The sequence below is a fragment of the Carassius carassius genome, chromosome 13, assembly GCF_963082965.1.
Source record: "Carassius carassius chromosome 13, fCarCar2.1, whole genome shotgun sequence".
NCBI classification, from domain to species: domain Eukaryota; kingdom Metazoa; phylum Chordata; class Actinopteri; order Cypriniformes; family Cyprinidae; genus Carassius; species Carassius carassius.
Window position 1 is genome coordinate 12,706,425 of NC_081767.1, and position 72,089 is coordinate 12,778,513.

General features: G+C 41.7%; 1 protein-coding gene across 1 annotated transcript; it reads left to right on the forward strand.

Annotated features, from left to right (window-relative positions):
• The first annotated feature begins 24,226 nt into the window (after positions 1 to 24,226).
• On the forward strand, positions 24,227 to 33,976 carry LOC132155974 (uncharacterized). Its single transcript, XM_059564770.1, has 6 exons — positions 24,227 to 24,275; positions 28,366 to 28,479; positions 28,593 to 29,665; positions 29,771 to 29,926; positions 31,130 to 31,222; positions 33,214 to 33,976. The coding sequence occupies exons 3-6, from the start codon at positions 28,607 to 28,609 to the stop codon at positions 33,529 to 33,531; spliced, it is 1,626 nt and encodes a 541-aa protein (XP_059420753.1). The 5' UTR covers positions 24,227 to 24,275; positions 28,366 to 28,479; positions 28,593 to 28,606; the 3' UTR covers positions 33,532 to 33,976.
• Positions 33,977 to 72,089: the final 38,113 nt, after the last annotated feature.

Below are 72,089 nucleotides of genomic sequence, written 5' to 3' on the forward strand. Positions count from 1 at the left end.
CTTGTCTGCACTCACTGACCAGTCCCTCGTACTTGGCGAGCTTCCTCTCAAAGGCCTCTTCCAAGCGGTCTTCCCAGGGGACTGTAAGCTCCAACAGAAATACTTGTTTAGTGGACTCCGACAAGAGTACGATGTCGGGTCTTAAGGTGGTGATCACAACATGGTTGGGGAACTTGAGTTAGGTTTATTTTAATAAGGATTGTTTCGCTGTAAAATTATCCTACATGTTTATTTTATAGTGGTGGAAAAACTGATGAGGTATTTTGCACTGTAAAATCATCCTGTTTATTTTAATAAGGTATTTTGCGCTGTAAAATCATCCTACATGTTTATTTTATAGTGGTAGGACAATCTGATAAGGTATTTTGCACTGTAAAATCATCCTACATGTTTATTTTATAGTGGTAGGACAATCAGATAAGGTATTTTGCGCTGTAAAATCATCCTACATGTTTATTGTACAGTGGTAGGACAATCTGATGAGGTATTGTGCACTGTAAAATCATCCTACACGTTTATTTTATAGTGGCAGGACAATCTGATGAGGTATTTTGCACTGTAAAATCATCCTGTTTATTTTAATAAGGTATTTTGCGCTGTAAAATCATCCTACATGTTTATTGTACAGTGGTAGGACAATCTGATGAGGCATTTTGCGCTGTAAAATCATCCTACATGTTTACTGTACAGTGGTAGGGCAATCTGATGCGGTATTTTGCGCTGTAAAATTATCCTACATGTTTATTGTACAGTGGTAGGACAATCTGATGAGGTATTTTGCGCTGTAAAATCATCCTACATGTTTATTGTACAGTGGTAGGACAATCTGATAAAGTATTTTGCGCTGTAAAATCATCCTACATGTTTATTTTATAGTGGTAGGACAATCTGATAAGGTATTTTGCGCTGTAAAATCATCCTACATGTTTATTTTATAGTGGTAGGACAATCTGATGAGGTATTTTGCGCTGTAAAATCATCCTACATGTTTATTTTATAGTGGTAGGAAAATCTGATTAGGTATTTTGCACTGTAAAATCATCCTGTTTATTTTAATAAGGTATTTTGTGCTGCAAAATCATCCTACATGTTTATTTTATAGTGGTAGGACAATCTGATAAGGTATTTTGCGCTGTAAAATCATCCTACATGTTTATTTTATAGAGGTAGGAAAATCTGATAAGGTATTTTGCGCTGTAAAATCATCCTACATGTTTATTTTATAGTGGTAGGACAATCTGATGAGGTATTTTGCGCTGTAAAATCATCCTACATGTTCATTGTACAGTGGTAGGACAATCTGATAAGGTATTTTGCACTGTAAAATCATCCTGTTTATTTTAATAAGGTATTTTGCACTGTAAAATCATCCTACATGTTTATTTTATAGTGGTAAGACAATCTGATAAGGTATTTTACGCTGTAAAATCATCCTACATGTTTATTTTTATAGTGGTAGGACAATCTGATGAGGTATTTGTCACAGTGTCTGGGTTGTGTTCCCTGGGTTTCCACTAGGTGTCCTCAGTTCCCCCAGTGTTTATCATTTATCACTTCCTGTCTCCTTATTTGGTCACCTTCCTCCTTGTTTAGTTAATTGATTGTTCCCCACCTGTCTCCTGTTTTCCCATCATCCTTTTGTGTATTTATACCTGGTCTGTCTGAGTCTTAGTCACGGAGTCCTTGTTTAATGTTAAATGTTAATTCATGTCCGTCAATGCCTTGCCTTGCCTTGCCTTGTTTAATGTTATGTTTGGATTTACCGGTTTTGACCCTGCCTGGACTGTGTAAGCTTTTTGGATTGCCCCTAAATAAACCACATACCTGCATTTGGATCTCTCCGTGTTTCTTGAATCCCCTACGTGACAGAAGGACTCCGTCGCACTGAGATCCAGCGGTTTGTCTTTTTCCCGTTCCCCAGCCAAGATGGCGGAGCGGAGAGCTAAGTATCTCCGGCTGATCGCTCTCCGCCAAGAGGGCAATGAGGTGGGTGCCCTGGCACAGGTGTTCTGGTCCCTGGCCGAGGGTATGGGATACAACGATGCGGCCTTGAAGGACTACTTCAACGGCGGGCTGGATGATCCAGTGTCTCAGGAGGAGATGGTACATTTAGAGACACTGGACTACTGGGAGTTTGTGTACTATGTGCAGCATCGGCTTCTGTGGAATGCCCCAGCCACTCCGGTCTCTTCCGGTGGGGCGGTCCCCAGCCCAGCACCACTGCTCAGGATGGCCGCCAATCCAGGGCCACAGCACAAGATGGCTGCCAGCCCAGAGCCACAGCACAAGATGGCCGCCAGCCCAGCGCCACAGCACAAGATGGCCGCCAGCCCAGCGCCACAGCACAAGGTGGCCGCCAGCCCAGCGCCACAGCACAAGGTGGCCGCCAGCTTGGGGCCACAGCACAAGATGGCCGACTCAACGCCTGAGTCTCCAGATAAGGTGTCACCGGCTCGCCAACATAGAGGGCGGAGGAGGAGGAGACAGGCGTCTACCGTTCCTCAAGGCCCAGAGGACGTTCCCGAGGCGGTGCCCGATGCTGTTCCGGAGGCCGAGGCGGTGCCCGATGCTGTTCCGGAGGCCGAGGCGGGGCCCGATGCTGTTCCGGAGGCCGAGGCGGGGCCCGATGCTGTTCCGGAGGCCGAGGCGGGGCCCGATGCTGTTCCGGAGGCCGAGGCGGGGCCCGATGCTGTTCCGGAGGCCGAGGCGGTGCCCGATGCCGAGGCGGTGCCCAATGCCGAGGCGGTGCCCGATGCTGTTCCGGAGGCCGAGGCGGTGCCCGAAGCCGAGGCGGTGCCCGATGCCGAGGCGGTGCCCGATGCCGAGGCGGTGCCCGATGCTGTTCCGGAGGCCGAGGCGGTGCCCGATGCTGTTCCGGAGGCCGAGGCGGTGCCCGATGCTGTTCCGGAAGCCGAGGCGGTGCCCGATGCTGTTCCGGAGGCCGAGGCGGTGCCCGATGCCGAGGCGGTGCCCGATGCTGTTCCGGAGGCCGAGGCGGTGCCCGATGCCGAGGCGGTGCCCGATGCCGGGGCGGTGCCCGATGCTGTTCCGGAGACCGAGGCGGTGCCCGATGCTGTTCCGGAGGCCGAGGCGGTGCCCGATGCTGTTCCAGAGGCCGAGGCGGTGCCCGATGCCGAGGCGGTGCCCGATGCCGAGGCGGTGCCCGATGCCGAGGCGGTGCCCGATGCTGTTCCGGAGGCCGAGGCGGTGCCCGATCCAGAGGCGGTGCCCGATGCTGTTCCGGAGGCCGAGGCGGTGCCCGATGCTGTTCCGGAGGCCGAGGCGGTGCCCGATGCTGTTCCGGAGGCCGAGGCGGTGCACGATGCTGTTCCGGAGGCCGAGGCGGTACCCGATGCTGTTCCGGAGGCCGAGACGGTGCCCGATGCTGTTCCGGAGGCCGAGGCGGTGCCCGATGCCGAGGCGGTGCCCGATGCTGTTCCGGAGGCCGAGGCGGTGCCCGATGCCGAGGCGGTGCCCGATGCTGTTCCGGAGGCCGAGGCGGTGCCCGATGCCGAGGCGGGACCCGATGCTGTTCCGGAGGCCGAGGCGGGGCCCGATGCGGTGCCCGATGCTGTTCCGGAGGCCGAGGCGGTGCCCGAGGCCGAGGTGGAGGCCGCTCCCGATGCGGTGCCCGAGGCCGCTCCCGAGGCCGTGACCGAGGCAGTGCCCGAGTCCGTTCCAGAGGCGGTGCCCGAAGCCGAGGCGTCTCAAGTCTCCACAGGCAGTCCAGAGTCGAGTCAGGTTCCAGTTGACCCTCCAGAGGCGAGTCAGGGGCCAGTGAACTCTCCAGAGTCGAGTCAGGTGCCAGTGACCTCTCCAGAGTCAGGGCCAGTCACCGTTGAACTTTCAGAGTTAAGTCAAGTCACTGGGTGGTCTGCTGCTCCGCCCTGTTGGACTCCAGCATCGACCACAGGGGCGTGGTGGTCATCTGCTCCACCCTGGAGGACTCTGGCCTTGACCACAAGGGTGTGGTGGTCTTCCGCTCCGCCCTGGGGGGCTTCCGCTCTGACCACACGGACGTGGTGGTCTTCCCTTCCGCCCTGGAGGACTCTGGCCTTGACCACAAGGGTGTGGTGGTCTTCTGCTCCGCCCTGGGGGGCTTCGTGTTGTTTTTTTTTTTTTTCTCTCCTTTTGTTTTTGTGTTAATGTCGGTCCCTGTTCCTTTCTGTTAGTCTGGCCCTCCGTCCCTCCCCCTGAGCCTCCACCTGTCCGCCTCCCTCCTGGTCTCTGTTTTGTGTCTGTCTTGGAGCGTCTGGGAGCCGCTCCTTAGTAAGGGGGTACTGTCACAGTGTCTGGGTTGTGTTCCCTGGGTTTCCACTAGGTGTCCTCAGTTCCCCCAGTGTTTATCATTTATCACTTCCTGTCTCCTTATTTGGTCACCTTCCTCCTTGTTTAGTTAATTGATTGTTCCCCACCTGTCTCCTGTTTTCCCATCATCCTTTTGTGTATTTATACCTGGTCTGTCTGAGTCTTAGTCACGGAGTCCTTGTTTAATGTTAAATGTTAATTCATGTCCGTCAATGCCTTGCCTTGCCTTGCCTTGCCTTGTTTAATGTTATGTTTGGATTTACCGGTTTTGACCCTGCCTGGACTGTGTATTCTCTTTGGAATTCCCTTTATTAAAGACGTACTCGCAATTGGTTCTCTCTCCTGTGTTTTCCATAACACCGAACGTGACAGTATTTTGCACTGTAAAATCATCCTACACTAAGTAGACATCGAAAACGCCTCTTTTACCGCCGCGGGTACCGCCGCCGCGCCGTCTATAAAGTGCATTTGCAGCTTTTGACCGCTGAGTGGCGCTTTAACCACAAGTTATCAAACAAGCGCATCAAAGCACATTTTCGCAAATAGAAGTCAGTTTTGCCTTGCTGATGTGTTACATTTGACTGCTTCAGTCACTGCTTCAGAAAACGAAAGAAAAACACTATAGTTTAAATATTTAATATTTAATATTCACAGATGAAAGTTTGGTATTTATGAAGTTATGTGCATTTCTTAGAACGAATTCAAGCAGGATAAATGTCAAGCCTGTGCCTGAGTCTGTGCTTATATTTTCTAAGATACATGGTATTAAACCATATTTTAGATTGGACACATTTAAAAGGTGTGCTGTATTATTTATATTATATTAATTATCCGTTATATTATTCAAAAGAAATTGTGGTTTACTTTGCATCGGAGCATTTAAAGTGGTAGCCTATTTTAGGGGGGTAGGCTACATGGATTAATATGCAAAATGTCAATATTTTAATATATTATGTCTATATTTTAATTTATATTTTAAATATAAATATATTTTTTCCTTTAATAAAACAACATGCATTTTTGTCATTCGTTACCTGTCCTTTATTTTGACATAACTTATTGGGAAAAAGACATTTGTCTGTAAACTGATTAAGAAATTGTTGCATGTTTAAATGTGAAGCACTGTATAATTTCGTTCCCATTATTTAGGCCTAATTTGCCTAAAACAAGAAACGAATAAAATTAAACCGGCACGATTAAATCTTTGAAACTCTAAAGAATAAATAAAACGTCCTCACGATTAAACTCAAGTTCTCTCATTATAATCAACAACATTCACACGATGTAAAAAAAAAAAGCTTTAGTAATTGACAACTAAAGTGATTTTAAAGGGAACCTTATTTACTTGCTTTTAAAGTAGGGAAACATCATATGGCCTAAAAAAATCCCAGTTTTTTTATTTTATTTTAGAAAAAAAAATCTGATTTATGATTTAAACCGATTTTTGAATCAATATTCAAATGACGAAGAAATTTTACAAAACAAGTTTTAATATAGTTCTTTATCATTCATTTAGCAGTCAAATTTATAACTGCAGCAAGATGATTTTAAAAAAAAAAAACAGTACTGTTATACCTAAATGCTGGAAAGACCTTTATTTATTTATTTATTTTTAATACTAGCCCATCATGCATCTAACCATCCACTCAGCTTTAAGAGCTGTTCAGATTAAAACTGCCAGCTCTGCTGTGAGTCAGTGTCATGGATGGAGGACCTGTTAATATTTTTTCTAGTTTATATTTACATCTCGTTATGCCGCTGGTTTAGTTTTTTTTTTTTTTTTTTCTTATAGAACTTATTTGTAAATGGAGCAGTCACTGTCTGTGTCTACACCGGAAGCGAGAGTTGTCATCTGTGCCCCACAGCGAAAAGTGTGTCTAAACTTGATGACATCACACTAAAGTGTCAAATCATCTGAACACAGTGTCAGAACATTTCATCATAAACAGAACGAGCATCAGTTCACTGATGGGGATCGAGTCCAGTGTATCCATCACTGTGTTCTGTTGTCTTTTGTTGGATCGTTCCAATTGTGTCCGGTAGACCTGGCGTGCGTTTTTTATTGTTTTATTTTACAGCCCTGCTTGTTTTAATGTTTTTATTAAATATGTGTATTGACTGCATGGTCATATTATCAAATTATTTACTGCCATGCGACCTACAAAAGTAAAGCTTCGCGAGTCGATCAACGAGCATTGCTGCAGGTTGATTTTTGGCGGATGTGCTGTGCTTGTGTTGCCACCGGTCGTCTTCATTTCGTCGGGTGAAACGTCTCTCACTCGCAGCAGAGTCTGTGAGAAGCAACAACTTCCCCTCCGCGCTCACTGATACCAGAAACACGCTTCACCTTCACTCAGTGAATAAAGCATTTCAGTATGTTTGAAATGTTATGTTCATAACAAAGCATATAAAATAATAATAATAAAAGAAATAACAGGAGAGTTTCAAAGTGGCTTAAGCTATTTTGTGTAAACTTTTTTCCCTATATCACATGCCAAACAAATAACATTGTAAGCATTACATCTTTAATTGCTGCTTTCTGCTGTGAAAATTTTGTTTGTGATGAAAATAACAGTATATTTTTGTCAGTTATTTTATCTAAACAGATCATTAACTTCTTCAAGATTTCAAAATCAGATAGCATGCTGATAATGTAGTAGCACTGTAAGATTACATTTGTTTGAACGCATTATTGCAAAAGCGATTGAGTGTGAATCTGTTTATATCATGCTTTAACCCGAAAATAATCAGTAAAAGAAACAGACAAACTCTTAACATCCCGCTCGACTCTTGCAGTCAACCTTCTGATCAAGCTAAATATGTTGGCTGTTGGCATGAATTTTACTCGTGATAAGAAGCTCATATTCAAGTGTTAGTGCAAAAATTATGAATGTGCATTAATGACAGGGAGGCGCCCTCTCATCACTTTAATTTTTTCATGATAATGAATGTATAATTTTTTAATTAACATAATATCGTGGTGTCTCACATAGGTACATTAAAAATATATCTACAGAAAGCTTGAAATGTTTTTTAAACGAAACCGAATTGTGAAATCTGCGAATGTTGCATTTCTCTCGTCGGAGAGGGCCAGCACTGTGAATATAACCAAAACAACATATAAACCAGTTCAGCAAGAGAAAGCCTCATAAGACACTGTCCATATGAAAGAGCAATTCACACCTTTATCTCGACCCCCACAAGTCATGAATAACTAGCCAAAACCCAACCCCCTCCAGCTGAACAGAATTCGGTCTGTGTTTTGGCTCTGACCCAGATCGCAAACTGACATAGAATCAACGTAGAAACAACGTTTCTCGTGGCGTCGAAACGACGTTCATCTCCAACGTCGATCCAACATCGTTTTGCTCATCGGGTTAATGTTGATCCAACGTCAGGCACGCCATTCAAAACGTCAGACACGCCATTCAAAACTAACGGAAAATCAACGCAATTGGTTGCCTTACCTAACGTTGAATCGACGTTGATTTTCTGTTAGTTGAAATGACGTCAGAGAATCAATACGTTTTCAACATAAAATCGATCTAATTGGTTTGCTTACCTAACGTTGAAACGACGTTGATTTCATTTGGGTAAAACTACTTTACTATTAACATTTTCTGCTTGTTTTAAAAATCTCACATACTTACTACTAAATAAATAAGCCTGTATAAGTAAAACTTTATTAAACACATCACATTCAGTCACAATTTCTTTATTATTTATACACAGTTACAAATACATGTGTAGAGCACAAACCTTCTAAGTCTAGCAAAGAAAATGCTTTACACACAAATACACACACAAATAGGTATAAAGTATATTATAGGCTAATATAAATTGTGTCAAGTCACAAATTAAAAGCTATATTCACAGAATAAAAAAAAAAAAAATCACCAAATGTGTTTGACTTATTTTCAGTGGGTCACAAAAGATGCAACGTTTGATCATGTAGGCCACAATTAGACAATAAAATTAACTTTTATTAGATTTATATATATATATATATATATATATATATATATATGTCCTATGACTCCATGATTAAATTCAACAAAAGTTTGGGGGTAATTTTTTTATCATGTGCCTTAAAAATATTATCTTTTGTATATTTTCATATAAAATGGCAACATTTGATGTAAAACATGTATTTCTTTTCTTTTAATTACATATATAAAATGTAAACAAAAAATGCCTTGTGTTATTTAGCATGTGCTATTTAACTAATTCACTTTTAAAAACTCTTTGGATCTACACAAAACATGCAAATGATTTTTGGATTCAAAATGTCAATTTTTACTTAAAGGTGACAAGTTTGCATCCCCTGAATATTCAGTTGTTAATGTCCCTTTGTTATATTTGCATACAGTACATCTACTGTACAACCGAGACACTTTGTACATTATTATAACAAAATTGAGCACTTGTGACATTGGAATTTGTATTTGTAGAGAATATTTCAATAAATCATCAAGAAAATGTTTTTGGAGTTGCAAGCTTGTATTTTGTTTCTTTCTCTCTCACAAACACAACAAAACCTTCTCAAAATCTTCACTACAGGTGCATGAATCCTATTCTACAAAACAAATTCACAGGCTCAGTTATACCAGATTTATGCAGGGCTGCCTTTCATTTTGCTCATATTTTTGAATATTCTTTTCCTGAAATGTGTTTATTAGAACTGGACATATTTACAGACTTTATGAGAATAGTAGTATTTGTAGATAAGATCATGGTAGAATGACCTGCCTTTATTAATTTGAGCAGCTGAGTCTTCAGCCATTTTCCAAAAGCACTTACCGTTTCTATTCAGTTAATTTCCATTCAATTTGCTCTAATTTATAAAAAATTAAATAATAATAATATTAAATAAATAACTTATGTGTAGCGTGCTAGACTAAAGACCCTTTCACAATGCATGGTGGTCCCAAAAAAAGGCAGATCAATGTTTGTGATGAAAAAATATGTGCAAACTGTAATGAAGCAGAGATCAGTTAGTTCCTCACTATCCGTTCTGAAGCTGAGATCGTTCGCAAGCTTAAGTGAAACAAAACACGTCACATCGTAATGTCATGTGTCTTTACGGGATCTTTATGGGTTGTGTGTACGCACATACAGATTCCGAAAAATCACTGGCAGTGTGAATGAACCAAAATCTAACGATCCAGGAACAATTGCCCGGACACATTACCCGTGTATTATCTAGAATCTCAGTGTGAAAGGGGCTAAACTGAGCACTAGTATACTGTTGTTCTCTTATTTGTAGAATAGGATTTGTGCACCTCAGAATATGAAATGGTGTAACTGTCGTGTTTGCTGGAGAGAATTAGTTAAAAAAATATATATACTGTTAGTACTAAAAAAATGTATCTGTGACTTTAAATTTACAAATATGCATGTGTGACTATTCATTACAACTATTCCACTGTCACAGGTGCACAGGTTTGCTACAATAATACCTTCACAGAACATAATAGTAGTAGTCAGCTATCTATGCGAAGAAGTCAGTGTGGTGTACTGTAGGTACAGCTGTCCAGGCCAACATCTGATGTGCTGATCTCTTCAATAGTCATCCCAGGAAACCTTCAATAAAAACAAAATCCATCATACATTACCAATATAACAGGTCTGTACAATCCTGTTCCTGGAGATCTACCTACCTGCAGAATTCAGATCTGACCCTGATCCAACACACTCGTCTGTAACTGTCAACTTCTTTCACTGATGTGCTGTGAAGTACAACCCGAATTCCGGAAAAGTTGGGACGTTTTTTAAATTTTAATAAAATGAAAACTAAAGGAATTTCAAATCACATGAGCCAATATTTTATTCACAATAGAACATAGATAACGTAGCAAATGTTTAAATTGAGAAAGTTTACAATTTTATGCACAAAATGAGCTCATTTCAATTTTGATTTCTGCTACAGGTCTCAAAATAGTTGGGACGGGGCATGTTTACCATGGTGTAGCATCTCCTTTTCTTTTCAAAACAGTTTGAAGATGTCTGGGCATTGAGGCTATGAGTTGCTGGAGTTTTGCTGTTGGAATTTGGTCCCATTCTTGCCTTATATAGATTTCCAGCTGCTGAAGAGTTCGTGGTCGTCTTTGACGTATTTTTCGTTTAATGATGCGCCAAATGTTCTCTATAGGTGAAAGATCTGGACTGCAGGCAGGCCAGGTTAGCACCCGGACTCTTCTACGACGAAGCCATGTTGTTGTTATAGCTGCAGTATGTGGTTTTGCATTGTCCTGCTGAAATAAACAAGGCCTTCCCTGAAATAGACGTTGTTTGGAGGGAAGCATATGTTGCTCTAAAACCTTTATATACCTTTCAGCATTCACAGAGCCTTCCAAAACATGCAAGCTGCCCATACCGTATGCACTTATGCACCCCCATACCATCAGAGATGCTGGCTTTTGAACTGAACGCTGATAACATGCTAGAAGGTCTCCCTCCTCTTTAGCCCGGAGGACACGGCGTCCGTGATTTCCAACAAGATTGTCAAATTTGGACTCGTCTGACCATAAAACACTACTCCACTTTGAAATAGTCCATTTTAAATGAGCCTTGGCCCACAGGACACGACGGCGCTTCTGGACCATGTTCACATATGGCTTCCTTTTTCCATGATAGAGCTTTAGTTGGCATCTGCTGATGGCACGGCGGATTGTGTTTACCGACAGTGGTTTCTGAAAGTATTCCTGGGCCCATTTAGTAATGTCATTGACACAATCATGCCGATGAGTGATGCAGTGTCGTCTGAGAGCCTGAAGACCACGGGCATCCAATAAAGGTCTCCGGCCTTGTCCCTTACGCACAGAGATTTCTCCAGTTTCTCTGAATCTTTTGATGATGTTATGCACTGTAGATGATGAGATTTGCAAAGCCTTTGCAATTTGACGTTGAGGAACATTGTTTTTAAAGTTTTCCACAAATTTTTTACGCAGTCTTTCACAGATTGGGGAGCCTCTGCCCATTTTTACTTCTGAGAGACTCTGCTTCTCTAAGACAAAGCTTTTATAGCTAATCATGTTACAGACCTGATATCAATTAACTTAATTAATCACTAGATGTTCTCCCAGGTGAATCTTTTCAAAACTGCTTGCTTTTTTAGCCATTTGTTGCCCCCGTGCCAACTTTTTTGAGACCTGTAGCAGGCATTAAATTTTAAATGAGCTAATTAAGTGGATAAAAGTGTAAAATTTCTCAGTTTAAACATTTGCTACGTTATCTATGTTCTATTGTGAATAAAATATTGGCTCATGTGATTTGAAATTCCTTTAGTTTTCATTTTATTAAAATTTTAAAAACGTCCCAACTTTTCCGGAATTCGGGTTGTAGATTTGCTGACAAGTTCCTTTCTGAAAGTACATTTATAACACTGTGAAACTGTATTTTCATAGAGGATCGTTTAATAAAGTCACAATATTACTGTAACGGCATACAAACTTCACAATCTCAGAAAGGGGGCGGCGGGAACCGGCGGACAATCAAACAGAGCTTTAATAATAAAATAAAGACAAAACATCGCGCCAGCCCCTCGCAGACGACTGTCGCGCACAAACACAAAATAAAGTCCAGGCCTGGTCCTCTCTCATCCTTCACTGTCGTCGCTCCTCTTTTGTATCCCTCCGATCTCCTCCGTGGGATGCGAGACCGGTGAGTGGAGCAGGTGTCCCTCATTTCTAGGGTTGGGCATCATTTGAATTTTATCAATTCCGATTCTGCTTATTGATTCCGATTCTTATCAATTCCTAGTTTAGATTCCAATAAGATAAAAAATCCAATATAAAAAAAAATTAAGTCAAACATTTAGATGTCAAACATGTATTCTGTCTTTTTACAAAGCATTCTGTTGCAGCTGAATAACATGAGCAAAAATCAGCAGCCTACAAAAAATGGCAAGAGGAATTTTGCCTGTGCTTTAAAAAAAATAATAACATAGCAAAAACAACTAGATTAATATAAATTTCAAATATTAAAGTGTTAAAGACAAGTAAACAGTCAGTAATAAGATAGGAACAAACAAATCAATAAGCAATATCGTAAATAAATACAAAAACAAATTCAGGTACAGAAACTGTAATTAAAAGTTTAAAAACACTGCATAGTTTTCTTTTTATAAATAAAATAAAGATTCATCAATTAAAGTTATTAAATACATTCAGTCAAGATCAGTGAATGTTTTTCTTTTGTTCTTTGATTAACATTAATGACAGGCAACGCGATTATTAGGCTGTTGTCTCTTTAAGCAAAAACACTGTACATGTGTGTTTTCTTTCTCATCTGTTCACGTTCACGTAAGACAAAAACGGCTGTGTTTATGACGATATACTGATGTAGTTTTCTGTATATTGGTCGACAAATATGTATTTCTACAGTGGAAATACACGGAACAGTCCAAGAACGGACACAAACCGGGAACCCACAGCGCAACTGCTGCTCTCTGTGCTCACGCTTGCGCTTCATGCACGCTGCACACAAACAGGGCGCAAATTCTTTCCGTTCCTGCACTTAATCGTTTTTAATCAAATTGGAATTCAAACGCTGGAATCGTTAAGCAGAATTTAAATGCACGCGTCTTATCAAATACCCGGTTCTAAAATGGAACCGGTTTTCGATACCCATCCCTACTCATTTCCCAATCACTCCACCGGCTTCGCTCCATTCCCAAGGCTCTCGGCCCCACCCCACTCGTCACAATTACTTTTTTAATGATCTCAGTAATAACATTGTTAAATAAAATTAGCATTGCTAACAGATGAGTGCTTTTGAGAAAGGCATGCAACAGCTTTTTATGTTCATTTACAGTCATTTACATTTGTATCATAAATACATACGAGTACAAGCACAAAATGTAGGAGCACACCTTAAATCAGCCTGCAAACTTACCTTTTAGAGCAATGATTACAATATAAGGATTATTTAGCAGCTTGCATGTTCATCATAGTTTCCATCATCTGAAATCTTTGTGAGGTTTGGCATCTTCTGAATTCTCCACACGCGAGGCAGGAGAAACAGGAAAACAAAAGGAGAAAGATTAGCATAGCTGTTCATATTTCACACAAAAGATTTATTTCATCACATTTAACAGAAGTGAAACATTATGAGATGTTTTCTTTGTGAATACATGTTAAAATGTCATTGAGCGTTCACAGTAAGCTTGATTGACAGGTGATCTGACCTATCATAACGCCAATACTGCCATCTTGCCTGACAAACAAATTACCATATTTTCCACAATATAAGGTGCATCTAAGAGCCTTTAATTTTTTTTTTAAATCAGGCGTGCACCTGATAATCCGGTGCGCCTTATGTGTGCACTGAGTTCCATAATCTGTAAAAATGTTGTTGTGCGACTTTGGTAAGCGCTCCGTTTACCTGACTGTCGGACCATTTCCCGCTGACACAGGGACGTAAAACGTACACTGGCAGCGATCAACCATGATGAGAGGGAACCTGGCATGTTTGATGGCGAAACCTGTTCAAAAGCCTTATGGTGCAGAAGATACAGTAGACAGGAGAGTAGATTAACTTCGGTGGACTTAAACTTGAAAAATGTTGTATAAAGACGTGACATCTTTTATTTTGTGCTTCAATTAAATATGAACCAATCGGTTCATGTGTGCTGCTTGAACTGAGGTGCTACAGCGATCTGTAACACATTAAAACAACACAAAACAGTATTTATTGTTTGAATTTCTTAAAATAAAAAGTGGGCCCAATTTTGAAAGCTGAAAACTTGTTTCATACCAGAAGTGACCTTCTCTGTCTTCTTCTGTCAGTGTTGTCAGTTTCCTCTTTGGTCCACGATGTATTTTTCACTGTGTGAGAACAAGGTGTGTACTGTGAGAGCAGCATGGCTTGTCAGACATAGCAACAGCATTTAAGGAGGGGGATTTTTTTGAGAAGGGTCAGTTGATTGCTTAGATCAAAGCTGATTTTTCAGCATCATTACTTCAGTCTTTAGCATCATATGATCCTACAGAAATCATTATAATATGTTACTTTTTGCCAAAGAAACACTTCTGATAAATATGAATGTTAAAAAAACAGCTCTGTTTTATATTTTTGTGTAAACCGTTTATAACAGCATAGAGTTTATTTCCCTTTAATAGGACACTTCGATGCTGCAGTGACGTCACCTGCTATGGGAACACCTTCGGTGTGACGAATGTCTGAAGCCCTATACCATCCCGCCAATCCTATTGGCCAAATAGCGCTTAGCACCGCCCCACGCATGCGTATGCATCGTATACCTGGGTGCCGCGCGCCATTTCGCTCAGATTTAGATTTCATTCCTTCAGGAAAGCGAATCATCTGTGCCCTAGAATTCATCTCGCGTTCTCCAGCGGTTTCTACGAGCAGTGTTAACTCCTCTTCGCGGACGCGATGAGTTTTCGAAAATGCAAGGAGCCGTGTACCAGGTACATCACGAAGGGAGACTCTCATGAAAGGTGCGTAGTATGTCTGGGTTTACATCACGCACAGGCGGCGCTTAGCGGCCTTTCTTCCTGCCTGCGGCTCAGAGTACTGCGCTCGAGGGTGGAAGTATTTTCCGATGTCACCCCCGTGTCTAACCCCCGCCATGTCACTTCTGCGACTGCCGAGGCACCGCACGAGGTGATAGCTTGGGGTGACATGTGCGACATGGATTTCGAGGACAGCGCAGTGCTGGAATATTCTCCACATCGCTCGCTCTCCCCTACCCTGGTGCAGAATAAGAGTTTTATTGAGCCTGTCGTCTTCTCTAACGAGGATTCACAGCCCACACCGGAGGCATGTAGTGCCATCGCCTTCGGTTGTGGACGCTATGAGGACGACGTTTTATCCACCACGGCCTCAGGGTCTGAGGACTTCGCGGCCGACACTAGCCCTCTCCCTCCTAGCGGACAGGAGAGGCGTGTTTCCCCCTCCTACAGCGAGCTGTTGGACGTGGTTTCTCGTGCGGTGGGTAAATTGAGGCTGGATTGGGAGGTTGAGAAGGCCAAGGCTCAACCTTCCTCTAGGCTGGACGACCGTTTTTTAACCAGTCGGACACCTGCACAGCCCCGGAGGCCTTTACCTTTTTTCCCGGACCTCCACCAAGAGGTTTCGAGGTCCTGGAAACAGCCGTTCTCAGCTCGGATTACTAACGCTGCGGCTGCGGATTTCGCCACCATTTCTGACATGGCGAACCATGGCTATGCAGCAGTGCCTCCAGTGGAAGAGACTCTCGCCGAACACCTCGCGCCTAATTCGGCCGTGGCATGGAAGTCTCGCCCCCTTCTTCCCTCTAAGGCGTGTTGAGTCACGTCTAGCCTAGTTGGGAAATCCTACATGGCCGCTGGCCAGGCGGCTGCTTCGCTCCACTCCAGGTCCTCCAGGCCTACCAAGCAGAGCTATTAAAGGAACTAGACGAAGGGGAGGGTATCACACCCGAGGCAGTAAAGGAATTACGGCGAGCAACGGATTTGGTGCTACGTGCTACCAAACATACCGCTCGAGCAGTGGGCCGTTCAATGGCCGGTTTGATTACGGTTGAGCGCCACCTCTGGCTTAATCTCACTGACATCAAGGAAAAGGACAAATCTTTCCTCATGGATGCCCCTGTTTCCAAGGACGGTTTGTTCGGAGAGGCTGTCACTTCAGTGGTGGAAAAATTCAGGGCACCGAAACAGCAATCAGCCGCTTTCCGCCAGCTGATTCCCCGCAGACCCAGGGAGGTTGAACGGCGACAGGCGCCCGCGTGTTCTCGTTCAACCTCCTCTCACCGCCGGCGAGTAGCCTCTCGGGTGGAGCCTTCACCTATGGCGCCCCCTCGTAAGGACTGGGGCCCTAAGGTTTTCCCACCGGCTCACCAACGTCAGCGCAAGAGGCTAAACCTGAGTTCGACGGCTAATGCCTCTCGTTCTCGGGCACCGAATAGCAGCTCCTGATCTTTTCGCTGCTTGCCAGGGACTGTGCCCTCCGCTAGAGAGCGCTCTTGGACCGCTTTCGCGCATCCAACACTCTCATTGCAGTCCCCATGCTCAAACTCTGACTGTCTCGCCGCAAACAGCGCCTCAAGCAGCATTTGATCGAGCTGTAACGCCAAACGCTCCCTCAGACACTCTGCGCAATCCTGCTTTCAGAATTCGAGGGGCGATTCAAGGGTCCCGCACAGACGACCCGTTTATGACGCTCGCACAGCCGCCGCTTTTTCGCTAGCGGCAGAGCCCGATGTTCAATCTGTTGGCCTAATTCCTGCCGTGGACACGTTTCAGGATTATACACAACGAGACGCAACGGCTCTTACGCATACACTTTCCCTGTGCACAAACGCCACAAGCTTTTCGGGCCCAGACATTTTAACGTGTATGACACCGTTGCAGGAAACTGATATTTTGAGACCGCTAATATTGTTTAAGGCCATGTGGGAACGCTTGCCCGGCATTTCTCAATGGGTGTTACGCACAATTTGTCACGGATACACCATTCAGTTTCGAAGAGGCCCGCCTCCTTTCCGCGGAATTCTTTCCACGTTGGTGAAACCGATGGAAATAGCGGTGCTGCGACAGGAGATGTCAACTCTGCTGAGCAAAGGGGCTATAGAAGAAATACACCCCTCTCAGATGGAGTCAGGGTTTTACAGCCGTTATTTTGTGGTACCAAAAAAAGACGGCGGGTTGCAGCCCATTCTGGATTTACGCCGTCTGAATCTTAAATTCTGAACTCAGGCTGAGCAAATTCAAGATGTTGACGGTAAAGTCTATTTTGTCTCAGATTCAACCAAACGACTGGTTTGTCACGATCGATCTGAAGGATGCATACTTTCATATCCAGATCATCAAGAGACACAGGAAGTTCCTCAGATTCACTTTAGAGGGCAAAGCTTATCAGTACCGCGTTCTTCCCTTTGGCTTAGCTCTGGCTCCCCGTACTTTCAGGGCTCCAGGGCGTTCGTGTTTTAAACTACTTGGACGATTGGCTGGTGTTAGCGCAATCGCAGACTCAAGCACACTCTCATCGGGATCTTGTGCTGAATCATTTAAGCAGCCTGGGCTTACGCACAAATTTCCAGAAAAGTGTTTTAATCCCCTCTCAACGGATAACCTTTCTGGGAATAGACTTGGACTCTCGTGCGATGACAGCAAAGCTTTCTCTCCCGCGTGCTCAGTCGATTGCGTCATGCGTGCGGCGCTTCAAAGCGGGTCGCACAGTGACAGTGAGATTGTGCCTCAGACTTTTAGGTCTAATGGCAGCGGCATTTCCCGTAATTTGTCTGGGATTACTTCACATGCGCCCTTTTCAGTGGTGGACGAAAAGGCGAAATATTTCACCCCGTTGTCTTCCGCATCGGACGATATCGGTGACACGGAGGTGTGTGATGTCGTTAAAACTATGGCTGTCAACCAAGTTTCTCCTAACTGGAGTTCGGCTGGGGATTTGTGCTTCCCGAGAGACTGTCACGACGGATGCGTCTTTGACCGGCTGGGGAGCTGTTTGTCAAGGGCGCCCAGCCCACAGAGTGTGGACAGCGGCGCAACGCAGTTGGCACATAAACAGGTTGGAATTACTGGCGGATTTTCTGGTTTCTCAAACCTGCTGATCGGTCATCATGTGCTGCTCAGGTCAGACAACACAGCGGTTGTGTCATACCTGAATCATCAAGGAGGATTGCGCTCTCGCCCCCTGTGCAGGCTGGCGAGACATGTTCTTCTTTGGTCTCAGAACAAATTTCTGTCGATCCGAGCTGTTCATGTCCCCGGACGATTGAACTTCGGAGCGGATTTGCTATCCAGACAGACTCTGGAGCAAGGGGAATGGAGATTGCACCCCCAAACGGTGAATGTCTTATGGCAGATTTTCGGAGAAGCGAGAGTGGATTTATTCGCGTCGAACATGACTACGCATTGCCCGCTATGGTTCTCCCTATGCCCTCCATCGCCCCTGGGCTTGGATGCGTCAGCTCACAGCTGGCCCAGGACCAGCTTGTATGCTTTTCCCCCTATTCGTTTGATCCCAGCGGTATTATGCAGAGTACGGCTGGACAAAGTGAAACAGCTGCTGCTGGTGGCTCCGCGGTGGCACACACAGCCGTGGTTTGCGGACCTGATCAATCTGTTAGCGGGCTCTCCATGGGAGATTCCCCTCAGACAGGATTTATTATCGCAAGCACAGGGACTGATTTGGCACCCGAGGCCAGATCTATGGAAACTGTGGGCGTGGCCTCTGAGCGGAGTGAGTTAGTATGTCCCGGTCTTTCTGTTGATACTACCGAGACTATACTGAATTCTAGAGCAGCTTCTACGAGACGCTTATATGCTTTCAAGTGGAGACTGTTTACGACCTGGTGTGAAACTTATAATGTGGATCCAGTTTACTGCCCAGTGGCTTTAGTACTGGAGTTCCTTCAGGACCGTTTTTCGGATGGAGTGACACCAGCCACTCTAAAGGTTTATGTGGCAGCCATTTCAGCTTACCACGAGTATATAGATGGTGCCTCGGTGGGCCGTCATCCACTGGTTTCTCGTTTCATTCAGGGTCCGCGACGGCTGAGGCCTTTCCGCCCCGTGCGAGTTCCTTCATGGGATTTATCCATTGTGTTGCACGGTTTATCAGGGCATCCGTTTGAGCCCTTGGAAACTGTACCGGATAAAATCCTGACTCTGAAGACGATTCTTCTTATGGCTTTATCCTCCCTCAAGAGAGTTGGGGATTTACAGGCTCTCTCTGTTTCACCTTCATGCATGGAATTTGCACCGGGCTCTGTGAAGGTGTTGTTGCGACCGAGGCCTAATTATGTCCCTAAGGATCCCTTTCGCTTTCAGCAGGTGGTCCTGGAGGCTTTATCCCCTGCTGAGGCAGGTCTGGAGATCTAAGTCTTTGCCCTGTGAGAGCTTTAAAGACTTTTGTGGATCGTACTGCCCCATGGTGTGAGTCTGACCAGCTGTTTGTCTGTTTTGGACATAAGAATAAAGGCCATGCGGTTACAAAACAGCGCATGTCACATTGGCTGGTGGAGGCAATATCTTTAGCCTATGAGGCGCGCGGGCTCGCTTTGCCCTTAGGAGTTAAAGCTCATTCCACGAGAGCAGTGGCTTCTTCTCGAGCTTTTCTCAGTGGATCTTCCTTGGATGATATCTGTGCTGCGGCAGGTTGGTCCTCACCGAGCACTTTTATCAAGTCTTACAGTCTGGATGTGAGGATGGCTCCTGGCTCCCGGGTTCTCTCCGCTTGAGCAGATGCTTCCTTGGATCCCAGCTATCAGGTACGTCAGGCGTTATGGTATAGCGTTCCCATAGCAGGTGACGTCACCGCAGCATCGAAGTGACCTATGAAAGGGAACATCTCGGTTACGTATGTAATCATGGTTCCCTGAATAGGGAACGAGATGCTGCGGTCCTGGCCGTGCCGTACCTTGATAGCATTCTTCTTCTTCAGTCATGAAATCTGAGCGAAATGGCGCGCGGCACCCAGGTATACGATGCGTACGCATGCATGGGGCGGTGCCAAGCGCTATTTGGCCAATAGGATTGGCGGGATGGTATAGGGCTTCAGACATTCGTCACACCGAAGGTGTTCCCATAGCAGGTGACGTCACCGCAGCATCTCGTTCCCTATTCAGGGAACCATGGTTACATACGTAACCGAGATGTTATTTATTTTAAAGCTTGATTGTTATATAGACCCCAAACTTCTAAATGGTAATGTACAATACATTTTTAAAAAGAAATTCTTATTTTTATTCAGTAAGGACACATTAAATTAATCAAAAGTTAGTGTCAAGAAGACTCTCTCTCTCTCTCTATATATATATACATTCATATATTGAGCAGCACAACTGTTTTCAACATTGTTAAGAATCAGAAATGTTTCTGAGCAGTAAATCATCATATCAGAATGATTTCTGAAGATCATGTGACACTGAAGACTGGAGTAATGATGCTGAAAATACAGCTGCACATCACAGAAATGAATTACATTTCACCGAAAACTGCTATTTTAAATTGTAATATTTCAGAAATTGGTAAGGATAGCATTAGTGTATGTTTGGGGTAAACCTGCTAGTCATATGGTTCAGTGTGCCTTGGAGATGTTGTTGGACAGGTGGTTTGGTCATCATGGGATACAGAAGGCTATCAAGCACTAGAAGAATCTAGAAATATAACAAGCAATCTGTCACAGAGCCAACAATATTCAGTATACAATGACAGTTTTATCACAAGAAACCAAGCTATTAGAAATGTAGAAAAGAGAAAGAATATGTATTTAATAAATATCCTGACCAGTTTTTATCCATATTTGTTTATCATTAGACGAGATCAAAATGCGTTTGAACTCTGACGCTGATGTAATGACGTCACTGATTAACGGTAACGTTAGTGTATATTTAGGTTAAATAAAAAAGCCTATTTTCAATCATCCATTGGAAAATTACCAGCAAATATTTTACAGAACTGTCAATGCCTCACATCTACACATAAATGTGTTATTAAAATCCCAAACTCTTCATAAAAGCTCAGTCTATGGAGTTAGCATTCGTTACCTCCTCTGATAACGGTTAAGATGCTCACGGACTTGTTCGAAAACACTAAACCATTTCTATGAAGTAAATTCAACAGATGCGGGTCAAATACAAGCAAGAGAGATGTCAGGCACAGGGGCATATGAAATTTGTGCAATTTTAATTTACTAAACTTACCGAAAACAGTGAAAACAGCAGCAAGAAACAGAGCTGCAGCTTGCCAGTGTTGTCGATCGCCCCGTTTCCATGGCAACTCCCTCCGCTCCAGTGTTTGAATCTGAATGAATGCTACTCCCGTGTTCAGCGCGCGTAAAAAAAACGCATAATTTACAGAAACACTCAACCCCCGATTAGCTCATTACAAAATCTGCTTGTGTGTGTGTATACTATAAGACCTAATAGTTGACTTGACCCTCTAACACTTGCACTCTCACTATTTGATTTCTCACCGCTTGTTTCATTAAAAAAAGAAAAAAAAATTCCACTTCAGACTTTAAGTAACTTAGCCTATAATATTCAGTGGCAGACGGACAACCCACGAGGCTATATAAAATAATGAAGAAAAATAAATTTAGTTACTCTTTTTCTTTCTGTTTCTGCGCAGATCTCCGATGCCTCTGATCAAGTTTCAACATAGATCCGACGTTATGATTTCGATCAGATGCGTCGGCTGTGTCGGTTGATGAGTCAACGTGATTTCGACGTTGAATCGATGCTTTATTTTCCACTAAATAACGTTCTGATGTTCCGACCAAGTAGTGAACGTTGATTCAACATCGAAATTTGATCGACGACCGATACTGACCTTTATAACCAAAAATCGACGTTGAATCAACATCTGCTTGCTATCTAGGGAGGAACTGTGTGTTACTGGGCTGAAACATGCCTGCACTCAGCAGCACTACTCTTTGTATTCATAATTTTATTATTTTCACAAGACCATAATGATAATAACAAATCATCAATTAATAATTAATCATTATTTTAAGAAAATCATTGTTATTTGTGATCGTGGATGTTTGCGGCAGGCTTTAAGACCAAGCGGAATCCTCTGTTCCCGCCTCACAGCGAGTCCCGCGCGCTCAGTGATGCAGCTTCCCTGTCTGTGGTTTGACTTTACTGAATCAGATTGAGGCCAATACAACTTATTGATCATTCATGAGCCCAACATTTAGCAAGGCAGGAAAATTCTAACGGAAGGAAGACGTATATCATTGAGCTAATGCTGTTAAAGAGAGAGAGAGAGAGAGAGAAACTAGTCTAGGGCTATTCTTAAACTTGGAGCTCATTATATTGAAGTACAAATCCAAACACCAGAAACGTTATGCATTTTATGAATAATGAAATGTTATGAAAATTATGCATTTTATTTATTCACATGCTGTATGGTTGAAATAATATTTTAGTTCACAACTTTAAGTTCCGTTGTTTAAAAAAATGCTTTATTGGCTAATGTTTCATAAACCTTCAGTTGTTATGCTCTAAAATCCATGCCATTATTAATTTCACAGTATTTTTACCACCTAAATGACTAATCTTTAAAGTCACAATTCTATAATGGTCAAAATTACTCAGGCCGATGGTATTTTTAATTGACATTATTATTATTTTGAATAATTGTAGCTTACATAAATAGGTAAAGCAAAACAAATATTCGGATTGTCCCTTATTTTTTCCCTTGTTTTCTTAAAGAATAAACACATTTTTTACAAGAATAAACATGATAACATATTATTAATTAATAAAAATAATTTAAGCAATTAAAACCTTTTTTAAACTTGAATTTAAATACTATTAAACTAACTTTAAATTCTCAAGGAGTTTATAAGTTAAAAAAAAAGTTCTAAATGAACTTGTGTTAACAATATAATTAGAAACACTCAAAAAAATGAATCATGGCATAGTTTATAATTATGTATTCGCATCCTTTTGATTTTATTTAAATAATAGTATTTTCAAAATGTATGTAGTCAAATTGCTTAGAATCAATGTAAATTGGTTCATTGTGAAAACTATTCGATTTAATCAGTTAACAATTATGAATATGGTTTAAATTTATCTAGCTGTGGAACGAGCCAGATCCTATTAGTTATATTTTATGAGAATGGTTTGCATATAATTTATGGGCAATGGAATTGTTTAAAGGCGGAAATGATTCATACACCAGTCGGTAGGTAGCTGCACATACACATGTCTATGGCAATATACATGAAAAAAAAAAAGCAGCAACCAGCGCACGGCAAAGAGGCAGTTGAAAAAACACCGTTCTCCTCGCCATCTTACATCGGATCATCTTCTTGGATCAACCTGATTGCAAGGCAAGTTACATATGTACTCATCGTATAAAAGTTGACTGCTTTCAATATATATTTGTGTTATTACTGCTGTTGATAAACTGTATCAATGCACTGACTATCAATTTGCATTTATTCCACTTATGTTAGCTAACTAACTTGCACATGTTCTTATAAAAGCTAACTTTATCCACTTTCCCCTTAAGCTACTTTTTTCAGCTAGACAGTATAATTAAAAGAAACTGGGATGCGTATTTATTTTTTAGTTTAACGTTATATTAATTTCCGTATTTTCTGACCTGAATAACATAACTTAACTTAGAACTTTGGCCACGTGCATAGCTTAAGTTAAATCTGAGAGGAAAAAATGGTTTTAGGTGTTAACTGTTTCAAGATTAAAATAGCGATGTGTCATTAAACGATTACTAAACCAACGGCAATTTTAAATGTATTTATATCATACATGGATAACTTCCAACAGTTGCCAGTTGGTCGGGTGTTCTATGTGAACCATGGTTTTACCCCGTCTGTCTTTTGCTGTCTGCTCTTGTTCTGTGGTTTAACGTTTGATGGCAAATAAAAGACAGTTATAAACTACTGAAATTAGTAATTGAGAGTACTATTCTAATAATTCTCTAAAAATATAATGCTGGCTTTGTAATTTCATAATCAAAAGTATGCTTTTGTTTCTAACTAAAACCATTTTGTTTCCCTTTTCAGATACATCAAGCATCTTTTCTAACATCTAAATGGTGGGACAACCTCCTAGACCTTGTATGTATGCTACAAAGATTGTTTTTTAATACATAGAAGAATCAATACATCAGATTATGAACAATTAATCTCAGTTTGACTGTTATATGATTCAACATAAAAAAAGCATAAAATACATAGTTAAAAACATATTTTACAGACATGAACAGCCTAATATCATCTTGCAATCAACTATAGTTTCTTATAAATTGGAGCTATGTAGTTATTTCATTGTTACAGAAAAGTTATTAATAAATTATTAGTAGTAGTAGCAGCTGTATTTTGACTTACAGTAAAATCAAGTATAAATTAAATTATTTATGTTGATTCTTTAATATTTGGACGTAAATTATTTTTTTTCTTTTGTCTTTGTTCACAGATATGTGAATGTGGCCATGCAAAGTGTGTGACATTTCATTATCTACCCGGTATGAATTGCTAAAACATTTTAGGCTGAAACATTTCCACTATGGTCGCAATTGCCGGTATCCCTGTCTATATGCAGATTGCCCATGTACATTCACAAGTTGGAAGAATCTTTTGAGTCACACATATCAAACACACAGGAAGTTAACAGCAGCAAATGTTCAGTTAACTACATTCTTTTGTCAGACGTGTGCATGTAAGGAAATTTCAACTGAAAAGGAATACTTTGCTCATGTAAATCAACATCTTAGGCAGTATGAAACCGTAACTTGTATGTTTGAAGGATGTACGTTTGAGACAAACAACAATATATGGAACATTTCACTCGCATAAAAATCGTAAACATAATCCCTACACTCTAAACGATTTTAAGGCAGGTGTTGTTAAACTCGCTGCTCAGTCAGACGAATCTGGTAGTACTGTAGATTATAGCCCCTCATCTTCTGCTGGCGTAGATTTTGTACCTCCGTTAGATGCAGATAGTGATATAGATACTTCAGATGACCTGCCGAAATTAGTAGAACAAAAAATAGCTGCAGTTTTGCTGAAGTTGGAAAACATTATTGATGAACTACTTGATGAACTACACTTCCTCTTAAGTACTGTGTCTGTGCCTGTAACTTGTAGCAGTCTTTCAGATTTTTTCAAAAACAAAAACCTTGAAGTTGATAGCTTAATTATTAAGGAACTAGCTGATGTACTGTGTAAATCTAACCCTTTAGTAAAATCAATAGGGAAAGATGGTCCCCTTTCTACAACTTATAAGAGAAAAGAGTACTTTAAGGATTTGGGCCCGGTTCCCTGATAACGTTCACTCTTAGCGCGCTAAGAAGACCTCGAAAGATATATCTTACCAAAGTTGTTGATGTTTCTAAGTGTGTTCCCCGAAGTGTCCCTTAGGAAGCTTCTTAGCACGCTGCCTCTTACGTCCGACGTTACAAGAGCGCTGTCCAAAGTGAGGGTGCTGAATTAGTTGGCATCGATTGCTCATGAATTGATTTTCCATTTCACGTGAAGGTGCATTACAGCGTTAAGAAAGACAACACGTTCTATGCAAATGAAACATTCCTCAAATTATTACAGTAACATTTATTTTAACGTAGTTTAAGTTATCAGTAAAATATAGACTATAAAGTAAATTATCAAATGGTCAGTAATATGTTCACACGATATGTTGTGACAGTTAGAAGAACCGGGTATCCCTCGCTAATCATCCACCCTCCTTATCCCTTTGTGCCACTTGTGCCGCTTCTTGACATGGGTTTAACGACTTATAAAAATTATATAATACACTTTTATATTAATGCTAAGGTACTTTACAATCAGAATTGATTGGCAAGCAGCTGCAGTTACTTCTGTTTAATGCGGTATTGATTGCAATTGGTTTATGTTTTTAATAAAAAGCAACCTATCTACAATGAACAGAGAGAGAGAGAGAGAGAGAGAGTTAGATACAGAATATGCTGGGGAAGCAACGTAAAAAAAGGGCACAAAGCCTCTCGTCAGAGGAACTGGACGCACCTCCACACCGTGGTCTTGATTAGGCCGTAGCCCTCTCCCACGACCTCGACGAATCTCTCTGTAGAAAAAAAAGTAGCGCTTGGCTTCAGGGCTTAAAGCAAAATTCCGCTGCTTTAGCCTGGCCAGCGCAGGTCTGGGAAGGTCCAGCAGCTCCATAATGAGCTGTCCTCGGAGGCGAATTTTTTTTAATATAGCCACGTCAGGCAAAATGTCAAAAGGGCTTAAGTTTTGCCGAATAAAAAAAATTGACATGGGCTAAACGGCTCCGCGTCTGGCTCTGCCTTTGATTCAATACAAGGACACGTTGGATCGCTGCTATAGTTGGTCGCTTACTGGACACCACCATGATTACCCATTTATAGATCTTAGCCATTTAGAGCCATAATGTTTGCCAGATTTTAATTATCAAAAAATTGATTGTCAATTCGCTTTAATTACATTACGAAAAAGCCTAAGCTAATTACCAACATATTAGTTCTGATACCACATAAAGTCAACTTCATAAATAGGCCTGTATCCATTGCGAACATAATTTATTATGGGTCTTAAAAAATAACAGAAAATCATTGTTGAGCCACAAAATTGTCAACGTACCATAGTTTGACTTGTACTTCACTGCGCTGGTTTCTAAAGACTGCTGTACAGTAGCGTCATGAGCTCAAATAACGCTAAGAGAGAGCTATGAATGGTCCAGACCAACCTTACGAAAGTGTGACTTACAGAAGATATACTTAGCCTAGGAACGTGTCGGGAACCGTGCCATAAGGTTAAGAGAGAGGTTAAGGAATAGGTTAAGAACTACTTAGCGATAAGAACGTTTTGGGGAACCGGGCCTTGTTAAATATTGTTGAGCCAGTGGAGTTTATTCTGGACCAAAAAAAGAGCAGGACGTTTCAGTATATCCCATTACTGCAGTCTTTACAGCAGCTACTTGATTGTACTGCAGTGTTAAACAGTATTATCAGTAGCCACAGAACACAGGAAAGTACAGACCAGTTAGAGAATCAGCAGTATCGCTCTATAAGAGACGGTTTGTATTTTAAGGACAACACTTTCCTGTCAGGTGATGAGTTGCGAATTTGTTTAACTTTTTTACATCGATGATTTTGAGCTATGTAATCCCCTGGGTACATCGCGAAAAAAACACAAATTGTGTAGTGTGTACTGGATTCTGAATAACTTGCCACCAGGCTCTCATTCAGCACTGTCTTCCATTTATTTAACGGTTTTGTGCAAAAGTGAAGATGTAAAGGTATATGGCTATGGAAAAATTCTAGAGCCACTTTTACAAGACCTTTGTACTTTAGAAGAGCATGGTGTTTTCAGCTCAAAACTTGGGAAGTTTGTCAAAGGAACAGTCCATAGTGTTGTAGCGGACAATTTGGGAGCCCACGGATTGGCTGGTTTTGTAGAGAGCTTCTCTGGCCAGTATATTTGTTGATTTTGTACTGCTCAGAAAGTAGATATTCAAACAAGGGATGTTCATTCAGGTGCTTTTTTGCTTCGAACAAAAGAAATACATGAAGCACATGTAAAGTCTGCACAGGAAACTGACACAAGTTGCTTTGGTGTGAAGAGAGCGTGTGTTTTAACAGAAAATCTTCAATATTTTCACGTTAACACAGGATATCCCCCAGATATAGTGCATGACTTATTTAAGGGTATTGTCCCTTCTGAACTGGCACTATGTTTCAGTGTTCTCATCACTAAGAAGTATTTCAGTCTTGAATGTCTTAACACAAGAATCGTCAAATTTCCCTATAAGTGGAATGACAAAAAAAAATCGATCTCAAGTTATTCCAAACAGCTATTCATGTAAGAAGACAATAGGTGGCAACGCCCACGAGAATTGGAATCTAATTCGATTGCTTCCATTTCTAGTAGGAGACTTGATTCCAGAGGATGAGCTTGCTTGGCAAGTGATATTAGACCTGAAGGAAATTGTAGAATTAGCTGTGGCACCAGTTCACACTGATGAGACAATTGCTTATCTTGATGTCAAAGTGTCTGAACACAGACAGAGACTACTCGAGCTTAACCCGGACGTAAAGCTTTTACCTAAACACCACTATCTTGAGCATTACCCGCACCTGATTAAGTGTTTTGGGCCTCTTCTAGGTTTATGGACGATGCGATTTGAAGCTAAACATAGCTTTTTTAAACAAGTAGCTCGACACACAAATAATTTCAGGAATATTGCACTCACACTGGCAGCCAAACACCAGCAATTCATCAGTTACCACATATATTCATCCACACTCAATACATCAAATTTGGAAGTTTCAAATGTCTCTACAGTCCAGGTTGATGTTCTGAATAAGGAAGTTGTGTTTGCTCTCAGGCAGAAGTATCCAAATATCAGTCAAGTTCATCTTGCAAAAAGTGTCACCACTAGAGGAATTACCTACAAAAATGGAATGTTAATTGCATGTGGTTCAACTGCTGGAATGCCAGAATTTGCAGAAATTCTACAAATGTGCATAAGGGGAGATGAGCTGAGTTTCATTGTGCGTTTATTGTGTGCATGGTATAGAGACCACTTCAGATCTTTTGAGTTGACTTCTTCACCAGGTAAAGAGGTTGCCCTGGTTCAGCTTGAAGAACTGACAGACTGCTATCCACTTGTGGCCTATACAGTTTGTTCCAAACGTATGGTAACCCTGAGGAGACACATCGTCATCAAAGGTGTGATTTATAAGACTTTCAGTACCTTTTTTAAAAGAATGTAGTAACTTTAACATATCAATGTTTTATTTATTAATAAGACAATTCCTATGTTTTTTGGGTCTGCATTCTAGATTAAAAAATCAGGATGGCAAGACCAGTTAGCTTCAGAGTCCTTTTTGGAAGTGAAGATGATGCAAGAAAACTAAGCATTAAATCCGGAATACCGTCTTCTGTGGATGAATTGGCTTTTGAAATTAAGACCTTCTTTGGCATAACAGAGCAGTTTAGGCTTCAATACAAAGACGTAGACTTTGGAAACGAATTCATGAACCTCTTATCAATTTCTGATATTCAAGATCGCAGTACTTTGAAAGTGGTATACTTACCTTGTGAGGCTACCACCTCCGCAATATCCTCAGCTCCATCCACTAAAGATAACTGCTCCACAATCCCAGTTACTCCCTCCAATGTATCTTGCAGCTCCTCGTCACAAGAACCAAGTGATTCAGCATCTGCTGACTCCTGTAGCAGCAATGATACTGTCATATTGTCATCTCCTGACTCCCGATCTTGCACTTGGCCTAAAGATTTTGTAGTGCCACGATTTTCATATTGTGCCGAGATGCAGCTCCAGAAGGGAAATGATGAATTCAATGCAAGTGGAACTCTCCTATCTCTTACGCCCAAACTCAGATCTGATATTCTTGAAGGCATTGCAGAAGAAATAATCAAGTATACAGCATATCCAAAGGACAATCAGTTTGAAAAAGTTGCAGAGGCCTTGATACAAACCCATCCATGTTTGCGTGAGAAAGGAACTCAGACTGGGTGTTGTGGATGGAAGCACTATATTAAGATAAAGATGATGAACTTCCGCACCAAGCTTGGCCGAGCTGGACACCCAGAAGTCACAGTCAACTCACTTAAAAACAAACAGAAAGGCCAGGGAAAACCAGCTGCAAACATAAAAAAGCCACGGAGGGCAGAGGTTAATTTCTGTCCAAACCATCCGAGAGGGGAAACCAATGACAGCCTGGAGGTGGAAAGGGTTGCTCTATTGACCGAGTTAAAAAAAAAGAATAACGAGACCGTGATCAAGGAAAAGATGCAGCGTACCTTCTCATACCGACGACAAGAAATTCTTCAGGAGCCAATGATTACAGAGGTCCGAAACAGATGGCCAGCATTGTTTGAAATTGGAGAAGTAAGTAGTTAAGTGTTGTTTGAAACGGAAGTGCAGATTTATACACTAACACATCTTGTTTAAGGTGAAATATATTCTGTTGTGTCCTTTTTCATCTTTTTTCAGGTCAACTTGGAGTTCATGCGTATAACAACTGTTCCGCTGATATCAAAATTCATTGGTCAACTGGACAAATACACTGATGGCCTGATGAAGGTGTTCCGTCACAAAGGAGGATGTGCAGGACAGAAAATCTGCACCGTAATTGCATTGGCAGCTAAAGTAAGTGTGTTTTTATGTTTTGCATTTGTTTTCAACTGGTTACTCATTTGACTTTACAGGAATTCAGAAAACTCTCTCACACACGTGCACACACACACTTTCTCTATCCCTCTGAGATGCCAAGAACACAATCTTTCTTACACATTAAATACACATTTATTTGATTTATTACTGAGGACATCTCAATCTCTCTCACACACATACACACAGTCTTTCCGTTTCTCTCTATTCAAATTAAAGAACTTTATTAGCATTATTGTTTATGCACAATATTTTTAAAGCATTATTCATATAAATAAGTTGCTAAATAATTAAGATTATTGTCTGTGTATAGTGTTTTATAATAGTGTATTAGTTCACCCAAAAATAAAAAAGTGTTATTAACTGAACCTCACGACGTTCAAAACCCGTAACTTACGCACATGACATGCAAGAAAAAAAGTAAATAGTGCGCACAATTTAATAATTCATTCCCTCGATTTGCTAAATCGTGCGCACAATTACATTTTTTTTCTTGCATGTCATGTGCAGGACTCTGTACAACACAAATAAATATATTTTTAATGAAATCTGAGAGGTTTCTGTTCCTCAATTGACAGCTACGCAACCACCATTTTGACATTTCAAAAATGTTATCAAGAGATCATAAAACTATTCCATATGAATTGAGCAGTTTAGTCCAAAATTTCTGAAGAAATTAACAGATTGAATTTAGGCTTTTTTTCACAAACAAACATTCATTAACTCACATCAGTTAATAGTAAACAGAAGCTCAGGAATTTTCGCATTGATGTGCGAGAACCAGTGAGGTTTGTTCTAGTGTGTTAAGCAGGTTCGGTTGAGCTTCTGTTTATGTTTGCTGATCAATGTTTATACAAATAAAAGCCTAAATTTAGTCTGTTCATCAAATAAAGCGATCATGTCTCTTTAGAAAATTTGGACTAAACTGCTCAATTCATATGGAATAGTTTTATGATCTCTTTATGAATTATTTGAAGCGTCAAAGTGGTGATTGTGTAGCTGTCAATGGAGAAACAAAGTTTTCAGATTTCTTCAAAAGAGATCATTTGTGTTCTGAAGATGAACAAAATTTATGACATAATTGTAAATTTTGGGTGAACTACCTCTTTAAAATGTAGCCTTACTTAAACTGTTAGTTAATAATTAATGACGTTTTTTGGGATCTTCTTATGCTTTTTTGAGAATGAAGACATAAACACCAGGCGTGATTGTATCCTGAGATGCCTAAGTGTCTACATCAATGAAGACATCGAGACACTTGTCAAAGAATATGTGGTAAGTGTGTGTCAAGCTATTCTCTTCATGTTACAAATTTCAATTTTCATTGATTATGTTAATTTTCTCATTGGTATCACAGTCTAGCTTATGCCCTTGTGTGTAGTGTGCAGCGAAAGATTAAACTATGCAGCAATCAGTACAGAGCATGATTGATCAAACTAAAAATGACCTGGATAAAATGATCCAGTTGGTATTACAAAGTAAGGAAAATATGAAATCAGAATCATGAAACACATCATTATGCTGATCTTAGATTTGGTGTACAACCCGAATTCCAGAAAAGTTGGGACGTTTTTTAAATTTTAATAAAATGAAAACTAAAGGAATTTCAAATCACATGAGCCAATATTTTATTCACAATAGAACATAGATAACGTAGCAAATGTTTAAACTGAGAAATTTTACACTTTTATCCACTTAATTAGCTCATTTAAAATTTAATGCCTGCTACAGGTCTCAAAAAAGTTGGCACGGGGGCAACAAATGGCTAAAAAAGCAAGCAGTTTTGAAAAGATTCAGCTGGGAGAACATCTAGTGATTAATTAAGTTAATTTATATCAGGTCTGTAACATGATTAGCTATAAAAGCTTTGTCTTAGAGAAGCAGAGTCTCTCAGAAGTAAAGATGGGCAGAGGCTCTCCAATCTGTGAAAGACTGCGTAAAAAAATTGTGAAAAACTTTAAAAACAATGTTCCTCAACGTCAAATTGCAAAGGCTTTGCAAATCTCATCATCTACAGTGCATAACATCATCAAAAGATTCAGAGAAACTGGAGAAATCTCTGTGCGTAAGGGACAAGGCCGGAGACCTTTATTGGATGCCCGTGGTCTTCGGGCTCTCAGACGACACTGCATCACTCATCGGCATGATTGTGTCAATGAAATTACTAAATGGGCCCAGGAATACTTTCAGAAACCACTGTCGGTAAACACAATCATGCAAAAAGGAAGCCATATGTGAACATGGTCCAGAAGCGCCGTCGTGTCCTGTGGGCCAAGGCTCATTTAAAATGGACTATTTCAAAGTGGAATAGTGTTTTATGGTCAGACGAGTCCAAATTTTACATTCTTGTTGGAAATCACGGACGCCGTGTCCTCCGGGCTAAAGAGGAGGGAGACCTTCCAGCATGTTATCAGCGTTCAGTTCAAAAGCCAGCATCTCTGATGGTATGGGGGTGCATAAGTGCATACGGTATGGGCAGCTTGCATGTTTTGGAAAGCTCTGTGAATGCTGAAAGGTATATAAAGGTTTTAGAGCAACATATGCTTCCCTCCAAACAACGTCTATTTCAGGGAAGGCCTTGTTTATTTCAGCAGGACAATGCAAAACCACATACTGCAGCTATAACAACAGCATGGCTTCGTCGTAGAAGAGTCCGGGTGCTAACCTGGCCTGCCTGCAGTCCAGATCTTTCACCTATAGAGAACATTTGGCGCATCATTAAACAAAAAATACGTCAAAGACGACCACGAACTCTTCAGCAGCTGGAAATCTATATAAGGCAAGAATGGGACCAAATTCCAACAGCAAAACTCCAGCAACTCATAGCCTCAATGCCCAGACGTCTTCAAACTGTTTTGAAAAGAAAAGGAGATGCTACACCAAGGTAAACATGCCCCGTCCCAACTATTTTGAGACCTGTAGCAGAAATCAAAATTGAAATGAGCTCATTTTGTGCATAAAATTGTAAACTTTCTCAGTTTAAACATTTGCTATGTTATCTATGTTCTATTGTGAATAAAATATTGGCTCATGTGATTTGAAAGTCTTTTAGTTTTCATTTTATTAAAATTTAAAAAACGTCCCAACTTTTCCGGAATTCGGGTTGTAGATAGGGAAATTAATACATTATTCATGGCAAAACAGGAACACAGTACAATTAGCTGAATGTCACTTCACTTCACTTCATTATCATTTCAATTACATGACTGAATCAATAGGAAAACTTGGAACACATTGGGAACTTATTTTCTTTGTTTATCCTCCAGGACACTGAAAGTGTGGAGGCTGAGTCTCTCATTGCACAGACAACAATGGGCATCTATGTCATTCGAGTGGAGGGCGCTGGTTCTGAAGAAGAACCTTCAGATGTTGGTGTTGTTCTTGAAGGAGTTGAAGTTCTGCAAAACCTGCCAAGTGTCACACTCGGATGTGTGATGCTTTTTGGACTAATTTATGCCCTTAACTTAAACTATCCAAAGGACCTCAAGTGCACATTTGAAGCTTTTCAGAAAATCCTGATGGAACTGGATACAACCAAGCTGTCGCCAAAAGTTCAGGGACTGAAAATTAAGATGCTTCAGTGAATCATTGAGAGATATGCTGATATTTACATGTTTGCTCTTGACTTGCACTTTTTCTACTCGTTAGAACCAACACCCTATTTTTCCAAATTATTGCATGTCACAGATTTGTGAAAATGTTTGTGTAATGTTAAAAAGTGTTGTCATTGAATCAGATTTGACCTGATTGTTATGTCTACCTCAAGTTTTGCAGTTTTTTAAGCACAGTTCTTGGGGAAAAAGTGCTATGCCTGCAGTCTGTTAAAATCCTTTGCATTTATTTGTTATAGGATGATTGTAGCAAAAAAAAAAAAAAAAAATTAAAGTAGTGCAATTAACCTTGGTGTGTTAAGTAAAGAATGAAAGTACTTTATTTTTTGTTGAGGTTGGACACAAACACAGTATAAGTGAGAACAGACTGTCTTGCTAGCTCCTCTTTTTGCTGCCTTTTGTGCTTGTTATTTCTAAAATAAAAATGTGAAATGAAGTGACCCTCTGGCCGTTCTTTTTTGTGTTGTATATTGTGATTGGGGAGGGGAAATGGTGATGAATAAGTAAATACAAATTTATAAATATGATTTTAAAATACATTGGGTTTAATTACTTAAATGTGATGCATTTTAAGTAAAATAGGTTTATTACATAATAACACAGAAGCACATTTCTTATTCATTTAAAATAAATTGGATTAATTGAAAATATTACATAAATCTAATTGTTACTTGTTTTATTTATATAGGACTGACAAATATTTATCACATTAAGTTTATTAATACGTTTACATTAAAAATACGTAATCCAAATGGATGGAAAATTTATATGCAATCAAATTACATAAATCTTATTTATTAGGCCTAAATATTTTTTTGAGTGTAACAATATAATTAGATTTTTTTTAAATGAACAATTCCTGTATAAAATGGGACAGCAACCTTTATATCAGTGGTTCTCAACCTTTTTTTCCAACGGGCCGCACTATGGTCTAAGTGCAAGTCTACGCATATAATTTACATATTACGTCAGCAATACAAACCAACCTGATTTATAATAGTATAGCCTAACTATTATGATATATAATCTATTACATTCATTGAAATAAACAATTCTAATCCCCATAAATAAAACACCTGATGCTGTCGGGAGCTGACCAATTTTGTGAGATTCAGCTTGAAAGGAGTAACACAAAGAAGTTGCGATTGTAACGCCTGTTTTATACTTTCCGCATGAGCAATCCGGACGCGTACACGGCCAGCGCAGACGCAGACTTCTTCAATTTATACTTCTGAATGCGCAGGCTGATGGTCCGCTGTGCAATTGCCCAGAATTATTGCACATCTGACTGTCTTTATATTCTTTTATTTAAGGATTGCACAGGTTCGAGTAGCAATGAGCTTCTTCACTCTGCCTGCACATGTGCAATTTTGCTTTTGAAGCCTACTGACCACGCGCACCTGTCCGCGTGGTCGTCTGCTCATGAGCCTCGGCACACACTCTCCAATGACGATTTTTAATTCATGCCTACCTAGCGGTCCATAGCAGACTCGCGGACGCAGAAAGTTTGACAGAGGCTTTAAGATGCAGGCTTGCATGACCTGACGCGCAACATTTCAGAAAATGTGCGTTCACAAATGTAGCCTATTTTGATCCAAATATGGAAAGCACTTTTGAATTTAATAATATGAGGTTCTCTCCAGAGACATTTTGCCACATTTCTTCAATTAAGGATTGTTACATAGTGTATGGTGTTTCTATTTATCTGAACTTCTTCAAGTGAGTTGCGGGGCAAAAAAAAAACAACGAAAATCCAGCACTTCTCCTTCAATACTGATACTGCGACTATTCACAGTTTTTACATGTTTATTCGCTGGCATTTTTTACATTTCTTTTTTTTTCTCCCTTCAAAAACAAATTTGTCCATTCTGATGCGCAATTTTACCTTAAAGGAAATTTACCTAATGGCTGTTGATGACTATTTGAATTGAATTCTGCCAAAGTGCGCGCTTGTATGTGTTCGTTAAATGCTTATGCCAGTAGGTCTGCTCATGTCTGAAAATAATATATGAAGAAAAGAAAAAAACACATAAAAACATTAGGATATAGCTTATATTTCATTAGTAGCATTTTTTTTAATTGATGTAAACAATAAAATTTTACAAACTGATAAAGTTTTTTTTTTTAAATTCAGCATGTGGTGTGGGCCGCATTTGAATTCGTGACGGGCCGCGGGTTGAGAACCACTGCTTTATATCAAACATTTTTTAATCGTCCACAGCTGAGCATGCGGGAGGCTGATCTACGCCAGATCGCATGAAGTGAATGTTATGAACAAAGTCATTTTCAGGTGCAATAAAAAAAAACAAAAAAAAAAAACATGCATAACCTAGATTAGTCCCAGGCTCTGTTCTGAACTAAAATAATTATAATTACTGTTAACCAAGAGTAACTAGAAAATATTTTACAACAAATCCTTTAAATTTAAACAATTTATCAGAACAAAACAATAATTAAAAATATATAATTCTAATGGATAAATATAATTGCAATATATAATAATATAGGCTTAGTAATAAAACAAAAAAACAAAAAATAATAATAATTTAAAGCTAAGCATAAGGTAAGGTTGGGCTTTCTCAATCGGGAGAAATCAAACGTTTCCATATTTGTGATGTTGCCCATTTGAAGCTTAACTATTATTCATGAGGTAAATAGGCTGTGTGCGTTTCAGTATCGAGGGAAAAAAAATCATAATTAACAATATGTCAGAGTGCTCAAGCCGAATGTGTCACAGTGTCTGGGTTGTGTCCCTGGGTTTCCACTAGATGTCCCCCTTTCTCACAGTGTCTGTCACCTTATCACTTCCTGTTCCCTTATTTGGTCACCTTCCTCCTTGTTAGTATTGATTGTTCCCCACCTGTCTCCTGTTCCCTCATTATCCTTCTGTGTATTTATACCCGGTCTGTCTGAGTCTGTGTTACGGAGTCCTTGTTTAATGTCCTATAGTTATTCATGTCCGTCGCTTCTTGCCTTGCTTTGCCTTGTCTTCGTGTCTTGTTTATGTTTGATATTCTGGTTTTGACCCTGCCTGGACTGTTTACCCCTTTGGATTACCCTTTAATAAATGACTTACCTGCAATTGGTTCTATCTCCGTGCCGCATTGGATCTGTGCCGTGACAGAAGGACTCCGTCACACTAGGAACCAGCGGTATGTCATTTTTCCGTTCCCCAGCCAAGATGGCGGAGCGGCGAACCAAGTACCTTCGGTTGATCGCCCTCCGCCAAGAGGGCAATGAAGTGGGTGCCCTGGCTCAGGTGTTCTGGTCCCTGGCCGAGGGCATGGGCTACAACGATGCGGCCCTCAAGGACTATTTCAATGGCGGGCTGGATGATCCAGTGTCTCATGAGGAGATGGCGCAGTTAGAGACACTGGAATTCTGGGAATTCGTGCGTTACCTGCAGCATCGGCTTCGGTGGGATGACCCAGCCACTTCGGTCTCTTCCGGCGGGGTGGTCGTCAGCCCAGCACCACTGCCCAGGATGGCAACCAGCCAAGCGCCACAACCCAAGATGGCCACCAGTCCAGCACCACTGCCCAGGCTGGCTAACAGCCAAGCGCCACAGCATAAGATGGCCGCTAACCCAGCGCCAATGCCCAAATTGGCCACTTTTCCAGCGCCACAGCCCAAGATGGCCGCCAGCCCAGCGCCAATGCCCAAATTGGCCACCGGTTCAGCGCCACAGCCCAAATTGGCCACCGGTCCAGCACCACAGCACAAGGTGGCCGCTAACCCAGCGCCAATGCCCATATTGGCCACCGTTCCAGCACCCCAGCCCAAGATGGCCGCCAGCCCAGCGCCAATGCCCAAATTGGCCACCGGTTCAGCTCCACAACCCAAGATGGCCGTCAGCCTAGCGCCACAGCACCAGATGGCCGTCAGCCTAGCGCCACAGCACCAGATGGCCGTCAGCCTAGCGCCACAGCACAAGATGGCCGTCAGCCAAGCGCCACAGCACAAGATGGCCGCTAACCCAGCGCCAATGCCCAGATTGGCCACCGGTCCAGCGCCACAGTACAGGATGGCCGCCAGCCCAGCGCCAATGCCCAAATTGGCCACCGGTTCAGCGCCACAGTACAAGATGGCCGCCAGCCCAGCACCACAGTACAAGAGGGCCGCCTGTCCAGAGTCATGGCCCAAGATGGCTGCTTGCCCAGCGCCGTTGCACAGGATGAGAGTCTCAGTTGACCCTCCGGAGTCTAGTCAGGTTCCAGTTGACCCTCCGGAGTCGAGTCAGGTTCCAGTTGACCCTCCGGAGTCGAGTCAGGTGCTAGTTGACCCTCCGGAGTCGAGTCAGGTGCCAGTTGACCCTCCGGAGACGAGTCAGGTGCCAATTGACCCTCCGGAATCGAGTCAGGTGCCAGTGAACTCTCCAGAGTCGAGTCAGGTGCCAGTGAACTCTCCAGAGTCGAGTCAGGTGCCAGTGAACTCTCCAGAGTCGAGTCAGGTGCCAGTGAACTCTCCAGAGTCAGGGCTAGTCACCGCTGATCCTCCAGAGTCAGGGCTAGTCACCGCTGATCCTCCAGAGTCAGGGCTAGTCACCGCTGATCCTCCAGAGTCAGGGCTAGTCACCGCTGATCCTCCAGAGTCAGGGCTAGTCACCGCTGATCCTCCAGAGTCAGGGCTAGTCACCGCTGATCCTCCAGAGTCAGGGCTAGTCACCGCTGATCCTCCAGAGTCAGGGCTAGTCACCGCTGATCCTCCAGAGTCAGGGCTAGTCACCGCTGATCCTCCAGAGTCAGGGCTAGTCACCGCTGATCCTCCAGAGTCAGGGCTAGTCACCGCTGATCCTCCAGAGTCAGGGCTGGTCACCGCTGATCCTCCAGAGACTAGGCTGGTCACCGTTGACCTTTCAGAGTCAAGTCAAGTCACCGGTGATCTTCAAGGACTGAGTCAAGTCACCGGTGATCTTCAAGGACTGAGTCAAGTCACCGGTGATCTTCAAGGACTGAGTCAAGTCACCGGTGGTCTTCAAGGACTGAGTCAAGTCACCGGTGGTCTTCAAGGACTGAGTCAAGTCACCGGTGGTCTTCAAGGACTGAGTCAAGTCACCGGTGGTCTTCAAGGACTGAGTCAAGTCACCGGTGGTCTTCAAGGACTGAGTCAAGTCACCGGTGGTCTTCAAGGACTGAGTCAAGTCACCATTGATCTTCATGAGCAAATGCAAGTCACCAATGATCTTCATGAGCAGTGTCAGGCCAGCACCAATCTTCTGGAGTCCAGTAAGGACACCAGGGGATTACCAGAGTTTTGTTGTCCCATTGATCCAGCCGCACGGAGGTCTGCTCCGCCTTGGGGGGCTCTGGTCCTGACCACATGGCTGTGGTGGTCTTCTGCTCCCCCCTGGGGGGCGCTTGCCCTGACTACACGGTTGTGGTGGTCTTCCGCTCCGCCCTGGGGGACTCTGGCGTCGACCACGAGGACGTGGTGGTCCTCTGCTCTGCCCTGGGGGGCTTCTGCTCTGACCACACGGACATGGTGGTCTTCTGCTCCGCCCTGGGGGGCGCTTGCCCTGACTACACGGTTGTGGTGGTCTTCCGCTCCACCCTGGAGGGCTCTGGCCTTGACCACAAGGGTGTGGTGGTCTTCTGCTCCGCCCTGGGGGGCTTCATGTTGTTTTTTTCCTTTGGTTTTTGTGTTAACGTCTGTCCCTGTTCCTTTCTGTTAGTCTGGCCCTCCGTCCCTCCCCCTGAACCTCCTCCTGTCCTCCTCCCTCCTGGTCTTTCTGTGTTGTGTTTACATTCTAGTGCCTGTTCCCCATGTTTTTCTTTTCTGGCCCTCCGTCCCTCCCCCTGAGCCTCCACCTGTCCGCCTCCCTCCTGGTCTCTGTTTTGTGTCTGTCGTGGAGCGTCTGGGAGCCGCTCCGTAGAGGGGGGGTACTGTCACAGTGTCTGGGTTGTGTCCCTGGGTTTCCACTAGATGTCCCCCTTTCTCACAGTGTCTGTCACCTTATCACTTCCTGTTCCCTTATTTGGTCACCTTCCTCCTTGTTAGTATTGATTGTTCCCCACCTGTCTCCTGTTCCCTCATTATCCTTCTGTGTATTTATACCCGGTCTGTCTGAGTCTGTGTTACGGAGTCCTTGTTTAATGTCCTATAGTTATTCATGTCCGTCGCTTCTTGCCTTGCTTTGCCTTGTCTTCGTGTCTTGTTTATGTTTGATATTCTGGTTTTGACCCTGCCTGGACTGTTTACCCCTTTGGATTACCCTTTAATAAATGACTTACCTGCAATTGGTTCTATCTCCGTGCCGCATTGGATCTGTGCCGTGACAGAATGTCTGGTGAACGACTGCTGTTTCCAGTAAATGTGCGCGAGGCACCAGCACGATTAAACAGCTGAAACAAATAATACTTATTTTTTGGTCACACATAAGGCATAATTCAAAAATGCTGATAGTTTGAAAAATCAAGAATAATAACAGCGTTAATATACTAATAATTGCTGAATACTGGACCGTTCCCATTTCGCTCTGCATATGGAACCTGAAGATTTTTTTTAAACCAAGAATTAACCGAAATGAAAATGAAATTAAAACATTTAGCATATATATAATTTAATAAAAATAGCATGCATATGATCCTTTGTGTTAAGGTCTTTTAATTTTTCTTTTAATTTTTGCTTAGTAGACTGTAGCCTAAGACTATCCTATACATTTTAAAAATTAACAAATTGTAAAAAAAAAAAATATATATTTTTTTAAATGTTACAATGTTATATCATAATGTTATTGTTGTTTTACTTCCTTCTTTTATCTCATTTTACAATTACATTCATTTCGCAATCCGTCCCTTTGCGCCACCTGGCGGTAGTTTCGCGAATGATTTTAACACGCGATTGAATTACAGTTACCAGGCGGTAAGGCCCAGATAGGCTGGCCACCTACTGTACATGTTTATTTTATAGTGGTAGGACAATCTGATGAGATATTTTGCGCTGTAAAATCATCCTACATGTTTATTTTATAGTGGTAGGACAATTTGATAAGGTATTTTGCACTGTAAAATCATCCTACATGTTTATTGTACAGTGGTAGGACAATCTGATAAGGTATTTTGCGCTGTAAAATCATCCTGTTTATTTTAATAAGGTATTTTGCACTGTAAAATCATCCTACATGTTTATTTTATAGTGGTAGGACAATTTGATAAGGTATTTTGCACTGTAAAATCATCCTACGTATTTATTGTACAGTCGTAGGACAATCTGATAAGGTATTTTGCACTGTAAAATCATCCTACATGTTTATTTTATAGTGGTAGGACAATCTGATGATGTTCTTGGCACTGTAAATAGCCTATACCATTGCCTAATAAGAATCTTCGATAAAGTTACTTTACGTATAGTCACAGGAGCAAAGCAGTAGTACGCAGTTGGATTTTTCGATGAGGTAGGATATATCGATAGATATAGCTAAAAATTTTGCGCTACGGTAGGAAAATCTGACGAGGTAGGACAAATCGGCAGAACACCGGTGTAGACCTGGCGTGCGTTTTTTATTGTTTTATGCTACAGCCCTACTTGTTTAAATGTTTTTATTAAATATCTGTATTGACCATGTGGTCATATTATCGTATTATTTACTGCCATGCGACCTACAAAAGTAAAGCTTGGCGAGTCGATCAACGAGCATTGGTGCAGGTTGATTTTTGGCGGATGTGCTGTGCTTGTGCTGCCGCGGTCGTATTTATTTCGTCGACTTCCGGCAGATGGCGAAGTGGGTGCACGTGAAGGCTTGAGCTCCGTCTGTATGTCCCAGAATTTATATTTTAAAGTTTGTTCTAACTCTTTCGCCCCCTAAAATTGCGAGATTTCTTGACTTTGCCGTGTTTAACGGACTCTAGATCTCATCACGCCGCAGCGAACTGTAAACCACACACTTTCTCATCACATTACGCTAAGAAACTGCACATGGTTAAAGCTATTACACCATAAACTGTCTAAAGTTGTTAATGTACAAGCCGAGTAAGCTATTTCTATAAAAAATATCATTGCACTACAGTTTTTTTTTTCTGGATGTTATCCACTCTGCCAGGCCTTCACATTCCTTTGTCTTTGCTGCCTTCGCTAATTTTTTTGATAGGCCTTTGGCCACATGCCATGGGTCAAATTGCTGATGTTTTTCAGGATTGTTTACCCTCATTTCTTTCACAATTTGAGGGTGGCGGTCAGTGGAGATGGTGCTCACCTTAACTCCATTCTCTTCAATTGTTTGTAGAGCATCTTTGAAACCCTTGATCTCCATTGTGTTGGAGCTTGACACTTGGGTGCAACTTACAACTTTAAAGTCCACTACCTTCTCAGTCAGTGCATCCATAAAGGTGTACGTGCAGTATTTAGCTGAGTGACCAGGAGAGACACACCGGCCATCTCCACAGAGCACAACTTCTTGCTGGTTCGTCATTGTGGTTAACACAGCACTCTGCTCTTTATTCCATGTTTTTTCAATCACAGGAAACACGTACCTCATCCTCAGTGTTGCATATGTATCAGCACTTATTGTCTTCAGGTTCATATTGTTACAGAAGCGCTCAAATTTCGCAAAATGGATCCCACTGAAGAAGACTGACGCTGATAAGAGCAGGTTTCCTATTCCTTTGCAGTGTTTTCCAGGAGGCTGACTTTGCCATCTGTAACTGCAGCCATTAATGCATGTGAGTTCTAATGTCAATTGTGATCCATCATTGTGTAGCTCTCTCATATCTTCCTGAACAATAAGGGAGCCACACTTTGAACAATGTCGAAGCAATTGCTGTAACTGCTCCTCAAAAACTAGAAAAACTCTAGTGCTAATTCCTTCAACATGTGAATTAATTGAAGGTCGTGAGCCCTGTGTACTTTCACTTTGAGAGGACTCTGATGCACTTGCAGTGTAATCCGGATCAAATAGACTACGCTGTGACTGAGACAGATCGCTAGGTTCATTATCTGATAAGAACAGATCTTGAGAGTTGTCATCCTCCACTACCAACTCATGTTTACGTGCGTAACTACTATGGTCGGTCGCCGCCTGGTAGTGTGCGTCAGCTGGCCACTGTACAGCTGCATCCAAATGGTATAGGCCGAAATCTGTCTGAGTCTCTGCATTAACTTTAATCGGAGAACACTGGACGCTTTTATCTTCCATTACAGCCTCGATAAGTGCATGGTTGTCTGGTTCGACACGGTCCATGATTTCCTCTGCACAACTAGTGGAGACACAAGCGCTAGTGCTACTTAGCATGCTATCCAGCGTCTCTTGCCTTAGCCGTTTCTGTTCACGATTTACACTTGAAATACGCGGACGTTTAGCATTCTTGTGAGGAAAAATCGTGGGTATTGCATTCGGTTTAAGTACTCGCCTGTAACCACGAACCCCCATGAGCTCGTTCATCAGCTGTCGGCGATCAAAATCCTCAAATGAATCAGGGCTGAAGTGTCGAGAACAGAGCCGCGGGTAATTGGAGAGTTTCACTCGCCCACAAGCATCTTCCCATTGTTTTCTTCTCTTTGCATCAGAACTAGGAAAACAGTGGAAGGTCAAATCACCGCTCTCGTTTGTCTTCGAATGGGCATCACAACCAACAGCAACACAGTGTGGCATTTTATCTTTCTAGGTGTGTCCAACGGAACTGTCGAAGAAGAGTGTGTCGAACTGCCCGCGTTTTAGTTTGCCGCTCTGCCGCGCTCAGGACCGTCGTGCGTCATCAACAATCGATGGCCCATAGTACAGAAAAGCTGAAAAAAGTAGTGATCGCGCTTTTTTATTTTTCTTCATCATGAACGCGTTTCATGTATTTTTAACTAAGCGCCTTACTTAGAAGGGGTATTGACATCATATCTAGACCAGTTTGGCAAACTAACCGGAGATCCTTTTAACTGAAGCATAAATTTTTTATACATTACATATATACAAGTATTTATACATTAAAACACACCACAATTAAATAAAACAAACAAAAATAATAATACCATTTGTATGAATAAATCAGTATTCCTATATGTTACATACCAAAATTAATCATTTAATACGTTTAGCACCGTACCATTTGTAGGCCGCACCATGTTTGTCACGCACTGCATGAATCATTAAATCAGATTTTCTCTTGTAACACTTGTAGCATCTGCTTAGGATCATGAACGATCGTTTGGGCTTTATGTTGTAGGGATTCCTTTAGCCTTTTGACATTTGCATATAAATTACAGTATCTGGCCCCATGGTATACATTTATATTAGTGTTTAATGGCAAAGTTTACCCCCATTGTCTGTGAGATACTAAGGAGACCAACTCTCGTGTCTCCCCATCCAACTTCAAACACATTCCGAGATAACTAGATAGTCACCGATGCCAGACATTAAATGGGCCTGCCTGACTAGCCAACTCATATTCTCACAACACACAGACACACACACACACACATTTTATTTATTTAGACTATAATTAAATCAGTTACAAATATATCTAGCATATACATGTATTTTTTGTATGTTTGACTATTGTAGTAGCCTAGTTACAATACTTTATTTCTATTAGTTGGACTCTCAATGCTTATATTCAGGTATATTAGTATATCTTTGCTTTATGATCTTCCACGTTTTATCCTCGGTATCAAAATGATCTGCTTTTTATTCCTCAAACAAATATGTACACTATGTGATCCTAAAATGCATCATACTATTTGTACCATATGTAACCGGTTGATGATCTAACGTTCAGTTTTGTTCATTGGAATTGGGGAACTTGTAATGGTTGTATATTGCAAATGACTCGATACGGCCACCGGCGTTGAGCCGCGGTTGATATTGAGTACACCTGTGCGGTGCAATCATGAGGATGCGTCCGTGTCTAGTGGCGTGATAAAAACCCTGTCCAAGTTCGGTTGATTGTTATTCCTCTCGGTGCGTTGTGAAGTAACCGGCTACCCATTTCTAGTGCTTTGCCGCTCTGGTGAGTTGTTTTCCGTATGTTTCCATCTCAATCGCAGATCATGGTCTAAATATAGCCTATGGTTGTCATTAGGAATGCGTGGGCGGGAAGTGGCGAGCGCAGGGAATATAAAGGTTATTCTAGCTTAAATTCCCCTACGAGGTAAGAAGTGTTATAACTGGTGCCTTATTTTCAGAGGGGGGGAAATTGAGCAATGTATTTACTATTAGTGTTTTTATTGCAGGTGCGGCCCAAGAGCGCTAGCTGCTGTTCTGATTGTTTGTTTCTTTATTTATTTTGTCACTGTTCTCTTTTAATACTACCATTGGTGAAATTGATTCGCTGTCCCGTTCGCACGACTGATGCGGACGTTACTGCTTTGGACCACGGTTCCGACCGAGCTCATAGCGGAGTCTATTTAGCGCAACTTGAACTATCTTAAATATTAGTTTTAATGAGGAAGTGCAATTTCATTGTGACTGTTTGTCATTTCTTTTTGTTTTTTGGTTTGTTTGCTGTTTAATTGCCAGTTTGCCTCTATTTGACCACCGCAAGAACTGCGATAGTGAAGCTTAACCGAAGGGGGTGTATTTGCTTTCTTTTTGTATTTGTTTTATTTTTGGGTTATCACCGGCTTTAAATGTTTTCTCACAGGTTTGCTGTGTGGGTTGTCCTTTCTGTGAAAGTGAGCTAATTGTGGTCTCTTGTGTAATGTGGGTATCTAATTGGTAAACCGTGAATGAGACCTATTCTAGATGTTTTTAATTAAATGATTTTCCTGTGAGCAATAAATATTGTACTTTTGTAAGTCACGTCTCTGTCTTTGACGCAAACCGAACCAGCAGGATCCTTCCTATTGTTGTAATTCATTTGGTTTAGTTTTCTTTTAGTGGTGTGTTTTTTTTTTTTTTTTTTTTTCTTTCCTAGGTTGAGAGGTTACCTAGGTGGCGTAGTCGGGGTTAACAATTTAGCCAAAAGTTACACATAGTTTGGGTCACCAGATAACCAGTTCATCACGCCATTCATAAAATATGCAAATCAGGTGTCATTGAGACAAAGAAACAATTTCCCGCTGAAACTATATGCCTTGTTATTTAACAATCCACTCAAAAGGGGTGTTACCGGGAAACCAGATAAAACTCTTCCACACCAAAAAAGTGGGCTTCTCTTAACTTGTGGTTCCCTAGAGACACCCATCACCTTGGACATCTCGCGACTACCCTTCCGGGGGATTCCAATCTCCTGGGAGTTTTCAGCAAGTTTGTTGATTCACTTCAGAGCAGTCAACCAATGGATGTAATGATAAAGGTTTCACTTCTAACAGGATTCAATGGGAATCTACTCATTATACATGCACCGGGACACTTTACTCAGCAACTACAGAACCAATGCAAGTAACTGCTTAACTATTTAGATGTGCTTCTAGGCTTTGACCCCTTTTAATTAAGGTGATGAGATTCTTTGATGGTTCTTAACCGGTTGTGATTTTAGTTTATGAATAAATACTGCCATGTGTCTCTCTCTCTCTCTCTCTCTCTCTCTCTCTCTCTCTCTCTCTCTCTCTCTCTCTCTCTCTCTCTCTCTCTCTCTCTCTCTCTCTCTGCAGTTCGCTCTACTGTAGTTTAATAAACATCCATATGTATTCACACTTGGTTGTCTGTGTTTGCTGCTCACAGGACGAGGTCAGTTTAACATTCTGGTTTCGTTACATGCTCTGGGAGCAATTTATTAGTAGTAAAACTATTTTTCGTGGCCAGAGAAATAATTTTACTTAGAGTCAATAAACGATTTACACTGTCCGCCCTGCGGACAAACAAATCATTTTATTGTACTATTAATGCTACAAGTAATTCCTGAAGATGAGTGTAGTTAATAATAACCTGTTATGATTAATTATGTACATCTCACTTTGAGCTAATTTGTTACATAATTGGTGGAGAATTTAGGATAACGTTTTAAACCTATTTCTGTGAGCAGACGTGTGTTTCTTATGCATGTTCATTCAAACCAAGACTACTATCCAAATGCGTGTTTTTGCTAATTAATGTGTAGGCTATACACACCCACGTTCCGAGCCTTAACAGTTCTCGAGTTCCTCACTGAGAAACCAGCCTCTGTTAATGACTTAACTGAGTTAACTGCATTTTATAAAATTTGACCCTGTAAGACGGCTAAACCTTTTATAGTGTGTCTCAATGCAATTTTAAGCACCCTAAATTGAGCGAAGAAACCCTATTTTAGCGTGAAGAAGATAGCGAGCGATGTTCCTCGCGTATCTTAAAATTAAGGCCTTAAGTTATGTATAGCTAGATTGATGCCATACAACTAGACTATAACTCCCTTGGGTTTAACCATTAGCTCTGCTAACTAATGTGTGCCCTCTTGTCTGTTCACGGAGCAAATACTGCTGGTCAGTGATGGATTATTGATAAGGGGGAGTCTTAAAATCTCTATCAAAATTGTTGCAACAACCGCATAAGTCCCATTTATCTGGCGAAGAAATCCCCGAGGCAGCATGTATAAATAGTTTTATAATAAATTTATCTGATATTGGGTGAAGAAACCCCCACTTTCAGTTTTAAATGCATAAATCTTAAGTCTGACGAAGAAACCTCAGATAAGCTGCATTAATTGAACTGTGTGGCGAGGAAATTCCACTGGCAGTGATATTAAAACTGGGCGACAAAGAAATCTTGCTGCAGTATATTTACTTTTATTAGAGATTTGAGCGATGTTCCTCATCTCCCTAAATTAAGGCTTTCCTTTAACCACCACATATCATTGTAGTCATTGAAGTGACACAACTGAATAGTGAAATAATGGTTTAATTCTAGTCTAGCTAACTAGTAACTTGCCATTGTCTGTGAAGTGAATGTGCTGTTTTGATTTGTGAATTAAGTTAAGTGCGATACGTCATAACTGACGTGAGTTTCCAATGCAGATTTACAACACAATCACGGAATATCCCAAAAGTTTAATCTAATAACAGCACTGACCCATGTCACAGACCCTTGTGTAAACAACTAACTGAGTGTAGCCAAAGCTAACTTAGCTGTTAGTATCCGACTAACTGACACTGTGAGAGTTTAAAGTATGAACCACTCCACTCTCTCTCTCTCACTCCTGGTGTAACTTCTTGTTCATACTACCTTCTGTTTAGACTCAGGTATGCCCCTCCTCACATACGTTGGTTCCATTTGTGTGATTTTATTTATTTTATTCTACCTCTTTATGACTTCATTTCATTCATTTATTTTTAGCTTGAAGGTACAGATTCAGCTTTATTTTAAGTTTATTTTAACCCTAATGCGTTGTTGGGAACGTTTTCGCCAAGCATACGAATAATGTATCTTTTAAATTGTGAGTGTAGTTGCATCTGATCAAATGTGCATTTTTATTCATTAGCTTGTATTAAACTAATTTTACTTTGTTGGATCAGCAGCTATGCTAATGATGTCTCTATTTTGTTTCTATGTTTTGCCACGGGATTTACATCCCGTGGTAACTAGGATTTACACAAGCTCCAGTCTGGATCCAGAGCACCTGAGAAGAGATGATGCTGACCCTCAGAGGACCCCAGATGATTCTAACCTTGAATCAACAAATAGAACTATTAAATATTGCTACATGTGTGACTGCATCATATAATAAATATTAATTAATAATATTGATAGTTCATCGTCTAGCTGACTACGTCTTGTATTATTATTTTATTTTATTTTTCTAAAATCCTGTCAAACGTGCACAAATTACTAGCTACTACTAAATATTGTAGAAACATAATTTTTCTGTAAAGTTGCTTTGTAACGATTTGTATTGTAAAAAGCGCTATACAAATAAACTTGAATTGAATTGACTAGGGGGTAAAGTTGAGTCTTATTTAGGCCACAACTGTCTCTGTGTTTCAGCTAATGGAATGATTTTTGGTGATAAATCTTATTTTGACACATATTTTGGGAAAATGCTTTTTGAAATAAATTCAATACCCTTTCGTTATGTTCGTGGATGAAAACATCCATTATTAAATTAAACTGCTGTAAAAATGTATCAGATAATTTTTTTTCTGTGCAAAAAAAGGCTTAGTTTCTGGCTTGTATATGTAGTTATATGGAGTATAACAGCAAATTATATTGTTTGTGTATGCGTGAGATTCTTGATTGTTGGTGGTTTTCCCTGTTGGGAAGAGGTAACATTTGTTATTTTTACAGTTGATCACTAGGTGGGACCATTAACCCTTTAGATAGGCCTGTGCAAAAAAGGCTTTAGTTTTGGTTGATTAATAAATGTATGCAAAAAAAATGTGAAAAAAAAAATTATCTGATACATTTTTACAGCAGTTTAATTGAATGGATGTTTTCATCCCAAACATAACGAAAGGGTAGTGAATTTGAACAATGTACAAGGGTTAATTAAATCTGAGATCTTCTTGGTATAGGTTAGAGCAGTTATAGCAACGGTGTCCCTTTAATGAGTGGTACAGGTTTTAGTAGCCTAAATCCTGTCTATCACCTTCCTTACACCAGGCCCCTGAGGAGATTAGAAACACTTCCTATTGTTTCTGTTTATTACCTTGAGGTGTTTGATGTTTCCCTGCTAGCGCAGCTATCAGTCTCCCTAGGTTTTATGACCATGCTGCATTACTGTAACAAGTTATAACTTCTTAATCATATCTCCTAAACTAAATAAGGAAAGCCCTCCCTCTGTCTCTTCCTGATTTTATTTTGGTTTGTTTAGTTGATACCTTCATAGTGATTGAACCTGTCTGAACCATCAGAGAATACTTAGTAATAATGTTGATAAAATGAATAGTCTAAGTCATTAAATGACCCCCTAGGTTATCACCCATCAACAGTGTTACTCATAATTTTCAGGTGCTCACTCAGACCAATCATCCACTCCCGCCTTATCAGCCACGATATCCACTCATTTAGTGTGCGTCACTAACTGATTACACCAGTTAACACATAGCCCAAACATTTTAGCTCACTAAATCTGTACATACTTGCATTGTCTTTATGTGTTTTTCCCTCTCCACCTGTCTTACACCTGTGTCCAGATCATCCAGCCCTGTCACCCACCTGATCATCCAGCAACCTCTGACGAAGTGCTGGAACGGATGCCACTCCCGGTGCGGGACTACTCATGATCTACGGCACCTGAGCGAAACAGCTGGTCTACAACCTAAACTGGCAGTCAGACCATGATCAAACCAAGGCTACAGCTACAGAGAGCCAGCCAGGATAATCTGTGCTCTTGCCCACAGCCACATTTTTCAAGTTAAAGGAAAAAGAAAATGCCCACAAGGAGGCCGTAGGACCAGGAGAATGCGCAGAACTGCCAGACCAACTGGACCAGCAAGTGACAGCGGATGAAGAGGACAAGGAGCTACAGGAGGAAGTGGAAAACTTCAAGAGGCCTTTACAAAACCTGCACAGAAACTGAGCATAGAAAGCAGCTGGGATAAAAGCCAGAGAGGCTCCAACAGGCTGAAGCTCTCTTAAGTAACAGCCCTGGTGAATCGAAACATCGCCTGTGAATGCCACCTGAAGGCAGCCCAAGCTGTAACCCAAGTCCTTGGCTCAGCAACAAGACAACCTAAACAACAATAAAGTCAAAAACAAAGTCAAACAAAAGTCAAAGTCAAACAAAGCCAAGGTGACCTCAATGTCACAAATGAACTGAAATTTGCTTGCAGACCACAAGGTGAACATATGGGGAAAACACTACACAAAATTTTCCCTGGCAAGCAGGCCCAGGCCCCCCAGCCAAGAGTCCAAATCTGCCAGGGGGGGGTGAGAGACCACTGTTCACACTTCACACATCCCCAGCCAGCAACCACAGGGGGGTGGGGCAGGGTCCTTTCCAGAGTATCACTGCAGACACACAGACCATGTGGACCCACATAGCCCCACAAGCTGGCCAGAGACATTACAACTGTCGACCTAAATACTGCAAAAGGCCACAACACTTGCCTACTTGGAAAATAGACTTTTATGCTTGAACTCTGCCAATGTGACCACACAAGACAGACTATCTGCTCAGGATCACCCCCAGCCTCGAGGCACACAACATCATGTACCAGCAGACTGAAACTGTCAAAGCGCATTACAAAAACTACAACTAAAAATCTACTAAAATGAGTTTATGGCAGATGACAGAACAGGCAACAAGGGAGGAAGGTTTCAACTCCAGAACCGTCTCTCGACCCGAAGTCCGCAGAATGTGGTCATACAGAGAACACAGCGCTGCCTCCATAGAGACTGTTAAAATCCTGCCTATCTCTGCACAGTACCAGAACTGACTCTGGAGAGCACATGAGCCAGCATGGAAAGATCCTGAGGAGATTAACCCTCTGGAGTCGATTAACGCGTTAACGCTTTATGAGACATTTTCTCCTGATAACCCCGAAAAGAACTTAAATTACACTTTCAGTTTTGATCGCACAGATAAGAGCAATACATCAATCGAATCTGTAAAGGGTCTACTTTTTTGTATACAGACATAATACCAACAAAACTTTGTGTACTTGTAAAATAAAGTTAACAAACAAGGTGTGCTGTCTGCAGCCTTTGTCTGCGCTGATCTTCATTTACAAACATGTCATTAAAATGAACTGTAACTCCATGAATACTCAACGAAGAGACATGAGAGAGATATCTATAGAAAGTTTGACATGTCTACTTTTAAACTAAACAAGTGCTGCCGAAAACAAATATTCTGTGATAAGGTAATCCATATGAAAACAACGCAATGTCCGTTTTTCACGTCTTTCTTCATTATCTTCTGACACGCCCCCGTGCTGAACGCTCTATTCAGATTCTAATGTTTCAAACTGAAGCGCGCGGCTTGTATACGCCCACACAACAGAAGAAAATGCAGCCAGACTGTTCTTCAAGTTCTTTTATTTTACTGTTTGCTTCGCGGTGAGAGGAATAAGACATAATTCACCCCGAAAAGATGTGATATGGTTGAGGATTTAAGAAATGGATTTCCTCAGAAAAAAAGAATGAGGCACTTTATTCAGCAGAAATCATAAACAGGATTAAGTCTCTTTTTATTTCTTTATATACTTGTACTAGTTTTCACATAACGTGTAAACATTTTATTAGTTAGACTTTTTCCAAAGACTTTTTCCAAACTATAATTCCTGACTAAATGTATAATCAAGTGAAATATTATGAAGTTTCAATAACAATATACAATACTATACCATTCAAAAGATTGATGTAAATAATATAAATGTAACAAATAAAGATAACTGTAACAAATGTAACAAACAATGCTGTTCTTTCAATTTATCCCCCCTAAAAAACCTGAAAAATATTCTCAGCTCTTTTCAACATTAATAATAATGATAATATTAACAATAAATGTTTTCTGTAGAAAATCAGATTGCTAAAAGGATTTCTGAAGGATTGTGTGACTGGAGTAATGATGCAAAAAATTTAGTTTGAAAGTCAGCTTTGATTGTTCCTAATAAATGGTTTAACTGCTCCCCTAAGTGGATATTAAATTGTCTTAAATTATGTTGTGGGATAATTTAATATATTCTAAATAAACTACAAACATAAAATTATATACATTTAATTTGTTCTCACATTATTTCTTGAAACTCCTCCCTCTCAGTGACACAAGCTGACTTAAAGGCTCATTATGCAGCTCATTATGCGGACCTTTGTCTTCTCAGGTGTAAATCACAATGATATTCATGATAGTTGACACCTACTCGCATATTACTTTTACCAACAAAATGTGTCTTAGAAAATTTAAATCAATATATTGTTTTCTGTAAGTGAGTAAACAAGATGATTTTCACATAATTTAGAAAGAAAAATTCTAGGCTACAAACTCCAGTTCTCAAAAGTCCCTGGAACCAATGTTCTTTATGTGTTTTATGGCCTTATTCAAGTGATTTAACATTTTTAGTTTTTCACTAACCACGCATAACATTTTTTCCCCTCAACTGAAAAAAGCACAAATGTCAGGGCATGACAAAACTTCTCCATGCCCCAAACATACCCTTAGACTCCAGAGGGTTAAAGGAACTAATCCCGAGAGTGGCCTCGCCAGCAGGACAAACAGGATCAAACTAGCAGACTCATTTTAAACTTTATATTAAATGCACCAGTTAAGCTAGAATCTGAAGGTAAATTGTGTTGCCTGTGTAGAGGGCTTCCCTTTTGTTGTCATTGAAAATGGGGTTTCCCGAGGTTACTTATTGGCTGGAGGTTCAGTAGTTGTTGAAATGACATCTTGGGAAGCCAGTGGTTGGGTGAAAATGCAGAGTTGTGGGGCTGGTTGAAGTTTCAGACTGTTGTGTATTTGTTAACGTTGTTTATTTATGTTGTAACCGGATGTGTTCTTGTAAAAGGATATATACAATTAATCAGGCATATCTGCAATGCATGTTGAGGAACAGTCCAGATAACTTCTCACTATCAACACACACAAAGGCCTATTTCGTTATAAGCGTTTGCCATTTGGAATTACTTTGGCTCCATCCCTGTTTCAGCGAGTGATGGACCAGATCCTGGCAGGGCTTCCGGGAGTAGTGTGTTACTTAGATGACATTCTTGTGACCGGCACTAATGATGAGTCACACTTGCAGCATCTGGACGCTACCCTTAACAGACTAAAAGAGTATGGATTAAGAGTGCGGAAGGATAAATGTGAATTCTTTCAGTCTGCAGTCGAGTACCTGGGCCATGTCATTGATGTCTCTGGTCTACATACGTCCCCATCAAAGGTTAGAGCCATAGTGGATGCTCCAGAGTCTAAAAATGTCAGCCAGCTACGTTCTTTCCTCGGTTTGCTTAATTATTACGGGCGGTTCATTCCAAACATCGCTTCACTGCTGAAACCTCTACACAAATTGTTGTGTCATGATAATGCTTGGAGGTGGACCACTGAATGTCAAGAGAGATTCAAAAGAGCAAAAGAGACTCTGTTAAAATCAAAGGCCCTCACCCATTTTGATCCTGCTCTTCCGATTCAGCTGGCCTGTGACGCTTCCCCATATAGTGTGGGAGCGGTCTTGTCCCACATTATGCCAAACGGTCAAGAGAACCCGATCGCATTTGATTCGAGGAGTTTAAGCAAAGCCGAAGCAAACTATGCTCAGATTGAACGTAAAGCATTGAGCATTGTGTTTGGAGTGCGCAAATTTTATCAGTATATTTTTGGAAGGAAGTTTACACTGCTGACTGATCATCGCCCGCTCACTAGTAGGATGCAAAGATGGGCGTTGTTATTATCAGCTCACACCTACAACATCAAGTACCGCAAGTCAGAATTGCACGGTAATGCGGAAGGACTGTCCAGATTGCCTCTGGCTGACTCTGTGAAAGAGACAAAAGTGGCTGAAATTTTCTACTTCAGTCAAGTGGAAAGGGCCCCTGTGACAGCTGCACAAGTGCGTAAAGGAACGCGAAATGACCCTGTTTTGTCCAAGGTCATGGATTTTGTCATGACAGGGAAAGGTGAGAATGATGACACAGAGCTCAAACCATACACCTCTCGACGTCATGAACTTTCAGTGCAGTCAGGCTGTTTGTTGTGGGGAAGGAGAGTGATAATTCCACCAGCTCTGCGTAATTCAGTGCTGAAACAACTACATGCGGGACACTGTGGAATGGTTCGAATGAAAGAGATTGCCAGGAGTTACTTCTGATGGCCAGGAGTGGACAGCCAAATTGTGTGAAACATGCTTTGAAAGCTTCGATTGGGCAAGGCACATTTCATCAACACCTTCATAACTTCTTGCTGTGCTATCGTAGTACGCCACACGCAACTACCAAAGTGTCGCCAGCTTATCTGTTGTTCAGTCGAGAGCTCAGGACAAGCTTTGAGCTGCTTAAACCAGCAACCCTCAAAGAAACTGTCCTACAACAACAAAAAAATCAGGTTCAACGACGGAAACAGCAAGCCAAAGACAGAACCTTTTCGATAGGCTCACCAGTGATGGCTCGGAATTATGGCAGCGGTTCAAAATGGGTTCCAGCTACTGTGGAGACCCAGACGGGTCCTGTGTCATATAAGGTTAAAACTGCTGAAAACCTTCTATGGAGGAGACATACTGATCAGTTGCTGAGTGGTGCTAGTATATCCACAGACGTTACTGGAGGTACTGATGCCCCTGATCAAGTAGACGTCAGCTCAACAGCTTCTGTGACCTTCACCACAGAGTTTACCAAGACCCCAAATTCCCTATTTACTAAGGAACCGTCATCACCTGCTGTTTCAACAGAAAGTCAGAACCAAGCAGGTCACCGATATCCAGTCAGGGAGCGGCGCCCACCTCAGTTTTTCTTGGATTACACTTAGTTATGGGCTATCCTTGTTGTTTGGGGCAGAATAATCCCCTAAGGGTAAGCTAGGGTTTGAGGTAGTCCACCCTCATTCCCAGGGAATTAGTTGTGTTCATAAATAAGGCATTTAACAAGAAAGACAATGTTTCAAGAATATAAAAAAAGAAAATCGTTCACAGATTGTTACAGTGAAACTGAATTGCATACCTGCATTCTGTAAGTGATGTTTAATCACTTATAATTTATGTTGACCATATGAGTAAGAGGGGAGGAAATGTTGTGTATTTGTTAATGTTGTTTATTTAATTACATTCCCCAGAATGCAGTGTTATGTTGTAACCGGATGTGTTCTTGTAAAAGGATATATACATGAAAACCAGTAAAGAGAGCAGTCACAAAATCACTACAAGTGTGCAAGTGTGATATTTGTATGAAGTTGTCATGCATTCAATCTAAGACACAACACAGACGGGCACTCGAGGTCGACTAGGAGACACAGTGTTTGGCAAAACTCAATCCAGAACACAAAACTCTCAACGGAAAAGCAAAGAAACTAAAGTAAAAGAATAGAAGTATAGTTTGACAAGACTAGGTGGTGTTTCTTCTCATCGTGGCTAAGTAGCAGCAGGCGTGCAGGCCGAAGCACACTGGAAAAGCATTCAAAGAACACAAAATAAAATTAGAAAAAACATGGCTCAGAGCAAAAGCAAAGAGCTAAACTTAAAGCAAAAGCTAAGAGCAAAATTTGATGGTGTCCTAGGTATTTAAACTGGCCTTTCAGCCACAGCTCAATTGTTGTCTTGACCAATTAGATATTTTCTTTGCTCAGGGTGTTGGGATGTTTCTCATGCCTGTAATTAAATCATATGTTATTTTATCAATCACATGGTCCGAATTTTCCCGCTCTTGCAGGGTATAATTTTGGACATGATTCCTATAACAATAATTTGATACATTTGACAAATACTTGATTGTCAGAAACATTTCAAGCAAGAAGATTCAAACACACACATACTAAACATGAATATGAATCCTTAAGCTATTCAATAGTTATTAAAAAGCCAGACACAGTAAGTGATTAAAAACACCATAGTAAGATCAGACATACATATATGATATGGAGATAAACAATGGAATGATATTCATTTATAAGTCTTTTTGAGTTCATTTTGGTGCATCTACATCTGCAAAAGATGTGGAGACCAGAGGTTAAAAGGTCCACTTAAAGGAAATCTTACATTCTTGTTCTAATGTTGAAAGCTGTTCAAGCTGCTAGTTAGTGGACTTGCTTCCGAATTGTGGTCCTAGGATTTGATTAACAACATCCTGTTGTCTTAAGCCTTTCTCTGGAATTCGGCTCCTCATATTTCAACCATGCTCCTGATCGAATCTTTAATTTATCTGGTTTGGTTCTGATATCATACAAAGCAAGATTTTAAAATCTATACAATGTTTCAAGATGGCGCCGCCGAGTCCGGTCGCCGTCCAGGTCGCTCCGCTTAGATTATGTTTTTATTTACTTTTTTACCTACTTTTGCTCTGTATTTTTACACACATAACCTCTGCACTGATCATTTACGACAAAGAAACACTTTTGGACATTGGACACCGCTTCACTGACCTGTTTCAGGACACTTTGTCCTCCAACCCATTGTGGGCATCTGAGATTCTCCAGAACGCCTAGATGAACAATGGTCACCTGAATAACTACCCGAGGCGACGGATCAAGAAACACATCGGGAAACGCATTGGGATTCGCAACACACTGAGGAAAAGAGCTCACAGTCCTCCTCTACCGAGCATTCTGCTCGCCAATGTCCAGTCTCTGGAGAATAAGATGGACGATCTTAGAGCCAGGATAAGTTTCCAACAGGAAACTAGAGACTGTAACATCCTTTGTTTGTCGGAAACATGGCTCACGACCTTGGTCCCGGACACTGCTGTAACACCATCTGAAAACTTCTCTGTTTTATGGATGGACAGGACATCCGAGGCCGGCAAATTCATATCTGGAACATTTATCCATTGTCCAGTTTTGTTCTAAGCTACCTGCTATAGCTCAGTAAACTCTCCATTGGAAGGGTTTCAGGACAAGCACGGCGGATACAACTCGAGACACTTTTTGAGCATTTATTGAGCACACATACACAACTCGTCATATGTGACGTTTAGCTCGTCAGTTAACTAATCACTTAGATCGCTAGGTTGTAAACCGGCAAGCATACCAGTCCTGATCAATGACAGAATGAAAATTAAAATAAAGGCAGTTCCTGTGCACTCACTAACTAAGCATGTACAGATTCACAATCTGGTGACTAGGAATGATAAGAGACATATCTGCGACCTATTAATATTAGAACATATATAAAATATAACATAAATGTGTCTGCATTTAGAATAAGGTGGTAAATGTACACTTATTTTTTCAAATACCCAAGAATATAAAAATAACATTTATCACTTGTAATACACATGAACAAACAGTAGTGACACCTGCTGGAAAGTTCTACACCTCCCACTTGGTCTACTGATTCTAGAATCCAAGTAGGCCACCATAACCAAACAATTCCCTTTTAGATATGAAATTTTCTCCATAACCATGCAAATAACGTTGCATACTTAGATATGAATAAACATATTACGTTATAACATAAATAATTATATCTTCAAGGTGGTTAATGTCTGAAACAACACAAATTGTTATTGATGACATTACATCGTTTACCGAAACACACTACCAGCTTCGAGGAGGATGGTAGTGGGGAAAGTCACGATCCTTCACCGAAACACACCATGGTGAGGAACCTTTACCGAAACACACCATGGTGGGGATCCTTTACTGCTCTTCCACTGGAAGCAGAACCACCAACCTCCTAACATCCCTGTGGAGAATGGTGGAGGGATAGTTCTTCTCACCTCGGTTCCTCTTGGACTGCCCACCGGAAACTGGACAACTTCGACATGTTCCCACTCTCACATCTCGTACTACACCCCTTGCATCAGGACACACTTCCACGACTCGACCCAGCCTGAACTGGCCCCTCAGTGTGTTCTGATCAGCTAACCATACCAGGTCACCCGCTGCAACATTTCTAGCAGGTGCATGCCACTTTTGGCGGATGTAGAGGTTTGGACCTGCCAGCTGACTCCAACGCTTCCAAAACTTATTAACCTCAATCTGGATTGTTCTCAGACACACAACGGGGTAAGTTGGATACGCAAACCCTCGTGAGTCCCCACTGGGTCCTGCACGACCAAGCAGAAGTGAGTTGGGAGTGATTACTTCCACGGTCTCATCTTGTACCTGAGCTCTGGCACGGATAGGTCTCTCGTTAGATTACATCCCTTGCTAACACTACTTAACGTCCTCTTGAGTACACGAACTGCTGCCTAAGCTGCTCCATTTTGATGGGGAGAGTCTGCCGGGTGAAACACCCATGTCCAGTCGGTTCCTTCAACTACCGCTTTCTTCTGGACCTGATCCTTGTCAATGTTATTTAGGAACTCATAAAGCTCCTGTAATACTGGTTTGGCGCCCACAAAGTTGGTCCCTTGGTCCGACCAGAGCTTTCAATTCAATTCAATTCAATTCAATTCAATTCAAGTTTATTTGTATAGCGCTTTTAACAATACAAATCGTTACAAAGCAACTTTACAGAAAAATATGTTTCTACAATATTTAGTAGTAGCTAGTAGTTTGTGCACGTTTGACAGGATTTTAGAAAAAATAAAAAATAATAATAATAATACAAGACGTAGTCAGCTAGACGATGAACTATCAATATTATTAATTAATAGTTATTATATGATGCAGTCACACATGTAGCAATAATTGTTAGTTCTAACTTTCTTGGGTGACCCCTGAGAGCTGTGAAGCACTGGTATGCTTTCAGGAATCCTTCCGTCGATAGATCTTCTACAATGTCAGCATGTACTGCTCTTGAAGCCATACAGCTGAACACCACACCCCAGATTTTCATCTCCGTTCTTTGTTTTACATTATCTTTAACAACATAGGGACCGAACAGGTCTAATGTTGTAAACTCGATTGGTGCGGCTGGTCTAGTTCGTTCAAGGGGAAGTTCGCCCATCACCTGTTTACACATTTTAGCTTTGATCTTCCGGCAATGCATACAAGAATCAACAACATTTCTGACAATCCTTGAACCCCTTATCACCCATGCTTTAGATCTCACACGGAGGTGTGTGCCAGCAACCCCTTCGTGGTTAGCTTCATGGGCCTCTCTCGTGAGAAGAGCACTGATCCATGCCTTGTAGGGAACCAAAGGTACACCAGTCTCTCCCTGGGTCAAATTCTTGACTCTACCATGACATCTCAGGAGCCCTCAAGCCCCATCCTTGCTGACAACAAGCCTGTTTAGTGTCGTCACAGGAAACGTAACTCCATTTTGGGCGGCTAAGCACAGGTCTTGGAATGCAGCTTTGCGTTCCTTTACTGTCAATACTGCCTCCCACTTTGCTGGCTTGGATGCCCTGCGTACACGGGCCAACCACTTCTTTACTGCTCTGCGGACATAACCAACTATTCCACAAAATCAAGTAAGAGAACTGCACCTTGTTGGATCCACTTGGTCTATGAGCGCGGCTCCCCACAGAGTCTCAGTTAAGGTTACTTTCATCTCCTTTTCTGAGGACACTGAAGCCCTGCTTTCTCCATCTGTGACTATTGGATCTTCACCACCAAGACTGCCAAGATTTAACAATTTCTTGGCTTGAACTCTGGTAAGGACTGCTGAAAAGGCTTTTCTCTGGAGCCTACTCACTACCTCTCTAGCATCAGCTGCCACTTCTGAGGCTGACTTTATGGGCCAATCCTTGACTGGATTAGAGAGAAACTTGGGACCTTTCTGCCACACAGAATTCTCACCCAGCAGTTCAGGAGAGCTCCCTCTCGTGACTAGACCAGTGCCATTGACTTTGCCTGGTATCCACCACCATTCAGTTACAGGTCCAGCCTTCTGAATCTCCCCGATTCGGTTCGCACAAAATGTCTGGAAACCGTAGCTATCTCTCTGGATGGCTCCAAGCATCGTCTGACTGTCAATGAAATGATACCACTTCTCCACGTCCAACCGTCCATGCTTCAACATGTATCCTTTCAGACGTGTGGCAAAGACAGCCCCACATACCTCAGCCATAACTGCATCACCTTTCTGGTTCTGGAGTTAACTTGGCCTTTGACTCTACTAGCCGAGTGACTACACCATTTGATGTCTCCCATCTTAAGTACAGTACTGCACCATAGGACTCACAGCTCCCATCAGAAAACAAGATTCCCCAGGGTCTTCCCTTCCAGCCAGAAGGCATAAGGCTTCTGTAGAACTTAATACTACTCAGACGAGCATACTCCTTGAACAGCTCAATTGCCTTGCCTCTGAACTCGTCAGACAGAGGTTCATCCCAGGTCTCATTAGTAAGCTTGCCAGCTTCCTGGAAGGCTCTTCTCACAATGATTACTCCTTTCTGTTTCACAGGAGTTACTAGACCGATCGGGTCATACAGTCCAGCGATTTGACTCAGTAGAACACGACGGGGTTTGGTGTTTTTACTTCTACTTCCCCTTCAGTGAGGTCAATCTTAGTTCTCATCTTCTTCTTCCTACTGGAGAAGTTGATAGAGATCATCACAAAGAGTTTGTCCTCTTGCACAAGGTAACCAACCCCCAGGGCTTTGTTATCTTCCTCCCTTAACTGGTTGGGTAACGTCAGAGTGATTGTTTTAGACTCGGTCTCTTTTCTCCTCCCACTTTGACCAGACCGGATCCAAGGCTTGAGGTAGAAACCTCCTGTTTTTAGTATCTTCTCCACTCCCTCTTGAATCTTGTTTAGATGGTGTGGGTCATTGTGGGACGTGATGAGATCATCGACATAGGAGTCTTCCTCGATTACCCTTCTTTCCTCCTTCATCTCAGAGAACTGGGGTAACTTTGCGGTCTCTCACATGGCAACCTGTGCAATACATCCCGCAGGTTTATCCCCCATGTTCACCCTCACGACAGCGTAATCTTAAATCTCATCCTCCGGTGAGTACCTCCATAGGAATCGATGCACATGGACTTCCTGTTCCTCCAGCCAGACCGAATTATACATCTTGGTGATGTCTCCGATAGCCGCATGTTCTCCCACCCAAAATCTAAGGAGCCCTGCTCTGGTGGGATTTAAGACATCTGGGCCTTTAAGCAAAATACTATTCATACTAACCCCTCCAAACTACTGGCTACTATTCCAGATGAGTCGTACTGGTGTAGTCACTGAATGGGGGTTTGGGGCGGTTAGGTTACTCACCCACCACACAGCACCCTTCCAGCTGTCCATAACATCCTTAGTTAGCTTAATAGCAGCTCCCCTCTCTACCATCTCATGGACTTGCTTCGTGTAAGCTTCTTTCCACAGAGGGTCTCTCATGAGCCGCTTCTCAGTTCTCAGGATTGTTGCTTCCACAGCCTTTCGGTTGTTAGGAAGAGAGACTGGGTTTTCCTTCCAGGGATAATTCGCATCCCAGTGGGGCTGGTCGCTGTGCGCATCTCCCTCTCTGAAGGTTAGACCTGCCTTCATTATCTCCAGCTCTTTCTCATCAGCTAGGGACATCTCCTTTCCTCCCGGCAAGCACTTTCCACAGCGACATCCTCCACAGATAGGATCACAGGCAGCACCAATGCTGTCCCACTTTAGCCACTCAAGGACCTCTTTATTGCACACTGCTGTCGTTCGAACGTCTACTCTGTTTTCTTGCTCCAAATGGCCTCCTGGCCTTACAACCAAGTGTTCATCAACTTTGACGGCTACCGTCCTCATTGAATGAGCAAAGTGCGCCTTCGACCGCCATGCAGCCACCTCCACATCTTCAAAGAGGTCTGGATGCACACCACTCACGATCTTGCCCAGAGGACCATCCAACAACACTAGATTGCCGACCCTTTGCAGTCTTTGTGGAGCTAATCGGCCTTCACGAGTGCTGATTAAAAGATCAATCTCTTTTGGGGCGGGCCAGTTCTCCCGGCTCTACTTCAGGGAAAAACTGCTCTAGCCACTCCGATTTCACCACTCGATCCACTTTGGCGATGTCTTCCATCCCATAGCAAATCATCTCATGTAGTTTCAGAGTTCCTCGGGAGGTCCACACTTTTATTTTTAAGAGATACCTTTTTATATCAACTCTCACCTTCATCGTACCGACACCATACACGACAAGGGAAACCGGTTCACCGTTCAGTCCAAGCCTTTCTGCAGCTTGGTGTGTAATGTAATTCGTGTCAGAAGCAAGATCAACCAAAGCTCCAAGGCTGTCTCCTCTCTTTGTCGAGACGTGTACGAGCATCATAAGGACTGTATGTTCTTTCAAGCCACTTTGTTGTATCAGACTCTTGCCAGGACACACTGTCGACATCGCCTTGTTAGTACAGGCTCTGCGGACAGCTTCCAATTGGTGGGGAGTCTGTCCCAACTCGGCGAACACAGCCTCTTGCTCCTCTGTTGGACCTCGAGCTCCCCTCTTCTTTATTTTCCCTTTTAACATTGTCTTCTTTGTTGACGCCTTAGGGCAAAGGAAATAGTGGTGGTCCGCTGGAGTGTCGCCTTTCTTACATTCATCTTTACGACAGAGAAACTTTGGAGTACAGTCACTCTCGACTCCATGAACATCCAAACACTTTGTACATGCTTTTACCTTTTTCACTTGAGCTTTCTTCTCGGACAGATTGGCTTTTTAGAAAGTTTTACAACGAAAGAGTTTACCTCCGTGATCTCCATCAACACACACGGCACATGGTAACTGCTTGGATTCTCTTTTGACTTCACTTGCTGTAGTTTTACTGAAAGACTTCTTCTCTCTCCATCTGTCACCTGGTTTCTCCCGGTGGCTTGGTCTCTCAGGAGCAATAGCAGGCCATGGTTTGCTGGGCAGTAACTGCTCCAACCTCACGAGCAATGACTTTTGGTTTTCCAGGAACATCAAGAGCCTGTCAAAACGGTTTCCAGGATGGACGTCATTTACAGGATTTCTCACACACATGAGCCACTCTCTTTTCATAACATCAGGGAGTGTACTCTCCAAAGACCGAATCACCAGTTGATTCCGTACAGCATCTTCGCACCCCAGGTCTTAGAGGTCCAGTACTGCCCTCTCCACTGCTAGAATCAACTCTAACGTTCCTCGTGGCTGATGGTTCTTTACAGCAGGTCGTGATTAAAGCTCCAACACAATCTCTTTGACCATGTGTGCTTTGTCACCATAATGGTTCTCCAATTCCCTGAAGATATCGTTTGCATCTCTGCAGCGATATAGCCTGAGTTCACTTTTCACGGACTCACTTATACTATCCATTAAGTGAAGTTTCTTGCATTCCCTAGACCCTGTAGGTTCCGCTTGTGCCTGGATACTTTCCAATTCAGCCTTCCAACGCCAATAACTCCTCCGATCACCAAAGAATTTTGGTAAGCTTATGGGTGTGAGCTTTATTCTTGGTCGGGCCCACTGAGAGCTGTTATCCCCACCAGCGTGCGAACCAGGGTTACTATGTGTCATGCTACTACTTTGTCCCATGCTGAGATCAACAGGCAGAGTAGCATGATCGCTCAACAATTGTGGCGTGCTGGCAAGAGTTGGAGGTAGGGTGAAACTGACACCAAGCCCACTATCAGACCTTGTTGACTGCAGAATGGGCTGTAACATTTGTTGGGGGGCATTGTGTGGAGTAGCTGCGACATACCTGCTTTGAGGTTGACTAGTGGCTGTAGAACCTCGGGCAGCACAAGTAGAGATGCTTGCTCTGTCTGTAGATATGAATGAAGGAGAACTTGTTACATATACAGTTTCCTGCCCCTCAGTGGGTGGACTGACAACAGCAGGCTGACTGTTAACAGGTGGAGTAGCAATAGCAAGGGTTACTGGTTGGGTAAAGGTGATGCTATCTGCAGTTGTAAGGCTGGTAATATCTGTTATCACATGCCTACCGACCGCGTCATCGCCTCCCTCATCTTCGTCCTCGGCCTCCTCACCATCGCCTTTTAGTTCTGTACTGTCCCTCTTCATAACCTCATCCTCACATCTGTTTGTCCACCCATCCATCAGTTGCTCTTTATCCTCTCTCAATGATAAAAAGAGCATCCACTTGTTTCTTCCATATGGCCAATAATCTCTCCAAGTGTACACAGCCTCCCTGAGTTAATGGAGTTTCCTTTCCAGTTTACCATTTTCAACCCTTTACTGCGTCCATGGCACTTTACTTATGCCGAGTGCCTCAGCTCGATTAAAAGCAGATTTGAACTGTTTTATAAGAGTGTCTATGTCTGGCTCTGCATACTTATTCCACAGCATTTCAATGATTTTACTCTCAGTTTCAAGGAATTTTTGCTCACTGGCATCTCTCCTCGCCAGAGCGTCCCGCGACTCACTGTCATCACCTGTAGCATCTATTTGGCTTAGTGCGTCAACATACTCATTACTGACATCAAGGAGTTTGTCATAATCATCCTTCAATCTCGCTAACTCTTCTGACAACTCAACTTCACGTAAACGGCCAGCACTAACTTCAAGGTGATTTATTCTTGTTGTAAAGATTTGTTGTGCATTTGAGCGTTTCCGTTTTAAACACTCCAGATCTGGTTTTTCATCTGCCATTTCTGTATCTTTTTCCTCTTCCCGGTGATAAGAATCACTAAAATCACTTTTTAGCAAAAAGAATCGTTCAAAAGAATTGTTCAGAAGAGTCGACTCAAATGTCTCGTTCAGAAAGATTTGCTTCAAAAGATTAGAGTCAGCTGTTACGGCTCTTGCCTTCGGCTCTTCCGTTGCAGTGGTGTTGTTAACGGCCGCTTCCTCCTCAGTATACGTGTCTCCGATCCCGACTTCTGTCAACAACGATGGCTTCTCCCGTGCTTGGGGTCCGTGAATTCCCTAGCACGGCTCCGACGGCAGTTTACAACTGTCCAGTTTTGTTGTAAGCTACCTGCTATAGCTCAGTAAACTCCCCACTAGAAGGGTTTCAGGACAAGCATGGCGGATACAACTCGAGCCACTTTTTGAGCATTTATTGAGCACACATACACAGCTCATCATATGTGATGTTTAGCTCGTCAGTTAACTAATCACTTAGATCGCAAGGTTGTAAACCGGCAAGCGTACCAGTCCTGATCAACGACAGAATGAAAATGAAAATAAAGGCAGCGCCTGTGCACTCACTAACTACGCATGTACAGATTCACAATCTGGTGACTAGGAATGATAAGAGACATATCTGCGACCTAGTAATATTAGAACATATATAAAATATAACATAAATGTGTCTGCATTTAGAATAAGATGCTAAATGTACACTTATTTCTTCAAATACCCAAGAATATAAAAATAACATCCATCACTTGTAATACACATAAACAAACAGTAGTGACACCTGCTGGAAAGTTCTGCATCCATTATTAACCCCCGGGAGGTTTCATCGATCATCATCACTGCTGTTTACATCCCACCACAAGCAGACACCGGTTTGGCTTTGTCTGAGCTTCACGATGCGCTCAGCGGCAACATCAATAAACATCCTGACGCTGCTATTATCATCGCTGGGGACTTTAACAAAGCCAACCTCAGGCAAGTTATGCCTAATTTTTATCAACATGTATCCTGTCCAACCAGAGGACCGAATACACTGGATCATTGCTACACTCAGTTTAAGAATGCCTACAAAGCTCGCTCACTACCGGTTTTCGGCAAATCGGACCATGGCCGTCATGAAGGTCTTTAAGGGACTGGTTAAAAACGTCATCTGCTCCTCCATCCCGGATACTTTAGAACCTCTTCAGTTTGCCTATCGCCCAAAAAGATCCACTGATGATGCCATCTCTCACATCCTGCACTCTTCTCTCACATACATTGACAGCAATTATGGGAACTATGTAAGGCTGAGAAGAGGATGTAAGGATGTAACTATGTAAGGCTTCAGGAAGAGACAGCAGCAGCCCTATACACCTCTTATGATCAGCGGGACCCCTGTGGAGAGGGTGAGTAGCTTCAAGTACCTAGGTGTAAACAACTCTGAGGACCTGACTTGGACTACACACATTCAAACACAGGTTAATAAAGCCAGACAAAGACTGCACCATCTGCGACAGCTGAGGAAATTCAGGGTCTCACCAGCAATCGTGAAAACTTTCTATTCAAGTGCTATAGAAAGTGTATTGACTCAGTGTATCTCAGTGTGGTATGGGAACAGCTTCAGTCAAGACTGCAAAGCCATGCAGAGAGTTGTGCACTTAACGGAGCGTATCTCTGGGCCTGCTTTCCCCTCTCTGCAGGACATCTACCTCAAACGCTGCAAAAGCAGAGCTGTTAAAATCATCAAGGACTCTATCCATCCCAGTAACCATCTTTTCACTTTGCTGCCATCTGGTATATTTTAATCTTATATTTTTATTGTTTACTTTTATTTCATTCTTTCATAGCTATATTTATGTATATTTTCATCTATGTTGTTTTCTTTAATAATTGCACTGTCCATGGAGCGGACCTGACTCACATTTCACTGCTGGTTATATATGCTCTATATCAGTGGTTCCCAAACTTTTCCATTCTACGACCCACCTAGACAAGTGTAATCTATTTCACGACCCACCAAAATATATATATATAAAAAAAAATAAGAAAACGATTGACATTACTTTAAGCCTAATCTTAAAAGTTTGATGACAGAAATTAAGTATTTAATAAAAATAAAAAATTTTCACTACTAATATTTCAGTTTTAATTTTTGTTTACAGACGTTAAAATATGTAGTGTCCATAAAAACGTGAAGCAGGCTCACTCTAGTGAACTGTAATCTGCGCTGCTGTGTTTTGTTGCAGAAAATACATTCATGATCTTCCGTTTGTGTCGGCGAGAACGGAGCACAATCCAACACTTATTTAGAAAAGCATGAGAAGCAAAGCAGAGCTATCTAACACAGTTTTGAGATTAAAATAATTGTGAAATTGGTAAAAAATTATAATAAACAGATGTGTCTCATTTTAAATAATAATAAAAAAATTATATTTATTTTTGTGATGGTTAAATAAATGTTCAGCAATATCTTCAAAAGACTTCTGAACTTTGGCAAATTTTTCTCTAAACAGAGATGATACATCAAGGAAATATTGCAAACTTTTGTACATTTTGTTACGTGGAAATGTTTAAATCTTGTAGTGTTACAATTAATCCTGCATTTGTGCCCTGCTTATGGAATTACATTTGTTTCAATAATAATGAACGAAACTTTATAAAACTGAACGTAACTTTTTCAGAAACTATCAAAAATATGCCATTACAAAAGAAGAAAAACACTATGAAAATGAAAAAAAATTAACTCAGTCGCACAAATTTAACAGGCTCTTCAAATATGCTTCATTCTTTGTTAATGTTTTTCAAAGATTCGTTTTCGCTAATCGTGGATTCTGAATTCATTGCTACAGATTTCGCTTACGTTTCGCAGTTTTTCGTTTGGTGTTTTGACACAAACATCTCATGGGGGTGGTGTTAACAGTGATCTACTCTGATTGGATAGTGAGCTTTTGATGGACAGGTGCTCTCTGACCGGGAAGTACAGACGCCACCCAGTGGCCTCTCTCGTCCTTCACTGTCGTCGCTCCTCTTTTGTATACTTCCTATCTCCTCCGGGGTTCTCGAGACCGGTGAGTGTTGCAGGTGTCGCTCATTTCCCAATCACTCCACGGCTCTCGGCCCCGCCCCACTCGTCACATTCGTGCAGCCCTAGACTGAACTGTGTGAGTGTGTGTGTGTGTTTTTATTGAAACGCAAATTTAGCTGCAGCCAAGTGACTTTGTGTGACCCACCTTGTTCCATTCTGTGACCCACAAGTGGGTCGCGACCCACAGTTTGAAAACCCCTGCTCTATATAACTGTGTATGTGACGAATAAAAATCTTGAATCTTGAATCCTGAATCTTGAATATTTAATAGGGAGCCAGTGCAGTGTTGACGGAACCCAGCTAATATGATGATACCTTCTGGTTCTAGTAAGAACTCTAGCTGCTGCATTTTGGCCTAGCATAGGTGTTGCTGTTGGACAGTGCTTTTTCTGCTTCCTGCTGGCCTTGCTGCTGCTCTGTGTAGCTGTTTCTTTCTCTAGAATCTTTATCTTACTATCACTCTCTCTTGTTTAACCCTCTGGAGTCTAAGGGTATTTTTGGGGCCTGGAGAAGTTTTGTCATGCTCTGACATTTGTGCTTTTTTCAGTTTCTTATAAATATCTAAATGGGTAAAGTCTAATCTCACTGTAATCAGCACAAACTGGGCTATAATAATATGTGAAATCCATGTATGTACATGATTGTATTTTTGAGAAAAAAAAGTTATGCGTGATTAGTGAAAAACTAAAAATGTTAAAACACTTGAATAAGGCCATAAAACACATAAAGAACATTGGTTCCTGGGATTTTTGAGAACTGGAGCTTGTAGCCTAGAATTTTTCTTTCTAAATTATGTGAAAATCATCTTGTTTACTCACTTACAGAAAACAATATATTGATTTAAATTTTCTAAGACACTTTTTGTTGGTAAAAGTCATATGCGAGTAGGCGTCAACTATCATGAATATCATTGTGATTTACACCTGAGAAGACAAAGGCCCGCATAATGAGCTGCATAATGAGCCTTTAAGTCAGCTTGTGTCACTGAGAGGGAGGAGTTGTGAAAGAATGTGAGAACAAAATAAATCTATATAATTTTATGTTTGTAGTTTATTTAGAATATATTTAATTATCCCACAACATAATTTAATATCCACTTGGGGGAGCAGTTAAACAGTTTATTAGGAACAATCAAAGCTGACTTTCAAAATATTTTTTGCATCATTACTCCAGTCACACAATCCTTCAGAAATCTTATTTTCTACAAAAAAAAACATTTATTATCATTATTATTATTATTATTGAAAAGAGCTGAGAATATTTTTCAGGTTTTTTAGGGGAGATAAATTGAAAGAACACAATTGTTTGTTACATTGGTTACAGTTATCTTTGTTTATATTTACATCAAGCTTTTGAATGGTATAGTATTGTATATTGTTATTGAAACTTCATAATATTTCACTTGATTATACATTTAGTCAGGAATTATAGTTTGGAAAAAGTATTTGGGAAAAAGTCTAACTAGTAAAATGTTTACACGTTATGTGAAAACTAGTACAAGTATATAAATAAATAAAAAGAGACTTACTCATGTTTATGATCTTATGATCATGTTTATGAAGTAATAAAGCACTTCATCATTTTCTTCTGAGGAAATCCATTTATTAAATCCTCAACCACATCACATCTTTTTGGGGTGAATTATGTCTTATTCCTCTCATCGCGAAGCAAACAGTAAAATAAAAAAACTTGAAGAACAGTCTCGCTGCTTTTTCTTCTGTGTGGGTGTATTCAAGCCGCGCGCTTCAGTTTGAATCTGAATAGAGCGTTCAGCGCTAGAAGATAATGAAGAGAGACGTGAAAAACGGACATCGCGTTGTTTTCATATGGATTACCTTATCACATAATATTTATATGTTTTCGGCGGCACTTGTTTAGTTTAAAAGTAGACATGTCAAGCTTTCCATAGATGTCTCTCATGTCTCTTCGTTGAGTATTCACAGAGTTACAGTTCATTTTAATGACATGTTTGTAAATGAAGATCAGCGCAGACAAAGGCTGCAGACAGCACACCTTGTTTGTTATCTTTGTATGAAAGTCTCACTAATGACACTAATTTACGACGAGGATGGATAAGAGCGCTCTCGTCCCGGTTGCAGGGACTCCTATTTTGACAAAGCGCAGCTCATACGGTGGGGTGCTTCAGAGCGCGCGCGCACCGCAATCCAGTCTTGTATCAGCGTCATCTTCAGAGAGAACGAGCCGTGAAATTCCCTGACTATATGCAGTTTTAATCTTCCTTATGTTCTTATGAGTCTTTAAAGTTGTGTGCGTCCAGAGAGAGAGAGTACTACAAATTTCAGTATCTTGAGGACTATGAGGTGGGTCCAATGAGACAACAGTCACAAGTTTCATCTCGTACAAGTTTATTACAGCATATGCATGGTCTAGACGGGTGGAGCTCTCACCATGAGGGAGCGCCTATGATGACGCCCGCTGAAAGAACACATATCACAAGGTCCCCTCGTCAGGTTCAGTGTGACTCCGATATTAGTGAGCATTATGAAGACTACTCTCCCAGCTACGATACACGTTCAACTGGCCGATGTGCAGAGTGGACATACAGTCGTGGCCAAAAGTTTTGAGAATTACATAAATATTAGTTTTCAAAAAGTTTGCTGCTAAACTGCTTTTAGATCTTTGTGTCAGTTGTTTCTGTGATGTACTGAAATATAATTACAAGCACTTCATACGTTTCAAAGGCTTTTATCGACAATTACATGACATTTATGCAAAGAGTCAGTATTTGCAGTGTTGGCCCTTCTTTTTCATGACATCTGAAATTAGACTGGGCATGCTCTCAATCAACTTCTGGGCCAAATCCTGACTGATAGCAGCCCATTCTTTCATAATCACTTCTTGTAGTTTGTCAGAATTAGTGGGTTTTTGTTTGTCCACCCGCCTCTTGAGGATTGACCACAAATTCTCAATGGGATTAAGATCTGGGGAGTTTCCAGGCCATGGACCCAAAATTTCAACATTCTGGTCCCCGAGCCACTTAGTTATCACTTTTACCTTATGGCACGGTGCTCCATCGTGCTGGAAAATGCATTGTTCTTCACCAAACTGTTGTTGGATTGTTGGAAGAAGTTGCTGTTGGAGGGTGTTTTGGTACCATTCTTTATTCATGGCTGTGTTTTTGGGCAGAATTGTGAGTGAGCCCACTCCCTTGGATGAGAAGCAACCCCACACATGAATGATGCTTTACTGTTGGCATGACACAGGACTGATGGTAGCGCTCACCTTTCCTTCTCCGGACAAGCCTTTTTCCAGATGCCCCAAACAATCAGAAAGGGGCTTCATCGGAGAATATGACTTTGCCCCAGTCCTCAGCAGTCCATTCACTATACTTTCTGCAGAAGATCAATCTGTCCCTGATGTTTTTTTTTTGTAGAGAAGTGGCTTCTTTGCTGCCCTTCTTGACACCAGGCCATCTTCCAAAAGTCTTCACCTCACTGTGTGTGCAGATGCGCTCACACCTGCCTGCTGCCATTCCTGGGCAAGCTCTGCACTGGTGGCACTCCGATCCCGCAGCTGAGTCCTCTTTAGGAGAAGATCCTGGCACTTGCTGGACTTTCTTGGATGCTCTGAAGCCTTCTTTACAAGAATTGAACCTCTTTCCTTGAAGTTCTTGATGATCCTATAAATTGTTAATTTAGGTGCAATCTTAGTAGCCACAATATCCTTGCCTGTGAAGCCATTTTTATGCAACGCAATGATGCCTGCACGCATTTCTTTGCAGGTCACCATGGTTAACAATGGAAGAACAATGATTTCAAGCATCACCCTCCTTTTAACATGTCAAGTCTGCCATTCTAACGCAATCAGCCTGACATAATGATCTCCAGCCTTGTGCTCGTCAACATTCTCACCTGAGTTAACAAGACGATTACTGAAATGATCTCAGCAGGTCCTTTAATGACACCAATGAAATGCAGTGGAAAGGTTGGGGTTGGGATTAAGTTAATTTTCATGGCAAAGAAGGACTATGCAATTCATCTGATCACTCTTCATAACATTCTGGAGTATATGCAAATTGCTATTATAAAAACTTAAGCAGCAAACTTTGGCCACGACTGTACACTCCGGCACCCTTTGCAGGGGATGAGAATGAGCTGTTTGAGATGTGTAGAGAGAACACATCATTATGCCGATCTGAAAAGGAACGGCAGAGCAGCCATGCACAGCTTTGGAGTACTCAGAGGGAAATGGATTCTCCTGTAGCCTCAGTTAGGACACAGCAGGGGACACGACAAGAATCGTGGCCAGTACCACCTCCTCCTGTAAAGGATCACTTTCTCACTAGAAGGGAAGAAGAGGAGTATGACGACTGGCTACCGCCTCCACCATGGCCCTCTGCTGAACCACCGTCAATGCCTCCAGAGGGCGAGGAGACACAGATGGTCACAATGATAGATAGAATGATGAAGGAACTCCAACTAATCAGAGATAGTGCTGTATCTAACTCAGCTACTAGAAGTCATCTGTCTTCAACCCCTAAGAGACCACCAGCTAGGAAGTTTCATGATACTCAGCCTCTGTTTTACCGGTCACATTTTTACTCACCAGGCATCAGCTCTCCTCCTGTTCTGGACTGCTAAATCTGGGCCTCTACCTAAA

Bases quoted from the DNA above. Each gene is read 5' to 3' on its own strand.
- LOC132155974 (XM_059564770.1), top strand. From the start codon at position 28,607: ATGGCAAGACCAGTTAGCTTCAGAGTCCTTTTTGGAAGTGAAGATGAT. The intron at 29,666-29,770 runs GTAAGTAGTTAA...ATCTTTTTTCAG, and splicing joins CATTGTTTGAAATTGGAGAA to GTCAACTTGGAGTTCATGCG. The intron at 31,223-33,213 runs GTAAGTGTGTGT...TTTATCCTCCAG, and splicing joins CACTTGTCAAAGAATATGTG to GACACTGAAAGTGTGGAGGC.